Genomic DNA, 72089 nt, shown 5'->3' with positions numbered 1-72089 from the left:
CCAACAACTGAATGTAGGGCACGATACTAACGACTATGGGGACTTACAGTACATTTGCTTCCTACATGGACCCTAGTTGGATTTACACCATCCCTTCAGCTATCAGCAATGTAGACACATCACGATATGCATTAAAAATGCAAATATGCTACGACTGAAAAGATGGAAAGTTCAAACTGACTTTGAATGTTTTGGGACTTACATACCCTAGAACATTGGAACTAGCTATGGCAATTGACGGTACTCATGGGATGGGTTAGTTTCTGTAGTACAGGATTCTCCGCCAAAATTTGCATCTCCAGAAAGTCCTATTACACTGGAAGCCATGACTCTGCTAATCATTGATCGGTTAGGGAGGTTGCGAACGGTAAGGAGACAACCTACTACTTGTTTTGTCTGAAACCAGGGAACAGGCAAAACGATTGTCCGCTTACGATTACGATTTGCAAAGGTTCCATGCTCAGATCAGATCCTTGAAACTAAGACAGGCTGAAATTGTGGCTGACATTTCAGCTTCAGTTGACAAAGTTGTCACGTTAAAGGGATCTGCAGTTGTAGGTACAGTTGGTGCAGCTGATAAGGTTGTTACCATGGGGACGAGTGATGGCAAAGATTTAGATTGCCAAGAGTTCCCCACACTTTAAAAACTTTGTTGATCAATGTTCTGATGAACTTTCTGATGAAGAGAAATGGGATGTTCAAACAGTAGTGATGGAATTTAGTGATGTATTTGTTGGAGGGGATGCAGTGTTATGAGAAACAGATTTGATAACACAAAATATGGGGCTACCATTATTAAGATAGCAGCACGTAATGTTCCTTTAGCCAAGAAGGGGGTGAAAAAAGGGTCGGTTGAGAAGATGTCGAAACAAAACATTATAGGACTGAGTGATAGTCCTTGGTCTGTCCCCGTTCGTTTAGTTACCAAAAAAGATATGACTTTTAGATTTTTCAAGTTCAACCTGGTGACTATCCGATAAGATAGATGAGACCTTAGGGACCCATGGAGGAGCCAAGTGGTTCTCTACGTTGGACTTAGCTAGATGCTATTTGCAAGTGAAAGTGGATTCTAAAGACAAACTCGAAACTGCATTTAAAACACAGTTAGGGTAACACCATTTTAATGTTGTGCCCTTTGGACTTAGGACTGCCTCAGCTACATCTGAGAGATTGATGAGCCAAGCCTTAGGGAGGTTGATGTGGGAAAGGTGAGTGAGTTAGAATTTATCGTCACATCGGCAATATTACAGCCATATCGTTACGAGAACAATTTAATTTAATTCATGTCAGTTTTGAAATCAATAAATTGAAAACGTAAAGACCTGTCATCGAAGGAAAGTGAAAATACTAGGCTATCACAGATATGAACATAAAACTAGCATCGAAAGCTAAAATATTGTAATTAAAGAGGACAATACGATATAAAACACGGGCTAGAGACTGCCAACAACCGAAGGTAGATCACCATAAATCCATGGGGACTTACAGTACCTTTGCTACCTGCATGGACCCTAGTTGGATTAACACCATCCCTTCAGCCATTGGCGTTATACTGAAAATTAGCCATTATTAAAACAACAAAGATACGATTAAAAGTTTGGCCGAACTAAATTTACATAGAATGTTATGGGACTTACGTACCCTCTTAGGAGGACAGTATTTTACAATACTTCAACCCCCTTTGAGGGTACAGCCACTAACAATCTTAGTTACGAATCCAGACTACCAATAATAAAATATTTAATTATGTACAAGTCATTCAACAAATCTAATTCCTTTTAAAATGCAATGATTAAATGAGAACTTACATTACTAAAATGATCCTTCATAGTTCGTGATTGAAAATAGTTATCCCTTCTGATGGAATATTCAACACAGTCAAGCAAAATGTGTTTGACTGTGATTCTTTCATCACAAGAGATGCAGAACGGAGGATCCTCACCTTTCAATAGGTATTTATGTGTATATCTGATGTGGCCAATACGACATCGTCGCACAATGACCTCTTCAAATCTGGACTGACAACCCAAGCAGGTGTAACCAATGTAGGGTTTTATTGCATGTAATTTATTTACGCCCACTTGGGTGTCCCACCTCTTTTGCATCAGATCACGAATATACGATCGAATTGTAGCTTTATAATCAGAGTATGGAATAAGAAGTGGAGTCACAGATTTGTTGAGTGCTGCCTTGGCAGCAAGATCAGCCATTGTGTTGCCAGAAATGTCTACATGGCTTGGTAACCAACAGAAGACGATGTCGTATTGGCCAGTAGCAAGATTATTATACAATTCAATTATTTCTATTAAAAGTGGATGTTTACATGACAGGTTTTTAATTGCCTTGAGGCAAGAAAGAGAATCAGAATAGATAATATACTGTTTAAGTCTAGGATGTTTTTCAATATATTTAAGAGCCGTTAATACAGCGTTTGCTTCCGCTGTGAAAACAGAACTGTTATCTGGTAATCTGAAAGATATTGTTCTGGATCCAATTACAGTGGCAGAAGCCACTGTGCCACCGTCCTTGGACCCATCTGTAAATAAAGATTTGTATGTATTATAGTTACTTATTAATTGAATAAATTCTTTTTTATATTGTAATTCATTTTTTCTGATTTTTTTAACTTTGTCAGTGTTAGGTCAACTTGTGGTCTCGCTAATTGCCAGGGAAGAGAAGAAAGAAGACGGGAAGAAGATATATTCTCCAACTCAATCCCAGCAGCAGAAATGTATTGTTGGATTCTTATCCCAAGAGGAGGAACAAGTGAAGTTTTATTATTATACAAATCCTCATACAGAGGATTAAAAACACAGTTGTGAGCAGGATTGGATTCATTTGAATATAGCTTTGTAATATATTGTAAAGACAATTTGATACGGCGAAATTTCAAAGATGGCTTATCGGCCTCAACGTAGAGACTGCCAATGTTCTGAAAGATCCAAGACATAGCCTCAGACCTTGGTGATGTACAGAATCTAATAGCTTTAGGTTGCTTTTGCAGGCTCCACCATACACAATGGAACCGTAATCAAGTTTTGATCAAACCAGAGATTTATAAAAGTGAAGGAGGGTAGTTTGGTCCCCTCCCCACTTTGAATTAGAAACAACTTTTAACAAAACGAGTGCCTTCAGACATTTGGCTTTGAGGTACTTAATATGAGGCAGAAAGGTTAGATGTGAGTCAAAGATGAGACCAAGAAATATAGTCTCCTTCACGACTTTGATGGGCGTGCCATTTAATGATAATTCGGGGTCTTTATGGGGTTTGTATTTCCTACAAAAATATATACAATCAGTTTTAGTTTTAGAAAATTTAAACCCGTTTTCCAGACACCATTTATGAATTTTGTTTAGACACAATTGTAACTGTCTCTCAATAGTTCGCATATTTTTACCACGGCAAGAAATATTAAAATCATCCACAAATAATGATCCATCAATTGAATCACTTAAAACCTTTGAAAGACTATTTATTTTAATACTAAATAGAGTGACCGACAAAATACTGCCTTGTGGGACAAGCTGATCCTGATTATAATGAGCAGACAGGGTTGAACCCACACGGACTTGAAATTGCCTGAGACGCAAACGACCTCGCAAACCGAAATCATGTAGATCCTTTAAAATGCCATGCTTCCACGTAGTATCGTATGCTTTCTCAAGATCAAAAAATATAGATTCTGCGTGTTGTTTGGTGACAATAGCATTTTTTACGAAGGATTCTAAACGCACTAAATGATCAATAGTACTTCGATTCTTCCGAAAACCACATTGAATATTTGTAATGAGGTTATTGGTTTCCAGATAACAAATTAATGTTATTTACCATTCTTTCCATGGTTTTGCAGACGCAGCTGGTTAAAGATATCGGTCCTTAATTTGATGGATCCGTGTGATCCCGTCCAGGTTTTGGCATTGGCACAACAATGGCATTACGCCACGAAGGAGGAAAAATTCCAGACATCCTATTTTGTCAAATATATCTACAAGTGTGACCAGACATGGTTCAGGTAAGTGTTTCAATAGTTGGTAATGAATATTGTCATCACCCGCTGCAGTGTCATGGGCTTGATCAAGAGCAGTATGTAGCTCATGCAATGAAAACAATTCATTATAGTCTACACCATTATTGGAATCAAAATTAATTGCTGTCTTTTCCTGTTGTTTTTGGTATCTCTGAAATTCAGTAACATAATTGGCCGAGGAAGCATTTTTTGCAAGAGTTTCGCCAATTTTATTAACAATGTCAGTTTTGTTAGTTACTAATTTGTCACCATCTTTAAGATGGTGAACAGCAGATCTTGAACCTTTGCCTTTTATTCGCTGAACCATGTTCCACACCTTAGACATGGGTGTATGTGAATTAAGTTTTGAAACATAGTTCCTCCATGATTGGCGCTTGTTTTGTTTATACGTACGTCGTGCCTTAGCACTAGTAATTTTAACATTGTTGAAGTTATGAACGGTAGGATGTCTGCGAAAATATTTTTCTGCTTTCTTCCTACGTTATCGTGCCTGTTTGCATTCGTCAGTAAACCATGGTTTACGAATATGAGGAGTTGCAGAGGACTTAGGAATGGTTTGATCAGTAATTTCATTCAGTTGTGTTGAAAACATTTGGATGGGATCTGGTGCCTTACGGAAGTCATCAGGTGTTAATTTTGCAATGCATAAATGTTCATATACAGGCCAATTTGCCTTAGTGAAATTCCACCGTGATGAAGGTGGATTGTCACCTGGTGTTATAGATTTCAGGAGAGTAGGGAAGTGATCGCTTCCACAAAGGTCATCATGTACAGACCATTCAAACTCACTGAGAATGTTTGACTCTGTGAGGCCTAGATCAAGTGCAGAATACGTTCCAGTGGCTGGATGCAAAAAAGTGTTGGAATCATCATTAAAAACACATAAATTATTATCAGAAATAAAATCTTCAATAACTTTCCCTTTATTGTTTGTATTTGTACTACCCTATAGAGGGTTGTGCCCATTTAAGTCACCCATGATGATGCAGGGCTTTGGGAGCTGATCATACAAACTGTGAAGGTCAGTTTGACGAAGAACTGATGAAGGTGGTACATACAATGAGCACAAAGTAAGAGCAACGTGCAAAGTCAGTCGGATAGCTACAGCTTGAAAATTAGTATTCAGCGGAACGGCACTATGAATCACGTCCTGTCTGACCAGGATACTTGATCCTCCAGTAGCCTTGTCTCCCTGAAGAGAAAATGAATGGTAACAACTGTATTGTCGTAAGTTAAAAACATCAGTATGTTTAAGATAAGTCTCCTGTAGACATAATGCTGATGGTTTAAAGTCCTGTAACAATAGAAAAATCGCATTATCATTTTTCTTAAGTCCTCTGCAACTCCATTGTATTTGTGTATCCGTCATTTAGGATGTGTTATCGGTGAAAGTTCACGACCCTTTTCCTTAGGAGAATGGCTCCGAGAGCGGGTTGTCAGAGGAGGTGACACCTCCATGTCATCTAAAAGGTCAAATCTGTTGAGAAGGGACACAGGGCCTCTTTGTCCTTTAGGAAGACGATCACTTGTATTTTGCTTTTTAGAATAATCTACATTTACATTCTTCTTTTTGATAACCGGTGTAGGTGCCGTTTGAGTTTCAGATGATTGTGATCGTGAGGAAGAAACGGAAGAAAGATCCTGAATACTCATAAGTGTCTGACCTGTCAGCCAGGTCGTCTGTTTGGCAGTCAGTAGATTTAGTGGAAGGTTACGTCACCTCTGCATATGTTGACTTACCTCTAAATACAGTGTTACCAGAGGGTGTAGCTGGAGTTGCCAACTTACTTGCTTCTGAAAAACTTATGTTCTTTTCAGTTTTAATACGTTGGACACTCATTTCAAACTGCCATACCGGACACTCTTTAGAAGACGACATGTGAGAGCCAGAACAATTTACGCATTTGATTTCAGACGAACATGTGCTGCTGTCGTGATCTTTGCCAGCACAGCGTGAACAAGAAGCATGATTTTTACAAGTGTTCTGCCCATGGCCAAACTTCTGACAGTGAAAACATCTCAGTGGATTTGGAACATACATGTCAATTTTCATAGAAAAGCATCCTACTTTAATTGATTGAAGTAAACTGATTACATCAAACGTAATCAAGTAAGTATTTGAGGGTGAATATACTCTATCCTTCTTAAAGCTGCATCGCTTAGCCTAAATCACTCCTTGCATACGTAACTGACTAACAATGTCATCGGTTGACAGACCTACCAGACTCTTATCTCGGTCTCGGATGATTCCTTTACTAAAATTTAGAGACTTGTGAGCATAGCATTTTACAGAGATGTTTGTGAATGATTTCACTTCCAGAAGATTGGCCGCTTGCTCTCTCTTTAGACATTCTATGAGAATTGATCCTGATCTAGTTTGGGTAACATTCTTGACAGTCCCAGCAATTCCTTGAATTGCTTTCTCTAGTAGAAAGGGAGAACAAGAAGTTAACTTTTTCTCACTTGATTCAGCGACAGTGAATCCCACAGAGGATATACTCAGGCAGTAGCATTATAGATATGCACCACAAGATTGGCCCATGAGCCACCGCCGTCTGGGCATAAGACTCTAGGCAAAGTTCACGTTAACAAAATTCAAGTTAAATAATAGGGCGCCAAGACCAAAATATAAACAATTCCAAATCGTATTTTGTGCAAATGTAAACATACAATCCATGCACAGGGCTTGGCATGACCAGCCGATTGGCTGAACCGGGCCCATTCAACCACCCGTCTAGGTGAAGTCAGGGCCAAAGTGGTGTGTTGAGCAATAGGAACACTGGTCCTGCTCCCATTGCCCTCAACCACCAGGATCCCCTCCTCCACCGACACAGGGCCGCAACCCACGGCAAACGGGTTGGTGGACCAAATATCCCCCGGGTCCACAACGGGGGTGTCGGCGCGCTCTTAGCATTACCCAGCACCCACCACGAGGAGGTGGCTCGCCACGGGTGCCTGATGTGGAAAAGGTGTCTTGTTGCCTTGATGATGTGACATTTTTCGGTTCTAGATAGGAGTCTGCTCGTGGCAGTATGCATTTGGTTTTGATGCAGTTCAGATTAACTAACGTGCAACTGAAGCCAAAGAAGTGTACATTACTCCAGACCAGGGTCACTTTTCAAGGTCACATTGTCTCTATCGCAGGTATTCAGTGTAATCAAGAAAAGGTTGAGAGTGTGCAATTATGGACAAGCCGGGTCAACAAAACTGAAGTTCGTAGCTTTCTAGGACTGGCAGGATATTACCGACATTATATTCCAAGCTTTTCGGAAGTTGCTTCTGCATTGTTTTGTGTTACCAGGAAGAAGGTACCCTCTGCTTGTTTGAAAAAGATGCTCCTATTTTGGCTTTTCTAAGAAGTGATGGAATGTTTGTGTTTGATACAGATGCAAGTGCTTTTTGGTTTAGGTGCAGTTCTGTACAGGATGGATGGAGATTCTGGACTTTTTTTATTTGCTAAAGGTCTGATTTCTCTAAGAATAGGCAGCAGCTGGTTGCTCGTACTCCAATCTTTGAACATCTCCACACTAACCATACTGCTGGACATTTTGGACGTGACAGAACTTTGAAGGTCATCACTCGCAGTCAGATGGTGTTGTGGAGAGATTTTGATAGGACCCTAAGGCAGATCCTTGCAATCTACGTTCATCAAGAACCAGTGGATCGGTACGATCACCTGCCTTTCTTGTTAATGATATATAGGGCATCTGAACCTACTGCTAGACAGATATTAGATGATCCTGCGCACTAAACGCATTTGTGACAAGAGAGGCGGTACAACGAATTGGGCGAGTACACTTGGCTGCTATAGGTAGCTTGACGATTATGCACGTGCAATACATGCTAACCGTGACATATTCCTTCGAATGATAAGACTGCAATTTCAGGCATAAGATACTGATATTCCACGCTAACCATTAGTTAAGACGAAGACAAATAGATAGCTGGGGCATTGACAAGCATTTTAGATATTCAACAATTTTGTTTGAAGAAACCCCAGGAAAATGTCATTTGAAATGGATCGGTGGTCCTAAACATATTTGCTCAGTATATTGTGTTGATTCATTTCGTTGGGATTGTATCTGTTCCCTAATCGAGTGTGCTATAACAATTCATGCGTGAAACGCACGGGGAAAATGAACTTCTCGATATTTATCAGACAACCTGTCTCCCTCTTGTTTCAAGTGGATCGTTCTGTGGGGCGTTCCCTAGTATGCAAATTGGGGTCATTTGTCAGGTCGTGGATCATCTTATATGTGTTTACCAGTAGGAGCAATTATTGCTCCCCAAATCCTATGATGTTGGGTAGTGGAAATCAGTTTGCCTATATGCCTGGTGATCCACCTTATTCCATAATTCAGGAATGCCCTGAATGCAAAACTAAAATGTGGATTGTTTGAAGAGGGAACCTTTGTGTTGCACTGGTATCCGACAATGGGATGGGGAACACGACTACCCAGTTATCTTCGCACGGAGAAGACAATGATTGTGATGAGATTGATGGGGATGGCCTTCCGGCAGGCACTCTTTCAGTTGTGACAAGGACATGGAGGGACATCTGACCAAGACCTGGAACTCGCCATAATAAATATTTGGTTAGCTATTTATTTTAATTTGACATTTATCTGTATATGTTGTTAAAAATAATCTTTCGCTTGGCATATTTTTTACTTTCTTCTTAGTTATTTCATGGAAATCCACACAGATAAGCAACTGTTGTCAGAGTCTGTGCAGGGGAAACGGCCAGTGTAACCTTCAGCTGGAAAGACCGCTTGTCCAGTTCCAGGATGCCTGGGGAGGAGCTTTAACATGTATGGATGCTTCCTTGATCACAGGATTCGGTTCCACAAGGACACAATTCGAGCCTTTCACTGGACCAGTTGTGGGAGTCCCTTTTGATAGGAAAAGTCAGGCTCATGGGCATACGAGGACACACGTTGAACCAGCTGGGGTGGAGGAGGAACATCAACCTATTTGACGTTTCATCAATCCTGAAGCGGTACTGTTTTATCGCTGTCCAGTCACAGAGTCATCTGTGTTGCCACCTCACTTGGGCTGCCTGGGATAAGGCAGCTAGGCGCCTAGGCAGCGAGCCTGACATCCAAGAAGACGCAGCTTGGAAGATCAAGAACAGGAATATGAGAGGATCTTGGATAACCTTTCCTCAGGCTAATTGTTGCCTGTAACAGAAAACCTGTCTCATGTTAATATATATTTTATTATGTATGAAAGATTAGTGGAGCGTGAAATTTAATAGATTTTAAAGATTTTATGGAAAAACATATATTCTGGGAAATAACTATTATCTTAGGGTTGATGGGGATGATTTTCCGGCAGGCACTCCTTCAGTAACGACAACAAGGACAGGGAGGTTCATCTGACAAAGACCTTGGAACTCGCCGTAATAAATATTTGGTTAGCTGTTTATTTGAATTTGAGTTCTATCTATATTTTGTTTAAAAATCTTTCTCTTAGCATATTTTTTCATTTTTTTCTTAGTTTGTGCACATGGAAATCCATGCAGGTGAGCAACTGTTGGCAGAGTTTTTATAGGATGAACGGGCAGTATGGCCTTCAAATGCAATGACCCGTTGTCCAGTTCCGGCATGCTCGGGGAGAAGCTTTAACAAGTATGGCACTCGTAGAACCATCTGGGTTGTCACCTCACCGTTGGGCTGCCAGGGATCAGATAGGTAGGCCGCAAGCCAAACAGCCACGGAGACGCAGCTGGCAAGAGTAAGTATCCATTGTATCACGTATTTGGAGGATACAGAGTGTCTGACATCAATATGCCTGTGTGGCCATATTGGTGGTCAGGTATGTGACTGAGGGACGTGATGTGCCAATTACCTTAGCTGGTCCAACGGCACAGGCTTTTCAAGATGATTCCCATCATTCCACGGGCAGAGGTCAATTCGCCGCATGACTGTATAAGTGACCTGATTTTCAGTGTCAGTTGTTTTGTTGCAGACAGGGTCCCGAGGTCTTGTCATCATGTCAAGAATAAGATATGACGTCGCTCTCATATTCATCGTTTGTTCGTTAGTTGTAATACACTGAATGGAAGCGCACAAAATTTGGTAGGCCTATCATAATTTGGGACATATAATAATTGGTTAACTAAGAAATCCCTTCTTATTCGTTAATTTACTTACCTAACTAAAAACTGTGCAAATGTTTGGTGAAATATGCTGCCAAGTGCAGTCTCTTTAAAGTAATTATTCTCGTAACGTTTTCTAACTCTTACAATATTTGGTATCCTTCATGTCACATTTGCTTTTCCTGTCTTTTCAGAATACACCTGAGGTACGACCAGTGTAAAACGGTTTGGCTTATCCAGTGCAAGAACTCTAATATTACAGAGGAACTGACAGAACATAGTATTTGAAAGTACAAGATGTCGGTTGTTTTGTGCGATGTTAGGCAGTGCGATGTTAGGCAGTGCGATGTTAGGGCCGCCACAGTTTGGCGACAATTCCGCACCCCTGCACGTGGTTGCCTCCCTTCCTGGGAGCTAGAGGGCGCCATGAGCAGAGCTTTCGGTGTGGACGGGGAGACAGTATGTTGCCGCAAAGGTTAGGAAACTTCAATTCCTATTAGTTGACTCTGTTATGTACAGATGGGGGAAAATGTCAGCAAAATGGCAATTTCGGTCATACATGTTTCCTAATAGTCAACCGAAATGACGCGAATTCCCGTTTTTCTTTACAACTAGGGCACACACGTGCTTTAAAATGTACACATACCATAATTCGGGAGCTTATATGAAAACGTGTGTTTTTACACCTACACTAGGTTATTTTATCTCCGTGTTGGGCGATAATGACTGGACTGGACCATTGTGTCCCTATGGGTCGATGTCCTGAACCTGCATAAATGCCCAGAGTCTCTGTAAATCAGGGAAACAGTCACCTCAACTGGAAAGAGGTAACACAGATAAATTCAATTAATTTCGCTAATACATTGAGGTAATGATGCATCTGTATCAGGGAAAGTTTACTTTAAGGTAAGAAATGTTTGTGTTACACTTGTAGCTTAAACATGTCGCACCCAGTGAATCTCACGGTGGAAAAGAATGGTCACATGTACAACCTAGAAGTGAACGAGGATGTGGCCAAATTGTTGATGTCTTCGGGTACTGGTAAGAACGGCAAGCCATGTCTTTTAAACACCCGTTTAAATGGTAGGGCTGTACGGAAGTGCAACTGATGAATCATATGTAATATTCCCCTAAAATGACTTAAAATGTCAAACAAGATGTTTCAGATTTTTACATAAAATATTTGGTAATACAAGCATTAAAGTATGTTTTCAATAATGTACTATGCTGTTAACCGTTATCCCGAAAGATGATTCAAAGCAATTTTATTCTTACTGACATCGTTTTAGTTCGGTTGTTGATTACTGATTTCTACTGTTCTTTTAAATCGTTTCAGATGCAGGGGTTAAACAGACAATCTTAGATCATTTATGTCGGCGGTAACATACAGAACTGACAAGACAAACAAGACTAGGACTTACCTGGCAATAGTCCAGGTAAATATTGTCAAATACTGTGCAGGGTATTGCAGTAATTCCTGTCTAGTACTTTAGGGTAGTGTTGCTGACTAAAGACCAAGTATGGAGAGACGTTTAACCTTGAAAGCGTTGAACATAAGTATGAAACCCCAGGAAAATGTCATTTGAAATGGATCGGTGGTCCTAAACATATTTGCTCAGTATATTGTGTTGATTCAATTCGTTGGGATTGTACCTGTTCCCAAATCGAGTGTGCTATTACAATTCATGCGTGAAACGCACGAGGAAAATGAACTTCTCGATATTTATCAGACAACCTGTCTCCCTCTTGTTTCCAGTGGATCGTTCTTTGGGGCGTTCCCAAGTATGCAAATTGGGGTCATTTGTCAGGTCGTGGATCATCTTATATGTGTTTACCAGTACATACGCTCAATCGGAAGCTGGCAGTGGGGATGGAGGCGAAGAACGATCTGATTTACCACGAGCAGGGCTCGATATGTTGGATAAAATCTGAGCGCACAACCAAGTGAGGAAATGGGTGTGCACCTTTGATGGTGGCAATATTTTACTTTCATATTAGAAATATTTTTCGAACCGAAGCGAGGGACGTACACTGGCAACCTTTGGTCGATTCGCTCGCATGTATGTGGAAGACTGGTCGTATATTCTCTGCTGCGCAACATAATTTGCGTTACAGATTCACTGCGGTTTGATCTGACACTCGTTGGAACACAAGCATGAACTTGTGGCTTCATCCGAGTTGCCACAGACGAATATCTTGAAGTTACGCATTCCGAAATCATAAAAAATCACCGTGGTGACCTGAAAGATGAAGCTGACCCTAGCAAGCGAATATATGCCACAAACACAGTTCTGTCCATGTCCCCATACGAAAAATATGTTTCACACATGAATCCCGATAACAGTGCTTTCTTCCAGCAGGGCACCCATGAAGAGCCACCTCCTCGTGGTGGGTGCTGGATAACGCTAAGTGCTCTTCTCCCGTGTGGACCCGGGACAGAATGTGTCCACAGCACCCCATTGCTTGTCGTAAGAGGCGACTAAATTGGGCAACCTGTTTGCCGTGGGTTGCGTCCCGTGTCGGTGGAGGACGGGAACCTGGTGGTTGAGGGCAGTTGGGCTTTTTAACTGCTTTCCATTTGCCCAACACACCACTTTGGCCCTTACTTCACCTAGACGGGTGGTTGAATTGGCCCGATTCAACCAATCGGCTGGTCATGCCAAGCCCTGTGCATGAACTGTGTATGTGTCTTTGGCACAGATTTGATTTGAAATTGTTTTGAATTTCGGCTTTGGCACTACTGGTGATCTGTAAGTTTTGATTGTGAATTCTAATATGAACTTTGCCTAGAGTCTTATGCCCAGAAGGCGATGGCTCATGGGCCAATCTGGTAGTTTAATTATATATAATTCTTTTACTAGAGTATATCATCCGGGTATCCTTGGTGCTGCAAGCTGGAGGCCCGCTTGCTTTAGCATTGTCCTTGTGATACTCCGTGGTGGGTGGGGAGCTCGGATGATGAACAATATAACACCAACCATGGCTTATGAAGTACCCCACAAAAAAACAAAGCGTCCACTTGAAATTGATCCTGTTGATACTGACCATAGACCGTCTTTATCGATTGAGTATTGGCCACGTTTCCTTGTTATTGAGACTCCGGACAAGACCCCATTAAAGCTGAACCCTTTTGCAGTATCTAAAGGCATTCAAGGTATTGCTGGGGATGTTAAGAACATTCGGCGCTTACGTTCGGGTGCGCTACTAGTTGAGTGCAGCAAGAAACAGCAAGCATCCAATCTGATGAGTATTGAATCTTTTGTGGGCATTCCGGTCACGGTCTCTGCTCACAAGACCTTGAACACTAGTAAAGGTATCATCAGAGATCGTGATCGATTGTTTGCTGACATGTCCGAACTTGATATAGCATGTGAAATGAAAGATCAAGGTGTGCTATATGTGAAGCGCTTTTCAACCCGAAAAAACAATGAAACATTTCAAACTAATACCTATCTGTTTACTTTTTCATGTCCAAATGCTCCAAAATCAGTGAAGGCAGGCTATTGTAACATAGAAGTTGATACCTACATCCCCAACCCGCTCAGGTGTTTTAAATGCCAGAAGTATGGACATGGCGTGAATACTTGCACATTGTCTGTTGTGTGTGCTCACTGTGGTGAGAAAACACACACAACAGAAGATTGTGACAGTGATTTCAAAAAATGCACCAACTGTTCAGGCAACCATTCATCTTCTTCGAAACAGTGTCCTATTTGGAAAGAACAAATGGAGATAAACAGAATAAAGTTTACTCAAAATATCTCCTTTTCTGAGGCAAAAAAACTGGTTAAAAGGTCTGATCTTTCAGAAAGTTACGCTACAGTAGCAAAAACATCATCGGAGTCTACCTCAAAAATAACAAAATCATCCACAGGATGCCAAACTACCTTGACTTGGATAAATTGCGATTCTCCACAGCTTTTATACCCTGCTATGTCATCTCAGACTGAGGAATCACTTCCTAGTACATCAAAGTCGTCATCTGATCACAAATCATCATCATCTCAGTCACACTCGAAATCTCAATCGACAGCTGATAATCAACAAACTGTGAAAGGTAAACCGAAGTCTAAGCCTGATGCTTCAAAACAACAAAGTGGCAGAGCTCCTAAAGGGTCACAAAATAAAATTCAGTTGTTTAATAGATATGGGTCTCTTGAAGACATGGACGTTTCTGAAAACGTCCATTCTAGGGCACATAGCTTGTCGCCCTCCAAAAGAGTGCGGGGTAGATCCCCAATAAATCCCCCCAAAAGATAGTTTATTCCAATAATGTTGTACAGTGGAACTGCAGAGGACTGAGGACTAATTTACATGAATTACAGCTATTAGTCCAGGATTTTACACCTTCAGCGATATGTCTCCAAGAGACATATTTAAAACAAACAGATACATTTAACCTTCGTCATTTTAATGCATATCATTGTTTTTCACCTCCGGGTGATAGGGCCACTGGCGGATCATCCATTCTAGTCAAGCATAACGTTATTCAAAGCCCTGTTTCACTTAATACTAATATGCAGGCTGTTGCAGTGAGAATTACTTTACATGTAGCGTTTACGCTACGCTCTCTCTATATTTCACCATCTTCAGCTAAACCTGAACGTTTTATTGACGTTCCTGATGCTATTAAATGCTTTTCTGATGAACTGAACTCCATAGCTGATGAGTGTATACCAAAGTCCTCTGTAGCTCCACATATAAGAAAACCATGGTTCAACGATGACTGCAAACAAGCTAGGAAGGCGAGGAAAAAAGCAGAACATTATTTCCGTCGTCATCCTATGGTCCATAATTTCAATAAATTTAAGATTTTAAATGCTAAAGCAAGGCGTACTTTTAAACAGAACAAACGCCAATCTTGGCAACATTATGTATCCAAAATAAATTCTCGGACACCCATGTCCAAGGTGTGGAACATGGTCCAGAAAATCAAAGGTAAAGGTACTAAATCTACGGTCCATCATCTTAAACACGGAGATCAATTACTTACTGATAAATCAGATATTGCGAATAAACTGGGCGAAACTCTTGCTAAACATTCTTCCTCTTCTAATTATATACCTAAATTTCAGCAATATCAAAAACAACAAGAAAAGAAAACTATTAATTTCAATTCTGATAATGGGGAAGATTATAATGAAACGTTTTCTATTCATGAACTCCATACAGCACTTGATCAAGCTCATGACACTGCTACTGGAGCTGATAACATACATTATCAACTCCTGAAGCACTTACCAGAATCCTGTTTAGAGACGCTCTTATCAATATTTGATGATATTTGGACTTCCGGGAAATTTCCTTCTTCATGGCGTGATGCCATAGTAGTACCAATACCTAAACCTGGACGTGATCATACGGATCCGTCCAATTATCGACCTATTTCACTAACTAGCTGTGTTTGCAAGACCATGGAACGCATGATAAATAATCGACTTGTTTGGTACTTGGAAACTAATAATCTTATCACAGATATACAATGTGGTTTCCGTAAAAACAGAAGTACTGTCGATCACTTAGTGCGACTGGAATCATTTGTGAAAAACGCACTGATTAACAAACAACATGCTGTGTCTATCTTTTTTGATCTTGAGAAGGCATATGACACAACCTGGAAATATGGCATACTGAGAGATTTACATGATTTCGGTTTGCGAGGTCGTTTGCCTGAATTCATTGCTAAATTTTTAAATAACAGGCAATTTCAAGTCCGTGTGGGTTCTACCCTGTCTGATCATTATAATCAGGATCAGGGTGTTCCACAAGGCAGTATTTTGTCTGTCACTCTTTTTAGCGTCAAGATCAACAGTTTATCTAAAGTTTTAAACGATTTAATCGATGGATATTTATTTGTGGATGATTTTAATATTTCTTGCCGCGGTAAGAATATGCATACTATTGAACGGCAACTGCAGCTGTGTTTAAACAAAATTGATAAATGGTGTCTTGAAAACGGTTTTAAATTTTCTAAATCAAAAACCAATTGTATACACTTCTGTCGTAAATACAAACCCCATAAAGAACCAGAGTTATTTCTCAGTGGCACCCCCATCAAAGTCGTCAAGGAGGCCAAGTTCTTGGGACTTATTTTCGACTCACATTTGACCTTTTTGCCACATATTAAATCCCTTAAAGCCAAATGCCTGAAGGCACTCGATTTATTAAAGGTTGTTTCAAATTCAAAATGGGGAGGGGATCAATCTACCCTTCTTCACTTATATAGATCACTGATCCGATCTAAACTTGATTACGGCTCCATCGTATATGGTGGCGCTTGTCAAAGCAACCTAAAACTACTTGATCCTGTTCACCACCAAGGCCTAAGACTTTGTATTGGTTCTTTTAGAACCTCTCCTATCGACAGTCTATACGTCGAAGCTGATGAGCCTTCTCTCAACTTACGTCGTATTAAACTATCTTTACAATACATTACAAAATTAGCTTCTAATGAGTCTAACCCCGCATTTAATTGTGTTTTTAATCCTCTCTATGAGGATTTGTACAACAAAAAGTCTTCCCTTGTTTCGCCTCTTGGGCTCAGGATTAAGCCATTTCTTGCTGCTTCCAGCATTGAGCTGAACCATATAGCTCCTTCCCGTCTTCTTTCTTCTCCTCCTTGGCAGTTGGTTAGGCCACATGTTGACCTAACATTAACATCACTTAAAAAATCAGAAACGAATGAATTACAGTATAAACAAGAATATAATCAACTGAAACATAAATATAGCAATTATAAATCCTTATTTACAGATGGGTCCAAGGACGGTGGCGCAGTCGCTTGTGCCACTGTCACTGGATCCAGAACAATATCTTCTAGGTTACCAGATAATAGTTCTATTTTTACAGCTGAAGCTAACGCCATATCAACAGCTCTAAAATATATTCAAAGACACCCTAAACGTAAACAATATATAATCTATTCTGATTCTCTTTCTTGCCTTCAAGCTATTAGAAATGTATCATGTAAACATCCACTTTTAATTGAAATAATTGAATTGTATAATAACCTTGCTACTGGCCAGTACGACATCGTCTTCTGTTGGTTACCAAGTCACGTAGGCATTTCTGGTAACGCAATGGCTGATCTTGCTGCCAAGGCAGCACTCAACAAATCTGTGACACCACTTCTTATTCCTTACAGTGATTACAAAGCCACCATTAGATCTTATATCCGTGGTCTGATGCAGAAGAAGTGGGACACCCAAGTAGGTATCAATAAATTACATGAAATAAAACCGTATATTGGTTACACCTACTTGGGTTGTCAGTCCAGATTTGAAGAGGTTATTTTAAGACGATGTCGTATTGGCCATACTAGATATACCCATTCATACCTGTTGAAAGGTGAGGATCCTCCGTTTTGCATCCCTTGTGATGAGAGAACCACAGTCAAGCATATCCTGCTTGACTGTGTTGAATTCTCCATCACAAGGGATAAGTATTTTACAGTTAAAACAATAAGGGATCTTTTTACCAGCGTTAGGTCTCATTTAATTATTGATTTTTTAAAAGAAATTGATTTTTTGGTTGAATTTTGAAATTATGTTGTGTAAATAGATGTATTTTAATTATTGGAAGTTTGGATTTGTAACTTGAATTGTTGGTGGCTGTACCCTCAAAGGGGGTTGAAGTATTGTAAAATTATTGTCCTCCTGAGAGGGTACGTAAGTCCAAAAACATTCACAGTAAATTTAAACTTTCCACTGTTCTTAGTCGTAGTATATCTGTATTTTTAATTTTTGGCTAGATATGTCTAAATTGCTAACAGCTGAGGGGGTGATGTAAATCCGACTAGGCTCCATGCAGGTAGCAAAGGCACTGTAAGTCCCCATGGTCCCTAGTATGGTGATCTACCTTCAGTTGCTGGCAACCTATAGCCTGATTTTATACTGTATTGTCCGAATAGTAATATTAGTTTTAAACTTTCCACACTAGTTTTAATCTCATTTGTGATATTCTAGTTGTTTTACTGTCCTTCGCTGACAGGTTTTTATACAATACATGTATTTCATTTCAGTATTAAATGTTCTCGTCACGATGTGACGTTAAATACTAACTCACTCACTCTTCCAGCAGCCAGAACGATCTGTCCTGCTCCCTGAAACTTCTTGGCAAAATTTCTCTAGCATTGTTCATGAGAGACACCAGTAAAGATGCTGCTGGTCTTGAGAAAACATACACAAACCACTGACTTCGCGGAACCGCTTTCACCTTGTTTTCCCACACGGGCGTTGAAAACCGTGAACTTTGTAAGATGACCGCTCATCTTAATGATGAATCTTTGAAATCATACTCTGTCGAAAGAATTCGGATCAAAAGCATGCATATTCAGTCAGAGATTATTCAGAAGGGCGGCGTGATGTGGAGGGTTCAGTATTACCACGAACACAGTTGTCAAATGTGACAAATGTGTCGATGAATCGTTTCATGAAACTGTTGCACATGTCCTTTTCAACATGCCAGGCACCAGCGTAACTATCAATAACTACTTCAAGTAGTTTGGGCCATTTGACCAGTCCATGTTGTTAATAGGGGTGCTCTTTTTGTATTAGGTCTGTCTTAGCATTCAGAAATGTTCAATATAACAAAAGTACCCAAGGCGTCTACTGCCGCCAATTATAAAAGTGGAAATTAAATGACTACACAGTTGTTGGTTATCATTTTTCATCTCGCTTTAGTGGTGTCAGTGCTTGCATGCCATGGAGGACTATTGGAAGAGATGCCTTGTATTTTGGAAGGTTCCATCTCACTGACTGGAGGGGATTTAGGTTGCTCAAGCTGTTATATTTTGCACAAAACCGATTAGATATTTAATTTTGTATATAGTTTGATCTAATACAATGCTCTTGTGATTTGGGGAACCAAATAAGATCCTTATTCCTTGCCATGCAGACAAAAAATAACCAATTTGATAAACTCCCCCACTGTAGCAATGAGCAGTTCCAGATAACACCATGGGAACCAGCTTTTTTTCTATCGCGGTTTTTTTTTTAACTTTATAGGTTCAATTGGCATTGGCATGATTCGGTACGTGCATACCTAAAGGTATCAGAATCTGCAAAGTTGTGTTTTACGTTGCATGTGACCTTTAAAGTACACTTTCCAACAGATCATGTTGAAAAACACTGCTGGGGGTCGCAAAGTTTGGAAATTGGACAACAAACTGACGATGATAAATTTCCATCACTTCGTATCACAGGAATTGCCGGAACAGGTTTACAAACAAAAGACACCTGAAACAATTCGTGACGCCTGAAGATGATGAGGCAGCAACGGAGCCCAGGAAGACACTGGTGCTTATCAGCAAGTCGACGGCCGTATATGAAGCTCTTTGTCTATTTTGCTCAAGAAGTATGTTCATCAAAGGACCAAACGCAAGGAAGCCACTGGTGAAATCATCAGAGTTAAGAACAGATGCCATTGCGAAATTGGATCCCGGGATCATAGCAGCTACAAGCCGGGTGATTGCTGCAGCAGAGGCGCATTGCCACAGGAATGGCTACAGATCACATGCAAGAGAGGACAACAGACTTCACCACTCAACTTTAGTCACCAATGTCAACAACAGAAGTATGAAGAGACTTTGACAGTAGCATATGATAAGCTTTTCATGTGTATGCGAAATACTGTATTTCACAACCCAACTGTATTAAAGATGTCAGAGGTAGCCAATAGACAGAAACCGCATGGAGGAAAAATGAAATCAGGACTTCAACAACTAACTGCACAGGAAACTCAAGTCAGAATTTGGTGATAGCCAGCATATATATAAAGATGATAATACCAGACTTTTCTTTTTCCCCAATACATTGACAACTGAAACTACTGCCATTGTAAACAAAATATGAAAGAAGAACTTCCTGCCATGACAGAAAACATTGGCAGTCGGAAAGCCCTCCTGGAAACAGCACTACTTCTATCAGAAAAATGCTGTAAAGAATACTAAAGAAGATTTGCCATGGCCACCAAACATTGTGAGTTAAACAATACATTTCTACATGTGTCAAAACTGGAACTGCCATTTGTCTCCAAAGGCCAGCTTTCACGTAGGACGATGCTGTTCCTGTGACACAGGATATCCACCCACATGCTGTGTATAATGTTTTGTCATGCGATTCTGAATTCTGATTTGTGTGTGCTTATCTTGTAAATAAATCTCTTGGAATTCAAAGGGTTTTTTTTCATAGAAATTGTGACTCGCAATGAAAGAGGACCGGATGCACTTATTGTCTGGCTTAATTGCCTTTCCTGCTGAGCGACCTAGCCAGAATCACTAGATATGTACGTGCATATGTGCCCTAGGTAAAGGGATATAACTCCACACAATACATAAAATACAAAAAATATTCATGAATTATTTTTTTTGATTTACATTTTATTCAAACAGATAAACTAACATACACTGTTGCTATATGTGTGCCAACTTCTGGCAAGAGTTTGTGTCTAATATCAGTTAGACAATGTGGCGCAGTCTTTATGGGATTTTACTCCATGTGTTCGAATCTTTACTTTTTGGTGAAACTGTAGGCCTGGTCATCAAATGATTTGATAGGTTCACTGTACCTAAGGTGATGTTAATGTTACCAGCCCAACATGGCGACAGGTAAAGTCGCTTGCGATTATTTCCCTCCAATTAGCAGTCTTCCACGTGTAAACAATCCAAAATATTTCGCACACTGACAAATCTTGATGGTGCACATACATTGAATGCACTGAATGTGCTTATATGTATCTTTTTAGTAAAGAATAAGCATTTTTAAAACAGCGCGAGGGTGTCGTAACTCAAAGTTTGAAGACACGAGAATCACATGTAAATACATGTATGTTCCTGCAAATTATTTAAATGGAACAATTGCTTGTATATAAGCAAAACCGTCTGGAGGGTGGGTAAAGTTTAGTGAATGTAACATATTTCTCTTCGTTGTGACTACGTACAAGATCCATTCCCATCGGATGTACATACCAAGCGGGGATCTACAGTTGTTGGCCCTATTGTTCGTTTGGTGTTTGGGGTTGAAAACAATCGATTTAGGAAGCCTTGGTAGGCAAGAGACTATAGGATTACACTGAGTATGTTTTAACACCGCTCTCAGCAATATTCCAGCTCAGTGGCGCAGGCTGTAATTGAGTCTGGACCACACAAACATCAGGAGCATCGACCTTCGCAACTGGGATACTATGACATGTTTCAACTATTCAGTAAGCCAGTGCAACCGATCCCCAACCGATCCCGTCCGTCGCCTATAACAAAAACAAGTGTTGCTGAAGACCAGTTCTAACCCGAATGTTCATGGCTCAACAATTTCAACCAATCAGAGGGACGCTCCTCCGTGACGTAATATGAGGTATATCTATGTGGGTTGCGGTAGTATTCATCTACATTTAATTTTATTAACCTGCTTTGCATATTTTCCGAGATACTTGTTTTTATAGACGATTTTGTCAAAAGCGCTTGTTGTTAAAATGGATATGTATCGTTCTGTTACAAGCGGTGTCATGCAAAGTCGTTTTGGTTCATTCAAAAGTATATTTAACTCCGTGTAGGAAGTAGGTGTGATCTTTGTACTTGACGAAAACAAACCATATTCCAACTGATTCTCAAACTGACATTAGGTCGTCACGCCATGATTTTTAAAAAATGTCGCGAAAATCCGCCAGTCTGAGTATAAATGCCATTTAGGATTGTTTACACCGAGTTACAAAATCTAAACTACTTTCTAATGGTAGTAAAATATGTGTTTGATTGATAGACAGTATGATTTTGTATGACATTGCTTATGACATCACAATTTCACTCTTGGAAGCGAGGTGGGTGCCAATATAATACTACTTACGATATCACTGTCACTTCTACCAAACCATAGATAGCTTTCGAGGAGAAATACTTGCTTTTAACACATTTTATACACAACAACTGAAAATCCCTCCGTCACTGCAGGGGTCTGGCGACAAAGTTACGCATCCTGTCTGTTGTCTCTTTATCGGTCTAGAGGGAAGGAGGCGGCTTCAGGCAACATATAGTCGCTCAGTATAAATTAACCAAACATACTTTTTAAGAAACGAAAAATGGTATTCCGCTTAAGACTAACCATAACTCTTGCATATGTAATAGTTAAAAGACTTGATTCGCTCTGTAATGTTTATCTTTCAGGATACCACCAATCTTCGCTCCATCTGTTTCGAACAGTGACGTTGACTGGAGTGAGTGAGTGAGTTTGGTTTTACACCGCTTTTAAGCAATATTCCAGCAATGTCACGGCGGGGGACGCCAGAAAATGGGCCTCACACATTGTACCCATGTGGGGAATCGAACCCGGGTCTTTGGCGTGACAAGCGAACGCTTTAACCACTAGGCTACCCCGCCGCTCCTGATACTTGCGACAGAACATATTCCAAAGATACCGTCCTAACCTTGAGAAAATGGTTAATGTCTTACGTCGTTTGAAGAAGGCGTCCTGCTTCCTGATCATTAATCGAATTAAATCACATGGCTTGGCGGTGATGTAGTTCAGCTTGCTCATCACGTCAAGGACCCGGGTTCGATTCCCCACATGGGCACAGCGTGTGAAGACCATTTCTGGGCTGGAGTTGAACTGTGTACACACAGGTATTTTACTTTTAAAAGGTGACTGAATCCATTTTGAGTGCCCAAATACATTTCATACAGATGATACTTTGGACTTGATATATTATAGTTATAAATGTGATACCTGTGTATTCATACTTTAAAAAAGAATAAAGGTATTATTTTCTTGTAGAAAAGTCATTTGAATGGGCAATGTATCTTCAACTTGTAAATGATTCGTAGATCATTTCTAATTTTTCAGATATAGTTTTTAGTATTATTTTTATCTTATTTTTTATGTAAGTCCTTTTAAAAATTCCTGTAACCGCTAAGACAGAGCTATATACATCTATACGTGAAAACGGCAGTCCGGGATTAAAACAAAAGCCCATTTCTAGTGCCCAGGCCACAACCGTGGTATTGTTGGAATATTGTTAAAACCGGCGTAAAACTAAATTCACCCTCTCAATCACATGGCATACAAACTAGATGGCCTTACGAATTTCGAAATTCCGATTTTACAAGCGCTTGTTCAAATTTTGTTTCGCTTTATTTTCTTCTTCAAGGGAAATAACTCGTTCCGTTGATCACACGCGCGTTTACTCGCTAGTTCACTCCACGCTTTCCGGTGTGAATTCTTTCATCAGACATCATGGCTGGAGTATTCAGAAAGTCATTGCTGTCATCGGCGAAACTGATCGGGCGTCAGCTCGTGGCGTCTAACGCAGCATGTGCATCGAGGACGTCTTTGCCTGTCACGCTGTCGTCTCCGAGTCTGAGGAATTTTAGCATGCTCAATCCCACACGTGCTTTGGCCGGAGCTGGACTACGGTCAAACACGTGCGGGTGTTGTGGGCTGCACACGGAAGGTATGCCGTTTCACCCGTTAAGCCCTCAAGTTTTTCTAGCTCAAATTGAGTTTTTAATACGTATATTTCTTACTCTGTGGGTAAAAGGAATGAACAAAGTAATTGCAATTTCAAACTGAGAGGTCGTTGTCGACACGGTTTGTGGGTTACCACATATACCCAGGTACATATCTACAGGTTGGTCAGCTTTGCAAGGTAGTTTTTAACGGTCACATGCAACCCAAAAATCAAACATTATTAAAACACAGTTATCACGTATTCATGATATGTAAACACTTATTCATGATATGTAAACTGCATTGCTGATTAAGAAAAAACTAAACAAAGTTATAAGCGTATAATCGCAAATCAAAAGTGCAGTATATTTTGATTTGACAAGATTACAGTACTGCTCATGACTTCATACTCCAGCAGGCATACTGTTTCAAGCCCCGCGAACCTATTCACAGTGCATGCATTATGAGCCCAGCACAGCATAACTGTTGAAACCACTTTTTCCTCCACCGCTGGGGGAAAAATCAGTGAATCATTTGAACTCGGATTTTGGGCTTCTTTTCGTTGCATTTTTTTTTTCAGCTTTATCATGTTTATAGGTTGAATAGGCATTTTTGATTATTTGTTTTGGTAAGTGCATACCAAAAGGTATCAGAATCTGCAAAGTTGTGCTATATGTTGCATGTAACCTTTAAATATTCTCAGTGACAGCTTTGCCAGAGCAGAATTTAATTAAATAACTACCCTAGTGAAGGTGAATAAACCACTTACATCACGGGGGCATACTTATTTAATACAAGTGATATATGAGGCATTATGAACTTTTTAAATAGAATTAATTGCCCTAGGTCAGTTAATCATTGCCAAGGTCATTTAATGAGTTAAGCTAATAAAACACTTCCAAGTACAATGGACATAACTTTCCCTAGAGGTTTAATGTTCTGTTTGCTACCCTATCCAATTAAAATAATAATTCAGAAACATACTCTGGGACAAGAAGTCATGAATATTTTGTGATGTGAACCATTCATGCCCAGGCAAACAGGAACAACCAACTTGGTTTCGGTTTTAAACTTTGGAAGATGGTGTCTTCTGCCATTTAGAGTACCCAACTCTTACCATCTCCCTGCCCCCACCTAACACAGCAATATTCAAGCTAACATTATTTTATAGCGGATTCTGTTACTAATGAAGTCAAGGCAAGGGAATAGTGCTGATAATAAGGAGATCTCTGTGCCTCAAAGAAACAACCAATCTGTATTTCAGTGCATTCAAAGTTTATATGACATGGTGTTGAGCTTCACATGTAATCAGATTTAATTCTCACTTAAACCTTGCATGCTCAGACGTTAAGGGTTGGATTTGTTCTTCAGCAAATGATGCCAGTCGTAACAAATGAATGGGATGATCAGGCTGACTGATCATGGTTGACTCATGTCATTTGTCTCTCACTCTCAGCCCCTGAAATGCATTATTTTCCCTGCTACCTTGCCCTCTCTGTCACTTACTAAAGCCCTAAGCGAAGTAAGTCTAATTTTCCTCTGGTTCTGACATCTGGTCTCCCATGAGCTCCTTTTCAATTTAAATAGGTTCGTTTGTTGCGATCAAAATGAGAATCATTCACTACCAAGTTTTTGTCTGTTGTCATTGTATCCCATTGCGCAGATTGATACTCGTGATGTCGATCAATTGATTATCTGATCAGGACTTGATTATTTACAAACTGTCGCAAACTTTTGTAAGATTTAAGCGCAGCGTCTCTGTTGGTGTGTTCACCTGACAAAATTTCGTTAACTGTGGTTGGTTGTTACTTAACAACACAAGTTTGACAACACCAAAAGTCAATTGGAAAAGTTGTCAAGGACAGAGACCGATACTATTTCTCAACAACAGTTGGTGTTGGTGGCGGGTTGTTGGAATGTTCACAATCTCAAAGTTGAGTTTGACACTATGTATTGTCAAACTTTGTTTTGCCTTGCAATGGCTGCTTACCAAGTGCTACATATGCAGCCACAACAGTTTCTACTACTCCTGAAAGTGCATGTGGTTTTTGTAACGCTACATTAACAACTAGTCTCTGCAATGAACATATTTTACTGAAAAAAAGTTCATGCTAAAAAATATAATGAAATGGAGCAATGAGATTTTCTTCATTACCTGAAGCTAAGGAAATCTAGACTTGCCACATTTTCTAGACTTGTGCGGACTTTCTTGGATATATTTGCTTCAAGGTCTGTATAACAGACTAGTGTAACACTTGGTCACTTTGATACATGTGTTGTTGACAGTTGACAAAGAATTATCAACATTCTTGGAAAAGGAGATCAAGTTTGAAGAATCCACCAGCAAGTCTAAGGCAGGCCTACCAAAGATCCCAGGATTCGAGGTCTCGGCAGATGAATCTCAGGTCACTCTCATTCGCACAGGAGAAGTGAGGTAGGATTAGAGACTAGAACACTTAGAGTCTCTGATTGCGCCTGTAATTCATGAACCAGGCACTACTCCAGGTCTTGAAATTAACATCTTCATCAGTAATGGAACAACGCACCAACTTGTGATATCCTAGGGCTTTTGACTTAACTTATTGGTTAAGGTGTTAGTTCATCATGCTGAGGACTCGTACCCATGAAGATAGGGGTATTAATTGATCCGCAGTAACCCATGCTTGTCGTAAGAGGCGACTGATGAGATGGAGTGGTCCGACTCTGCCTTGGCTGACACATGTCATTTGTGTAAAACGATGCACATGATACACAGCTGAGGACCGTGGTTGAATTGCCAACATGCATGCAATATGTGAAGCTCATCTTTTCAGTTCACATCAGTGATATTACATTAATAATCTATTTCCTTTAAATTAACGGAGCTGACTGACAAGAACCATCCAGTTTCATATGGCACTGGTATGGAAATAATCGAGTCTGGATCAGATAATCAAGTGATCAACAGCATTAACATAATCTCTGCAATTGTTATGCGATGACATGTGTCAACCAAGTCAGCAAGTCTGACCACCTGATCCCATTGATTGCCTCTTATGAGGTACATATAGACTGAAACACAGTTGACTGACACCAAAATTTTGTTTTCTAAAATAAATGTAGCCATTAATTGTCTTCCCACAGTGTGAAGGTGACTTTCAACGTAAACGGGTCGGCCGACTCTGATCAGATGCCACAGATCGGGGACTCGCCACCTACTGATGAGGATGTTCAGGTGAGATAGCTTGTCTCATTTTTTGTCACATGTCCCATATTAGCGTCATCAGATGAGAATGAAATTTACACACACCATTTGTTCATTTGGTTAAAATTGAATGTTGCACTCAAAACTATACTAGATGTATAAAAATGTCCTTTGTCATTTAAATGAAACATATTGGCCTGAGCATGTGTTAAATGTTTATAAACAGCAGAACTCAACCAAAGCTGCATATTTGCATAAAATTCACTTACAGAAAAGTTCAAATACGCAAGAAAAAATAAATACCAGCGTATGAAAAAACACTAGATGTTTAAGTTTAGGCTTTGTCAAATTAGCAATGCGTATTTACCCAGTACATTGAAATCATGTTATGTATCATATCAGTTCAAGATTATCAGACGTAAAGTTTGTCCACCTCTAAGTATTCACGATTAGGAAGCTTCTAAATGCAAATAAAATGTGCAACAGATATAGAACACCAATTGTGGTTTGTTAACCCTTCACTTATTGTCCCATCTATAAATTGCAACCAATCAAATAGCTGTTTTCTTTTCACAAACAAATCGATAATGGTGAGCATGTGTGGTAGAAAGCTTAAACACACTCAAAGTGAAATATCTAGTTTCTAACACTTCACAAACAGAAAACTGCTTCATTAGAGGACTACTAGATGAATTAGTAGTCAAGTCCTGTGTTTCACAGTCAGAATCAGTGTCCAGTGATATTTGAAATGAACTTGTACATTAGGTATTTGCAGCATGGAAGTGAAACAATGATGAGAACTAGTTTTTTGTTTAAAAACTAACTGTTAGAGTGTGTAGCCAAGGCTGTTATTTCATCTAATATTCATCTTGGTATCTAGTTTTACACCAAAACAGATGTAGACTACTTAGTGTATTATTTCTTACAGCACGAGTAGATAAAGCTGAATTAGCTATTAGCTATATAGCAGCATTGTTGGGAGGATTTTACCCACCTGAAAATAGAAATACCCACTTTGTTTCAAATGTATGACTCTGAGTATCATACCCGCACAGCCAGAAGTTTATCTGGAACTCTGAACAGAAAGAGGCAATGGAGCAGCCTAGTCATTAAAGCATTTGCTCATCGTGCCGAAGACACAGGTTCTATTCCCCCCTTGGTACAATGTGTGAAGCCCATTTCTCATGTCTCTTCCTGTGATATTGCTGGATTATTGCTAAAAAAATAAAACCAAACTCACTTACTCACTCACTCACCATAAACAGTAGGAATACCTAATGTGTTGGAGACAATGTAGTCAAGGGAAATTGCTACAGTGAAATTAGCATTGCCAAATGAATATGACAGGTAGCAAATTTGAATTTGAATGTGATAAAGCCAGGTAATCTAAAATTCTCTGCGACCAATATTTCATTCTCTGAATACTCGTGTCCAGCACAGGGAAGCAGATGACGAACGGCCTTACATTCACAAGGTAGATTTGTTACTGTTGAGAAATGGTGTGATTCTGGACAATAGAAATGCTTTTAAGTTTGAATCTGTTTTGATAACTTTCTAAAAGTCCAAAACAAAAGCCACGAAATTCCTGAAATACACCCAAATATGCCATGGATTATTGAGGATTCCACAGGTGTAGAAAACAAATTCTACCAATGTATTTTCAACCACTCAGACAGGCTGATAGGACTTCAAGGTATTTCTAGTATAGCAGTACAATGCAGTATGTTTTTCAAATGTTATTGCAATACAAATTCTGAACACTGTTGTATTGGCTAAAAAAATTGTGTTACTCACACACAGATTCACAAGTGTTGTTTTTCTTTGTAATTAATTGACTAGAAAGTATATTTTACATACCTCAAATTGTTTAGAAAAGAAAGTTTAATCTGTAACTATCCTTCCTAATTTTAAGAATGTTACCAGAACATATTTTTAGGGCCTTTGTATGTACCAAGAATGATGAGTATATACAGTCAAGAGTTGCTCACTGTGAAACAGGTCCAGAAATATCGTACTGTGATACCTGTCTTACAACATATTGTAACACACTGTCTTTAAACAGTCTTAGTGGCTAAACCATCTACAGAAGAACATGGATATAGCGAACACGGATATAGCGAACAAACGGATATAGCGAACAAATTTAAAAGTCCCGTCAATGGTCCCTTTATAATATCATTAAAATTATACGTGAATAACGAACTCGTGAGTAGCGAATTAATGGTTATAGCGAACTGGTCAAACGTGAGTAACGAACAACGGATATAGCGAACTAAATCCCTTGGTCCCTTGGAGTTTGTTATATCCGTGTTCTACTGTATGTGTTTCTGATGTGGTGTTCTACCAACAGATGATCTCGAAGCCTCCTTTCACTGTGGAGCTGGACAAGGGGTCAGGCGAGGTGTTGGCATTCCAGTGTGCATTCTCCCCAGCGGAAGATATGGAACAGGAGTCCGGGGAACAGGGAACAGAAGCCATCAGTAAGTAGGGGGCATTTGTTGGGAGTCTGGGGAACAGGGAACAAAATCCATCAGTAAGTAGGGAACACTTATTGGAAGTTTGGGGGAATGGGGGACAGAAGCCATCAGTAAGTAGGGAGCAGTTGTTGGAAGTTTTGGGGAACAGGGAACAGAAGCCATCAGTAAGTAGGGAGCAGTTGTTGGAAGTTTTGGGGAACAGGGAACAGAAGCCATCAGTAAGTAGGGAGCAGTTGTTGGAAGTTTTGGGGAACAGGGAACAGAAGCCATCAGTAAGTAGGGAGCAGTTGTTGGAAGTTTTGGGGAACCGGGAACAGAAGCCATCAGTAAGTAGGGAGCAGTTGTTGGAAGTTTTGGGGAACAGGGAACAGAAGCCATCACTAAGTATATGGAGCAGTTGTTGGAAGCTGGGTGAAAAATCTGACTTTCAGTTTAGGAATATTTCATGAGGTTTGCTCCAGATTTGTGGCTGGTCTTCATAAACATGCCAGGAATATATCATAAAGGTACTAATTAAAAATGTACCATTTTTTCTGTCTACCTGTAAACTCCAGTATGTTTGTGATGAAGGTGACCAAGCCTGTCATTTCAACAGCCAAGCAAAGCTTTTGAGAACAGTAATCTGTCCATCTGGAAGCAGTGTCAGATCAAACAACTCCTGAGATTGTAACAAAATCAATATTCAATGACATGAGGGTAATAATTGTTAAATTGATAAATTAATTAGCCTCCAACTTTTATTTTTGTTACATAATTTGCTGGTGTTATCATTTGACATGTAACACAAATAATGTGTGTGGATTTGTTTAAGTAATATCTATTTATGGACAGCAAAACCAAATAATATATATATATGCTTGGTTTAATATGATAGCACTGAGTACTAGTATTTGAATTCAATGTTAAAACACTTCTTACATTAGCAAAGAGGGGAGATTAAAAAAATGTTATCCCTGAACAGACTTACAAATACTTGTAAAGTGAGGGCACCAGGAGGAGATGGTGTTATCAAAAGAGTTTTTTAAGCATTTCGTGTTTTCCCCAAACCATTAAATTTTTCCTTATCCTGACTCATGCTTACTTGCTTTCGTCATGAGTCAGAATATGTATAAAATATCAATTTTATTTAGAAAGTTACATTTTTTAAGGCTCTGTGACGTTACATTCAAAGCCGTCATAGATTACACCATTCATAAGCCTATGGCATGGTCCCTACCTTCAGTTGATGTCATTCTATAGCCAATTTTACATTGTATTGCCCTCTATATTTATGCTGCTTCAGATTCAGTTACTAGTCTTAAATGGATACCTGTGATATACTAGTGGTTTTACTGTTCTCTGTCAACATGGTTTTCGTTTCTAATTTTCTTGGTATACCATGTAATTATTGGTTGTTCTCATCACTGTACGGCTGCATTATTGCTGGTGTGATAATACATATTATTATTAACTCACTCACTCAGAAGAGTATGAATATATAAATGTATAGAGCTGCAATAGGTTGTACCATTAGGAAGCCTTTGTGTACATTGCCTTTTATCAAAAGGCTATCATACTGCTACGACTGTCGTAAGTCTCTCAGTCATAGTGTTATGATAGCTTTGTGAAATGCAACTAGGATCTGTGAACCATGCTGTGATTGGCCTCTGTCTTGTTTCAGTCGACCAGTTTGAGATCCAGGAGGTGTCCATCCATCAAGGAGATTGGAAGGACACTGTGTACACCCTCCCAGCAGAAACCATGGACGGGGTAAGAGATCTGTAGTGCTTGCTACATCTTAATCTTAGTCACTAAGACCAGGCTGATAAACATGATCCCTGCAAACCCCAGTATGGAGCCCTTCCCGGAAAACTTGCTGCACTTGACTACAGTTAAACCAGTGATCATAAGAAATAGTACATGTCTACCAGATAAAACCTACCTACTGTATTTAGAATTGATTTGGCAACCCACGTTTATTGTAAAATACCATTAGCATAGAATTAGTCTCGCTAACTTTATTGATGTATGTCATTATATCCTAATTGTGTAGATGGATGCTCCATATGTCAGTCACTGGATTGTCTGGTCTGATTATTTACAGACTGGAATGTTGCTGGAATGAATTTTAGTGTGCATATGATGGCATGAAAAGACCATTTTAAACCATATCCATGTAATGTGTGGTAGTCTAGTGGTTAAAGCATTGGCTCATCACGCTGAAGACCCAAGTTCAATTCCCCACAGTCTGTGAAGCCCATTTCCGGTGTCCCTCTATGTGATATTGCTGGAATATTGCTAAAGCAGACAAAACCATACTCGCTCACTCATGGATGGTGAAAGTTTGGAGGATGTGTAGGACCATTATATTAATGTCATTTATTCATGGCATGCACTTGACAAATTAGTTGGGTTTTTTTTGTTTTTTATAAATAACTGTTCTTACCTGCTGTGTAACAGTGTCTGTAATATTTCCAGAATCTTTACGACCTGTTGATGGACATGCTTGACGAGCGCGGCATCAATGACGAGTTCATCAATAACCTTGTGGAGTTCAGCACCGCCTACGAACACGGGAAATACCTTGGTTTCCTAAAAAACCTCAAGTCTTTTGTTGAAAAGTAACATCTTTAACCAAAGATTCATCTGAGGAGCATTTACATGTTGGATGCAAGCTGGGTTGAGAGACTGGACAGATGTGAGGGCTGTGTGGTATGCCAGACATCACGCAATATGGACAACTGAGATAGTTGTTTTCATTATGATCAGTGCTGAATTCTGTAGTGACATTTTCACTTGAAGGAAGAATTTATATGATGCTGGAAACATGGAAAAGCATGTCTTGAAAACATCAGGAATCCTAGAAGTTTTGGGCTCTATATGCCATAAGAGAGTATATGTGAAGATGTTTTTAGAGGTCTCACAGAGAAACTTTGTGTCTGTTTGTTACTATTGTTCCATTTCAGTTTTTGTAAAGTTTCCCATCACAACTATAAATGAATTGGTTTGGTTAATTATTTGGTTCTATCGCATAAATGGAAAATTGAGTGCAGTGTCAAGCATTGAACAAGTATAGATGCAAAAAATGTTTATGTTTTGCTTTCTGCTTTGTTATGTTTATCAGATCACTTGCCTCCAGAGTTATCAGTAATAGGTGGCTTAATTACTCTTAGAAACTTCTGTACCATCATTAATCAAAATCTCCAAAATCTGAACAGTTGCTGCACAAAGACATCAGACTGATTTCACATAATAGTCTTTCGTTTCATTTTTTGTTTTTGCATGTATCATTAATCATTGTATTTAAACATGCTGAATGGGTTTTCTAGGTATTAATGACCTAATTATTTGAATGGTGCGTAAACATTATTTTAGAGATTCTTGCATGGAAGTGACCAGGGCCTAGATTTTCAAAGCTCTCTTAGTACTAGTCAAGTTAATCGAGTTAATGATAATATATGGCACATGCAATCTTTTTTTTTTTTTTGTTCATCTGAAGAGACAGTTATGTTGACACTCAAAAATTGTGGTTCAGAATGAAGTGTCCACATTTGGTCATTGTTTTCAGACTTTGAAGGATTTAAGGAAACTGCCCAGGTTGACTCACAGAAAGCTGATCTGACAGTGACTTTGAGATGGTCTAGAAACCATGACCTAGTTGCTAGGAGACCTGTCAAGGAGACAGGTGCCCTCCTTGTGAGTGAATGTAGGTGCGAGATATATATAGATGAATACATAGTAGGTATGCATGAGTGTGATCAGGTAGCCAGATTGATACAAATAAAATTGTGAAAAACATACCACTTGTTTTGTTTTTGAAAGTGTTGTTCCAGATTTGATCCCATCAAGGTGCTTGTAAGTCTGATGATAAAGCGTTTGACCACATTTGAGTTTGCTGGTGGGTTTAACCCGATTGATAACTGTGTGAACCATTTATTACTTCAGGTTGTCCTCCTGTAAAGTTAAGAGATCGAAATGGGATATTTCAGCCTTTATAGTTAGCTTATTTAACTGTGTTAAGGCTCTAAGTAGGTGGGTTTAACCCGACTGATAACGGTCTGAACCATTTATTACTTCAGGTTGTCCTCCTGTAAAGTTAAGAGTACGAAATGGGATATTTCAGACTTTAAAGTTAGCTGATTTAACTGTGTTAAGGCTCTAAGTAGTCTTATACCTATGTATGTACTTAATGTACCTATACATGTAACTTAAGCATCCTCACAAATGATCCTTAGTTTAGCATGTTTAAGTGCCGTCCACTGGTGGTTGCTATTGTGAGCGAAGGGGCCCCAGGTTGTCCAAGAACAAATATAGTGTGATGTGTGAAGCGCCTATCCTGTCTCATACATGCTGAATCAATTTCAACTTCTCTTAAAGGCATTCTCTGTGCTGGTCCAACTTATCCTTGTTTGCCAGTACTAACACCCCTATCCGGGACAGTGAGTTTAATTTTAGGCTGCTTTTAGCATTATTCCAGCAATGTCTCGAAAGGGGACACCAGGAATGGGCTTCACACATTGTGTCCATTATATCGAACCCGAATATTCGCCATGTGCAAACACTCTAACCACTAGGTTACCTCACCGCTCAGTTCCCCATCCTGGAGACTACAGCATATTCTTGTTATCTCCCGCAACGGGGTATTAAAGTGCACCCCCTCCATGCACATTTATCTTTTCCGGAGCAGAAGACTATAACCGTTCAATATTTCACCAAACTTGACACAAAGCTTGGTCTAGTGGTGTACTGGCGGATTTGGTAGTTTTGGAATTCTTATTGAAGTAGTTTTGGCGTTTCCATGGCAACATGTTTGACTTCGACTGAAACTGAAGGTAATGCGAGGGATATTGATGACTGTGTCTTGTTTAATTTGGTCCTCTCCAGGTCAGCTCCTATAAAAGTACGAGGAGAATGCTTAAGTGAGAAGTATGGCTGCCCAGTCCGAGTATGTGGATGAAATTGTGGAGGAAGGTGAAGTTACGAATACGTAACAAACCTCAACAATTATTGAAATTGAATCGTTCAGATTTACACATCATTGATTGTTTAATTATGAACGTACTTATTTATTGGTCCATTTATACATGCAGAACACCCATATGGGTACCATGTGTGAAGCAGGTTTCTGGTGTCCCCGTAGTGATATTGCTGGAAACTTGCTAAAAGCTGATTAGGCATGCACCTATGCACTCGCTCACTCTCTCTTGTGAGCGACCCGTGAAGGTCCGGGGTAGAATAAGCCTTCAGCAACCAATGCTTGCCCTAAAAGGTGACTCTAATTGTCGTATGAGGCGAGTGTGAGTGAGTTTAGTTTTACGCCGCACTCAGCAATATTCCAGCTATATGGTGGCGGTGTGTAAATAATCTATTCTGTCTGGACCAGACAATCCAGTGATCAACAACATGAGCATCGATCTGCGCAACCGGGAACCGATGATATTTGTCAACCAAGTCAGCGAGTCTGACCCCTCGTTCCCGTTAGTCGCCTCTTACGACAAGCATAGTCGCCTTTCATGGCAAGCATGGATTGCTGAAGGTCACTATGAGGCGACTATAACGGGATCGCGTAATCAGGCTCGCTGACTTCGTTGACACGTGTCATCGGTTCCCAATTGCGCAGATCGATGATCATGATGTTGATCACTGGGTTGACTAGCCCAGGCTTGATTATTTACTGACCTCCGCCACGGTTGGCATGTCATTGTGCATTCGGGTGTGCGTGGGGCAGGCCCGATGCACAATGACCCCTGCAAGTATGTTAGTGGTCGACATTAATCCAGAGAGAGATTATTGCGGAAATTTCACTGTATAGACTTTGTGAATTACCAGCATAACGTAATATTTAAGGCGCTTTTATTCCAGAAATGCCACAGCATGGTACATTGCAATATAGCTTTACACATTGTGTCCATATGTGACAACCGAACGCTTTCACCCGTTGCCTACCTCCTAGCTTCGTTGAAACTGAATTTTTATTAAGATGAGAAGATCTCGGAGGGACCCTCCCACTTCACCTATTGTTTACCCGTTAGGAAATTAATTAGGTGATGTGGGCACATCACACCTGTTTGATTACCCAGAGTTCGGTGAAGTGGGGATGGGAGAGTCATCGCATATGTGGGTATACTCCATCCGAGTAGTTGTTCTTATTCTTATCTCTTATTGTCTTCACTGAGACAATGTAAAGATCAAGTCAAACACCATAGTATCGTTTCTCATAACTCCGTACGGAATGGCTCAACGTTTAGTGTGATACACTTTCTATGTGCGTATCTGTTTTTCTATCATTTTGCGGTGGGACGTAATGAAAATATGTGTCTGTACATAACCACACACCCTGAGGGGTTTTATTGTTTCATTCGATGTGTGGAAAGATGTGTGCTGAGTGAGACCATTGTGAAGCCCCGGAGGTTGAACTTACGTCATTGTGGAGAGGATTGTTGCTTTATAACAGGTGTTATGATCGGATGAAGATTTAGCTAATGCCCGTGATATCCCCGAATACATTACATCGGGGGCTGTGTATTTCGTAAGTCGCATTCACAATCTCGCTTGCGTCGCAGAGTAACTTCTTTCAGAATAGGACGGATGGACGTGTTCATGTGTGTTTGTAGGGGTTGGAAGGTTACACGACTACAATTTGGATTTTTAAAAACCCTATTGTGTTCTTTTCTTATGACGGTCAGTGATCTTGTTTCTGTACGAACAGAGTTGAGGCACAGTCGGCACTGTGACGTCACGTCGTTTGTTCCTCGGTGACGTCATTCATCATCACCCCTTGACTATGGGAACAATAGGACCGTCGCTTAGAAACTTCATGACGCCATGAAATCTTACCAACGGAAATATGCTTGCAGCCTTCAGGCAGATATGTGAGGAGCAACTTCTACACGATTTGGCCGTCATTTCGGTTGCGTATTCCAGCATGTGTCAAAACACAGTGACATTGTGCTTTGAAACGGATTATGTTCTTGGGAACAGCGGCCATGTTGCGATAACAGGATCTCTTCAGGAGCTGGGATCGTGGAATCCAAAGGAATGTCAAATGGCGTCAGTCCATCCACCCGGGTCCTCTCACTGGCGGGTCTGTGTTAACCTTCCTCGCAAGACGACCTTCACCTGGAAGTGGATAGTGGTCTCTCCGGACAAGTCCAAGGTGTGGCGATGGGAGGAACAGGAAAATAGGGAAACGTGGTCTGGAATTTTCAACGGTCGATGGACAGCACCATGGAACGGAATTGCTGTATTTACACCAGAAAAACATAATGAGGAATTTGGTAGGTTCAGTATTGCCACGTACATGATAGCGTCATTATTGACTAGTCTGCCGGTCTGGTTGTATTTACTCCCACAATAGTGATGTTATGGAGGTGAAAATATCTAAGACTATTATTAACGCATCCGTTTCGTTTAATAAGGGATAGAGCGACACGATAAAGAAAATATAGAGACCGGCAAAGTATGTCTACAGACCTTTGCCAGATGTATTCGGACACTTGAGTGAGTGAGTTAACATTTATCGTCACATCGGCAATACTGCAGCCCTATCGTGACGAGAACAGGTAATAATGACATTGTTGAATGAACACATCGGACACCTGATGTAATATGTATAGACTTACATGTTTTTTTCAGTGTAGCATACTTTTATGAAGTTAATTTAGGATGAATCTTTGTCAAATTTGGAATATGAAATCATCAATGGTCGGCGTACATAATTTCAGCTCAGTTATCACATCACACTTATCAACTTACATATGGTTCCACAATGGACAATCCCATAGGCCACCATTTTTCTGACTCCTAGTCCCTTTAAGAACCCATTATTAGATGGAAAGGAAATTCTGTCTGTTCCTTGCCACTCCTATGCGTACCCGGGCTGTCCGAAATGAACAGATACATCAAGACGTGACTAGCCAGATGTTCTAGCAATGTGGGCAACTGGGTGTCTCCCATCTGCATCATACCCAGGGCCATTGTTTGGGTATCAACTGTATACCCTGACTGCAAGTGTGGTATTGGCTGTCCATGCTGCACATATGTTTCGCAGTTTCGGGAAAAAAAACCATACAATGATTAGTATTGTGGGCGTGTATCCGTGTCTTCAAAACGTCTTTGGGGCGGTGAAGTGCTTCGTTCGTCACGCTTCAGACCCAGGTTCGATTCTCCACTTGAGCACATTACCCCCCGTACGAGATACACGTCCACGACACTACATAATCTATGCATATTTTGCCCCATTTCTGGTGTTTCCGGCCGTGATGTTGCATGAATATTGCAAAAAGCGGCGTAAATCCACACTCACTCGGTCATAAGGACATTGTTGTTTTGGAAGTAGCATGTAGAATGTATTTAGTTTGAACAAGTGTTCTTAACTTTTTGCAATTTCATTTTTGAAGTGGTCAAGTTTCTAATGGCCATGAGTTATTATTATTACTGTTGATGATGATGATGATGATGATGACGACGACGATGATGATGACGATGGCTACGACGACGACGACGACGACGATGATGATGATGATGATGATGATGATGATGATGATGATGACGATGATGATTATGTGGTATTGAGTTTTAAAGTTGTTTATGCAGAAAGCCCCCCGGAACGGGAGATGCCTCTACACATTATCCAACCACCGCACTCTGTCCGCGAGAGTTTCAGGCGAACGTTCTGCTCCATCCTCTAAAGACGACCTCAACAACGTGTAAAACAACAGAATATTCAACACATGCAGGCACATAACATTTCTGTTAATTATATTGCATCAACATTTAATAAGTCACGTGTTATTTACCTAAGGAATAATACCAACTAGATATTCCAGATATTTTTGAATTGTAGAAAATATATACTTCATCCTAACATTTCAAGAAAATGTACCGTTTATGTGAATGTTTTGACAATAAAAGTCATGATCGATGTTTACACCTTTACAAATACATCGTTAAAAGGAGTTTATTATATATTTTATGTATCTATAAATTTATATATGTAATTTACAGTCTTCTATATGTTTACTATATAGGTATGTTTTTAAGATATAGGGTTTAAAAGGGTTTGTTTTTTTTTACAAAATAATTATAGGATTTAGCTACACAGCAAGATTAAGGACTGACTTGTTATGGCGGGGCTAGGTGGTGGAGGCGGTTGGGATTTTATGGTTAATATGAAAATATTGTCACCCTCAAAGCAGGAATCAATAAATATTTTATAGACTGTGGACTGTTGAAAAAATCTCCTGAAATTGTTTGTCAGAAGAAAACATTGTTGCATGAAGTTGTGATTCATATGAATAGTTTCATTGTTTTAGTAAAAGGTAGAACATGATTTTCCGGTTGATAATCTACAAATATGCATGACCATCTCCGTAAAACATCCTAGAGTCCCAGAATATCACTGTTGGTCTATTAGTTCGCGAGGGCAGTTTGTATATATTTATTGTAGTAAATTCCTAATAGATACGCCACATTTATTTACTTCGATATTTATATATTTTACTATTTATGTGTCAACAATGAAGCTGTTACGTGGAATGTATGTTTGACCATGGTGAATAAACTTGCACTGTTAACCCTTATAATTATGTAGACTTTGTTATGCTGTATATATTCGATATACGATATTTCTTTAGGATTGACAGGGACATCACAGAAAGTCATTGTTTGAACGAAGACCACGCAAAGTGTGAACAACATCACAGCGGGGTAAAATACGCGATGGGATTCACACAATGTATCCAGGTAGTTAATCGAACATGGGCCTTAGGTGTGACAAGGTTTAACGGAATGAAGCATTGCTGTCATCAGTCATGGTGGAAAACTATATAGCTCTTTCAGCACGTTTTAGGAGACCTATAGCAACGTATGAGGCAGCTTTATGTAATAGGGTTAGGCCACGTCTGTGTGCAAGATCTGTATTTATAATATAATCTAAAGTCTTATCGATGATGTAAGCGAATTATTACGACAATCCGATAGATCTGTGAAACGAGAAGAGTGAGTGAGTTTAGTTTTACGCCGCACTCAACAATATTCCAGCCATATGGCGGCAGTCTGTAAATAATCGATTCTAGACCAGGCAATCCATTGATCAACAATCTGAGCATCGATCTGCGAAATTGGGAACCGATGACATGTGTCAACGACCCTGACCACCCGGTCCCGTTAGACGCCTCTTACGACAGGCAGAGTCGCCTTTTATGGCAAGCATGGGTTGCTGAAGGCCTATTCTACCCCGGACCTTCACGGATCGAAACGAGAAGAGAATCAGCTGACCCTCACAAACAAACGCCTGAGAAAATAAGGGATAAATAATAAGAGTAATAAATAATTTGTCTACCAAAGAATGTTGATTGCTATCAAGTGTTATGGGATGTTATGATATTTTATAGAAGTATGTACATACTCGTACATGGTTAAGCTATGATATATGGACCCAAGGATATTTCGCTTGTTAGAAAAGGTCACGACATAACCGTGTATGAATGGAAATATACCGTTACAAAAAGTTGGGAAGTTGGATTTACAAGATTGATAAAAAGTAAATGATAAAGCCAGGGAGGAAACAGATGAAGAGAAATTTAGGGAAAATGTGACAATTTATTCCATGCCTTTGGAAATGTTTCATCTGTATGGATATATATTACTTTTTCTCATATGCATTGGCACTGGCTTGTGGTATGCTCGCAAAAATGGAATATCCCTTACTCTTTTGGAATGACATTACTTGTTCACGATATGATATTACCGATGTATCATATTTCACACGGGTTCGGTGTCAGTGTTTCTAAACTACTACTTCCATGACAGTTTGAAGACAACTGATCATGCAAGTTAGTGGCATGTCTTTTGGGAGACTGCCACATGACTTTACAGAGCATTCTCATCTGTGCATTCGTGGACAGAGCGTTCGTGTTTATTCATTTATTCTTATTTTCGTGTATTTATAGAGAATACTGCACGAGGCCCCGTGTAATACCATACTTATGAAACGATGAAAGGTTTGTTATGTCACGAGTGAGGGCGATTTAGATACCAATACTAGTCACGAGTTTCATATATATGGTACTATACGGGACATCGTTTAGTGCTTTACATATTACTCTCCCAACATTTGCAAATACAATGCAAATACAATGTAATATCAAGCAAAGTACTTCTCTCCCAAGAATTCAGCGAGTAGTGAGACTCTCAGCTTTCTGCGAGTCAAGGAAGGTCTAATATTATTGTGACAGAGGTATTAGCATTGTGACTGTAAACAACTTTGACGCGTACGTCAAACGTACGACAAACGTAATAACATTGTAAAAGCATTAAACAGTGAGTAATAAAAGTATTTATTATGTAAGCATATTTTTTTCCGGCCATCTGATTCGTCTAGTCTAGGTCACATCACCGTCGACAGAAAAACATATTGACTCCAACACATTTTCGACAAAAACTGGGAAAAGCACGAAAAAAACTATGATGTAAACCTGTGACGTCATTCTGTTATATACATTTCACCGTAATGTTGACATAACGTTATTGATTTGTAGTGAAAATAAAATTGCGTTGCTTGATTAAATGGGCATGTGTGGGGTTTTAGAAGCTTTTTATCGGCACTTACACAATCAAACAATTATAGACTGGTTAATTCATCACCAGTCTATAACTGTATATTATTTTATTGGAGAGTTTAGGTTGACCCCGGGCGCTCGTGGGAATCTATGCCGACCGGGAATAAAAGCTGCTAACAAACGAGAGAGTGAGATTAGTTTTACGCCGCTTTTGGCAACATTCCAGCAATATTAAGGCGGAGGACACCAGAACATACACACAGTCTACTATTGTTGAGAATCGAACCTGGATCTTCGGCGTGACGACATAACGCTTTAACCCTTAGGCTACTCCACCGCACACATTAATATGCAAGATCAGATTCCTATTTCCATCTTCATATGGTGCCAATGTTCTTACAACAATAGCCATGGTAAGATAGGACATAATTTGTCTCGGTCTGCGATTCTGGACACCGGTTGTTTTCATATCACAAGCGTCTCTCAATATATTTAGTATATATTATGTAATGAAACACTAGATATGTCTGAAATATTTTCGGAACTATTAAAAAGTAAGTGGGAAAGCGACGAATCCCTTTCCACAATCTTACAGGGTTTCTGTTAAAAGGAGTGCCCATTATCAGGTTCAAAGTTTACTGTAGGTTTCTAAAATACGTTGTTTCGAGTCACTATCAGTATCAAATATGGATGACAACAGGTGAGGGGTGAGCGAAAACAGCCCAACACAAACGCATGCAAGGCTCGGCAACCATTCCTTTGAAACAATCGTGGCTTTCAAGATCAGTACATCATAAAGAACATGACAATTTCCCGCATAACGATCATGACATTTCACACCCCAAAATATTACATATATGTATAGCTTTATTTTAAACAAAAGGACTATGCAGTTGAAAAAATCTCCTGACAACCTCCATGAAGTCTACTGAGAAATATACGTCAAAGGCTAACCGGATATGATAACGTTTATGTTGACTGTGACACACCTCCGTCAAAATAGCATGCCAGGTTTCCAAGTCCCGGTGTGAAACTATGACAGTTAGGTGACCGAGTGTGAAGTCATTCCCGTGTTCAGAGTTCGGGCTTCTGTCACAGCTTCGCACACTCTGTCAGTATGTGTCTGCCTACGGTTATCAAGATCTGATGAAAAGTTTTACAGTTTAGCAGCTTATAATTTCGACGTCGACCTTGGCGTCCTCTCACGGCAGAGTTTGGACATCACGACAGTTGCGATGAGGCCTGATTAGCTGTTGTCATTTCGAGGTCAGTGTTTGGTGTGGCTTTACTCCTGTTCATGTTCAATCTGTACAGGCTCCAAGAGTCTACCCTAGAACAGCCACCCTCTCCTACCAAGGTAAGCCACCAGGTGTCCATAGCTGTCCCCCTTATTCGTGTCAGACAGAAATATCTAATCCTGCGTTTGAATCCGGTTGACACTGATGATGTTTCTTGGTTGATCAGCACCTAACCGCCAAATTCTCTTTCGCCAAGATAGGTTTAAATCGGTGTTAATTTGCACTTTCTCCCAATAATGAGGTGCTTAAGGTGTTAACTCCGCTCAACATTTCTGGATGAACTTTGACCTGATTTAAATGAATTTCTTTCACGAAAAAACAGCGGAAAACGAATTAAATTAGAATGGGAATAATTGTACTCAGTCTGTGTTTAACGGGTGATTATATAGCCGCAAATTTGAACGTTAAGCGTCGGCATACCCATCGCCGATATAACTACTTGTGGCTACATAACCGCCGGTGTATGTCCCCAGTTCGTCAAACATAGTACAGGGTCTAGATTTTCGAAGCTATCTTAGAGTTACGATTGTACATTAAGATAATACATTAACATAAACTTACGACTATCTTAGCGCTAAGAGAGCTTCGAAAATCTAGGCCCTGGTATCCCCTAATTTAAAGCCACACCTTCTACATGTATGCGGGTTTTGTTAAGTTTAATAATGACCTGGGTTTTGGTTTGTGTTTTTTATTTTGTTTTACTAGAGCTTGTTCACTAGTGTTTGTTTGTTCGATTTGACTGTTGTTTAGCTTATTTTTGTGGTGGTGGTGGTGGTGGAGTTGTTGATGGGTTTCAGGTGGTTAACATGTTAAACTATTGTTTAGTAGGACTAAGATTGAATTGTTCATGATAAATAGCCAGCTTTTACACGATATTGTCTAATATACTTTTCTACTTGTAAAAATACACGCCAGTTGGTTTTAATTCTTTTTGTGACAAGTCGTTTTACAGCCAGTCGATAACTGGTTATTTAAGAACCTGTATCTATTGTGTATGCATAGTTCTTCTCGTTACTATATGGATGAAGTATTGCCGAGGTGACGGTAAATTGTAACTCACTCAGTCTCACATAGCCATACTGCAATTAACAGATAAATATCATGTGTTAGCCAATTTCCGGGTGTTACTGAGTATTTGAAGCACGAGAATGCATTTGGAATCGACAAGCAAAGGCGGGTCTTTCTACAAAAACCTAGACAAAACTAGCACTCGGCACGCCGAAAACCCGGGTCCGATTCCCTCCTCAGTGATACTTCTGAAAGTGCCATTGTCATTCATTCACACACTCACTCAACTAACGTGAACCTGGATCTTCACAAGTCTCTGACAAGTACTCCAATGTATGTTCTATGTTCTATGGTGTAGGCCACTGCTAAGTTGATAAATGTTTCAGAGACGGTAAGTGGCAGACAGTGACCCTCTGCCAGTGGTCCAGCCCCGCCATGCCCCTCTGTCTGATGTACACCAACCTGAAGGACAGCCAGGTCCCTAATGGTCTGGAGGTCACTCTAGCGGAGACCATAGCCAAGACTCTTGGGAAACCTATGCAGGTCAGTAAGATATGTCATCACATTAATATCTTACACCTCGCTGTCTGTCTGCGTTATGGTCATGAGAGAGTCACGCGAAAAATATAATTAAAGTCCGTGGTATATGTGCTGTGGGGATGCTGCTCTTACCGTCGTTTCTCATTGCCCTGACATCGACAGAAACGAAGAATGTTTACTCGAGAATAGTTGTGTTCAGTGTGGGTTTAGTCTGGTTTGGATCGAAATGTCTTACCTGAAAACACGAAATATAAGCCTGAAAAGAAAACCAAAGTGTGATGATACTACAAGTCAAAACATCGATTACGGAAAGTCTCGCTTCCTGTTTACTGGGTTCCGTCCTATTGCGAAAGCTTAGTGCGATAACCAGTCCAGCATTTTTAGGCAAATTCATTTGACTGGATGCATAAAAATTAATCAGTATGAATTTGGTACATCGAAGCACTTGCATATTGCAACACCACCCTCCTTGCAAATACGTCATACAGCGTGCTCTGACAAACGGAAACGTGGAAAACGTGGAAATCTTAAAACGAGTCTCTACCGTTGAAAACTCTGGCGGTCTGGTACGGAATTGACTTGATATCAATCACATTGTGCGTTACAGAACTACACTGAATAAGCTCACAAAACACATAACAGGTGTAACCAGTGAACCAGATGCATTGTGAATCATTTTATGACAAACAGGGACAGTCTGTGATTTCTTAGTTAGGGTATGCTGCCTAAACCTCGACATAAAATTTAGAAATACGGTGTTATTAAAGTTTAAAATTAAAAATCATTTGTAAATACTATTTTCTTATGAAACAAGGACCTAGAATTCAATGTAACCAGAGTTGTTTGTGGTGTCTATTTTCACTTTCACAGGAGAAAATTCGGATCGGCTGAAAAGTAGGCCATTGTCCGAATAGGTTCATGCGACTCATGTTTCGGTGTACACACCATAAGCACGTATAAAGGAAGAACATTGGAGAAAGTAGGCATACCTTGATATCTGTTGTTGGGTTCACCTATGACGATCTAAGAGTAAGATGAAGGAAGTGAATAAACTGCTATTCAAATCTACCAAGACCTATTCATGGAAGTGTGTGTGTGTGTGTGTGTGTGTGTGTGTGTGTGTGTGTGTGTGTGTGTGTGTGTGTGTGTGTGTGTGTGTGTGTGTGTGTGTGTGTGTGTGTGTGTGTGTGTGTGTGTGTGTGTGTGTGTGTGTGTGTGTAATCTTTGATAAACATTACCTATTGAATTAGATAAATGATAAATATTGACCTGCCCCAAACTTCATACGCCGAGTATAACCAAGTTATTGTTCGGTTTTTCAAATGTATTAAAATCTCTAAGCTTTTCTTTTGTTGCAACATGCATATGGCTGCTTAACAAAAAAGTTTAGAAAAAACTGTTTACCTATTGAATGAAAGAGGAACTGACCTGCAAAAAGTTGATATTCATCGTATGGATATTGGTCCTGAAATTCATGTCAGTTATTGAGTGGGATATTATATTTACTGAAAGCGCTAGTAAAATCTCCACCGCGGAGAAAAGGTACTGTAGTTTTTTCAACGTCGAAAAAAACCCATGGGTCACACAACGTATGCTTTAGTGACATATACTTAGCAAGTGAGAAATCAACTGTTATGGAGGTATTGTGAATCTCAGTGTGATGCTGTTCTTTAAAATCATAATGTACGACTTCAGACAATGACAGTCACTATACAGACCGGTCTGCGCATGTACCGCCTGGAGAGCAGGGACCCGACTTGCTTCCTTCAGATCCACTCAATAGACGTGTTTGACAAAGACAGGAACCCAGCCTACACCCAGCCAATCTTAGACTTCCTCAAGAATGCCTTGCACGTCGAAGGAAGCAGGTATGTCTTTCACTCTACATCATGCGGCATTTAGAACTTGTTTAGATGGCACAAATATTTTACTGACTTAAACTTCTTTATCCTTTACCACATACCCTTTCAGGACAATTACAGGGGCCAGGTTTTCGAAGCTGTCTTAGAGCTAAGATAGTCTCAAGTGCCATATATCACCATTACCTTAAGACTGTCTTCGCGCAAGGAGAGCTTTGACAATCATTTCCAGATCCCTTCATCAGTTCATGATGAAGGGATCTGTAATGATTCCGAACCGTTCCGTGGGAGTGAGTGAGTGAGTGAGTTTAGTTTTACGCCGCTTTTAGCACTATTCCAGCAATATCACGGCGGGGGACACCAGAAAATGGGCTTCACTCATTGTGCCCATGGGAGGGAATCGAACCCGGGTCTTCGGCGTGACGAGCGAACGCTTTAACCACTAGGCTACCCCACCGCCCCATGTTCCGTGGGAAAGAATAAAGGAGCTTATATCCTTAAAATGTCTTTATCATGATAGTTGTAATTAGCACATCAGCTTGTGTACAGAAGTGATATATGATCTTGAATGACCATATTTACATATGGAACGCGGTGTCTACAGTCCACATATTACTATGTCGAGTAGGCATCGTTCAGATCGCACCAAGGCATAATTTTCTATCATGTTTTTTTTCAAGTGTTTTTCTTTTGAAATGTATAGTAGCAAACCAAACCTATTACCGAAAATTACTTTTTGTAAGTGTTCTAAGGCAAAATTAAATCAAATGAGTGTTTTATGTTCTTACGATTTGATTTCCTTGTGTAAGTGGATCGGGTTTCTTTTGGTGGATCAGTGACATCGTGTCCAAATACTTTGGAGTTTGTTATTCAATCACCGGATCGGCTGGTCCAGATTAAAAGTCGCCGTCATTTTACTCGAATGTTGCGGAGCGGGGCGATAAACCTATACAACATACAGTCTGAGTCTGCGTCTAACAAACCCTAGTAGGAGGCCACGCCAGGTAACCTTTGAGTTTAACACAGCTTACCAATTCGCGAATGTTGACATTCGGACATACCCTTTGAACTGTTACCTCGAAAACATTTGTACCCGAACGATTCCCAATACTATTTTCCCCACGGTCGCTTCCGGGTGATGCACATAGAGAACTCTTCAACAGTTGAAGATAGCGTTTTGGCAATAGTCAATGATGTCATCTTGAGGAAATATTACCTAATGGTACCCATGTCAACAGACACCCCAAAGTCTATACACTGCAGGTCACATATCTGTGTGTTTTGGGGACTTTCGTTATTTGGAAGATCAGTGTCAGGGCCGTTCGGTCGTCTCGCATTTGATTGGACGGTCATAGGTTTCCCCAAGGTTACCAGACGCTAGCACCTGCTAGCGTTTGTCAGACTCAATGTAGGAGTGTAAGTAATAACACTGATAAGACTAAGTTTACTTAGACTCACACAATATATTCCTCTTCATCAGAACGTAGCAGTTGTATGTTTGAAAATAGATGACAACTACACCTACATCATGCATGTATATATGTACCAGGGAATGTGTGAAACCAGAGATTTCGCTGACTCTTTTAGGGATTACGAGAAATCCGATTTCACACAATCCCTGTAACATATACACACAGCATGTTTGAGGGACCAGAAATCGGCTTCAAACATATTGCACATTGCGGGTAATCGAAACTGGGTCTTCGACGCGACGATCGAACGCTTTAAACACTATGTTATGCCACCTACACCGAAGAAAGAAACTGTTGTCGTCAACAGAAAATGAATGATATCGAAAACCGTAGACGACAAAAGAAAATCAGTGGTATCGCGCATGGCAGTAATGCAAACGCTAGCACCCTCTGTTATTAGCCAGTTATGAAACAGTCGTGCGTTTGTGGGTATGGCCTAAAACATTTCGGTTCAAAATACATGCATGGTTAGACAGAATGAGACTCCTCTTATTTAAGTTTATGAAATCGGAACGCTGAGATCCAGGCTATGGCCGCCAGCCATTGTTTCATTCTACACTGTTGAATACCAATTCACCAATGAACAATTCAATGGCTATTTTCAGAATTGTGATCCAGTACCTGCCAATCCATCTACACGACGTGGGGCTGGAGAAGACGTACTAAGGCGTGCCGACATTACTACCAGACCGTACGTTACCATGGACTGCTACGTCAAGGTCAAATGACCAAGGAAACATATATACAACGGGCATGCAGTTCCGAAATACAAAGGAAATGGCGTTATTGTGTAGCTATCGTTGTGTGAAATAAAAGTTATTGTGATGCTGTGCATCTGACGCAGTGAGCTTCGTAATGTCGATATGTAATGTTGAACATGTAAAAATTGCCAGGTGATTGTGGTAAAACGTGTGACGGATGGCTTTAATTGAAAACTGAATACGGGTGAACACTGGCAGACATTTAATGAAATGTCAGTTTCAAGCTCGGATAACAACAGATACTTCACATGCTTCTAGGAAATTTGCAGCAAGAAGATATGTTGGCACGGCCATCAACGCTATATTTGAATGTTATACAACCTGTCTACACTGTATGAAATGCATGCACTGCCTACTGGCGTACGTGTCTTTCTTCCATAAGGTTTATGATGAGATATGTACAAGAATATAATACCTGATACCCATATAAAAGCATCGTATTAAATATCTGAAATTATATAGGTAGCATGAACACCCGAAGATCGACAGAACTGGATATTGTTTGTAGATTGTAATGACTTGCCGTGTACTTCCATAGTTTAATTCCCCTCAGGGATTATCATATACATGTATTAGCTGATATCTCTATTTTAAAGTTCCCTTTGTAATACAATCTCTTCGAACACTAATTTGTATAAAGTCATATACTGTTCCATAATTTTGTCGCAGTACGTATAACAAGTACCCAAACATGTTTGCAGTATGAACACTGGGTGTTCAACAATACATGGCTGAAAAACATATACGTGTATATTACGACGATTACAAGTTGATCAAGACGACTGTGACCTCAACATCGAGAGTACAACTGTACATGACAAATGCAATATATTATACATCATACGCATGTTTCTTGTTTCAACCAATCCAACAATATAGCAGATGTGTTTGTTTGGTGTTTAACGCCACACTGAGCAATATATTACAGCAATATGGCTGCGGTATGTAAATTATTGAATCTGAACCAGACAGTCCAGTGATCAACAGTATCGGAATCGAGCTAAGCAATTCGGGCACGATGACACGTGTCAATCAATACTAGCACGGCACATACACGACGTAAACCATATAAAAATGTGAAGTATAACGGTATACGACTTTATTACCCATATGTGGAAACATAAAACCGTTTTATATACTTTATAACTGTACATGAATAAATGGCTAAAGAAATTATGACACTCGCGTTCGGGCAATACAAAATTCCACACTCGATTCGTATAAGTGGTATGACACACTTCCTCGTGTAATAATCTCTATATACGAATTGTGCATAAATACAATACGTGTTCAAGGAACACAGTATAAGCATGGGTGTAACTACATGTCTACACTACATACATACCATTAATACAACATATATACAGCATAACGAACACAGCATACTCACCGCGAATACAACTACACCATGGTGTGTATAACAATACATGACTATACAACACATACATGCACTTGGACTGGGTTGAATACGACGATACGACATACAAATCCTAAGTACAATATATACAACATAAACATGATGAACACAGCATATTCATGACGAATACAATTAGAACATGGTGTGTACAACAATACATGACTATACAACGCATACATGCATTTGGGCTGACTTGAATACAACTGCATACGACGATACGACATACAAATCCTAAATACAATATATACAACATAAAATGATGAACACAGCATATTCATGACGAATACAATTACAACACCGGCTGTACAACTATGTACAACTACTACATAACCTATACTTCACAAGTACAATATACGAATAAACTATAGGTAAATTAATGATATTTACGACCAGTACAACAGTCCGTGTGCGGAATAGTTTCCATGTTTTGCTTGCCAGGCGGGCTAGCTATACCTGAACGTTATAAGCCCACTACAAAAACCCTCGGACACGTTTTATCCCACACAAATATTCCACTAGCCGGAAATTTTAATCTGGAACCTAATCACAAAATAGACGAGAATATGAGAATATTGTCGACATGGTACTGGGTTCATCATTAAACTGTTAATGAGCGGAACAGTTTTATCAAGCTATAATCCTGCATGAATTAAAAGTGTACTACAAGTCGGAGAGAGTAACATATTTACAAAATATCCCCAAGAAAATTCACTTGCCAGTCGGGCCAGTGACAATGGAGATATACTGGCCCGACTGGAATTTTACTAACCACTGGGTAGCGGGCCAGTGGCTATGTAGCACACTGACAGTGCAATATATTGTACCATATATGCATGTCACACATCATGAATAATTCTGCTCACAGTCAGTTCACTATCAGATAACTAACGATATGCGTCTGTGTGAGGGAGCTCTAGACTTACTCACGATTCTGCTTTACGTTACGTCAATATAGTCAGAACATTGTGACGTAGGGATGAGAACAGTTGGTAACACGTAAGCCATTTAACTTACACTATCCGGTTTCGACGTTTCATGACCTTGCCCTTGACCGACATGTGGTAATCTGTTGGACAGAGAGCTCTGGAGTCAACAACAGTGAAAGAGCGTTATATTGTGAACTGTCAGCAGACAGGTCGATAGTCTACTACAGCAACACACACTGCAAAGCATATACTTATATAGATCGCTGAGACTGTTCGCTTAGTTTTAAACCAGCCCATCCAGCCACGAGCTAGACGCACAGCTGAAGGTAAGACAATGTACATCTATTTTTAACAGGAGTGTACAGAAGACTAGATCAGTAATACGCTGACTCAGCTATTTCGACCATCGGAGCTAATGAGTGAATGTTGTTTAACCGCTTAGCCCAGCTGCATTACGGGGCGTTTTATAGACCAGTTTGGGCCCGGCAAACCAGGGTCATTGATGAAGGGCGAGGATCCTCGCCTACAGGACACGGTGACATTAAGTGGGATCGACTGATCTATTTCAGTCGCATGAAGATAAGATTAGTGCGTCACTATACTAAGTCTGGTTTCCACTGAGATAAGGTGATGATGTAGGTCACGGCAATGATCATCATATGAGTTACAGTAACTACGTTTATATCGAGCTACGCTTATAACGAACATGCTTATATCGAATAGACAGATATAACGAGCTGTTTTGTATTCCCTTGGCACTTCCTGTCTATACTAGGCAAACTCATAATATCGACATACGGTTACGGTTACGAACAAAGGTTAGTGGCCCCTCTTGAGTTCTTTTTAACCGATATTAACTTAATGGAAGACAAGTGTTTTGTATGTAACAATCTGTGGCATGCAGATGTACGCCGTTAACGGGTTCATATTCCCCTGCTTGTGTTATCCTGATTATCAGGGTTATGCGTTATCAGTGATAACATAGTAATCTGAACGACTGTTCAAGGTCACGGTCAGGTTTGTCAGATAAAAGTACAACGAAAGAAATTTACATCAAAACATTTCAGGGAGTGGATATCGATATCATCCGGTATTTTGTGAGGGACTGAATGTGCGTGGTGGGTCTAGTGTCTGTCAGTGTATGTATGCTGTCAAAGTTCATTCTAGCAGAGTACCCTAATGCATTATCTGTACGTGAGGTGAATTCAGGTTTTAACATTTCGCTTTGAAGGACAGCATACTTGCATTATGTACATTGTGTGTCGGTGTAATGTTATTCAGTTGTGAGTGTGCGTACCTGGGTGTTTGCGTGTGCGTGTGCGTGTGCGTGTGCGTGTGCGTGTGCGTGTATGTACGTGCTTGCGTGTGTGTATGTATGCATGTTTTAGTGTGCGTGGGGTGCATGTATGATTAATATGTGTGTGTATGATTGTGAGTGTGTGTGTGTGTGTGAGAGAGAGAGAGAGAGAGTGTGTCTGTGTGTGTGTGTGTGTGTGTGTGTGTGTGTGTCACATGATACATGATATAATAGTTACTGTCTAAAGAGGCGTTCAGCTTAAACACACACTCATTAAAAAGGACAAACGTACAGAAACATTCCACGGATTGATCATGTTAATACGCCTATGTTCAAAATGCTAAATTAAATTAAATATGCATTATGCTAATAATGGTAAATAGTTATATCTAATTACGTATATCAAAGTGCTCATTGAAGCATGCACGGTCTAGTTAATCTACAGCTGGCACATTTGGGAATTAAGATATTCGAGTAAGTAAATAATATTAGAAGTTTGCTCACCTTACAATCTCACGTAGATTCGATACTGCAGTTAATCTCGTTTATCAATAAACCACGACCAACAAGACAAAGTTGTTTTGTTTTTTTAACACCTTATTCCAGCTATATGACGGCGGTTTGTACATGACTGAGTCTGGACCAGACAATCGAGTGATGAACGGCATGAGCATGAATCGACACAAATGGGATACGATGACGTGTGTCAACCACGTCAGCAAGCTTGACCACCCGATCCTCATAGTCACCTCTCACGATAAGCAAGGGTTACTGAGGATCCATTCTAACCCGGATCTTCACAGGGGGTGATATTAGAGGGTAATGAAGGTCGTTTGCTGCATCACTAGTGCTGACATAACACGGTTCAGAATCAGGTTTAGTTCTGGATTCGAACCCATGGCAACGAATACTGGCACAGCAGGAAAGTCCTTGCTGGAGGTGACATGGCAGTTTGTGTCAAGTCCGTCACTTCCGTCGTCTTACTCGATATCTCATTCCTAACTACTCGCCTCTTTCCGTAACCTGCATCATGCTTGCCGGAATGACACGAGTGGTTACGAATGTCGATATGTCGGCATTATGGAGTACAGGCCTACCAGTGAATTCAATAAAGGTTGCAAAATCAGTTGCACAAAATATGCATTGCAACTTTTAAATGTTATCACTGAGTTATTTCATCAATATCGGTAGCTGATTATTCTTTACTTTCGTATTCATAAATGTATATACAAAAGGAATATCGACCACCGACAACTAATATTTTCATGTCTAGGGTTATCAAATGATCGCAGATTAAATATTGGTTGTTGTAATTAATGTACTCACTATTGCGAGCTCTCAGACAAGATGATGTCATGGTCTCTGGGATGTTTTAAAAGCAACCGATTTTGCAGGCGCACATTACAAAACTCTAATCTCCCAGACCAATAAAAATAATATTTGCCATCGTACGGGACCAGGGGGTCTATCACATATAAAGACATAACCAGCGTGTTGGTATGAATACTGGTGTATATGATATATAAGGACGATCTGGTCATTTGTGTGGCGATGGGGTAGCCTAGCGGTGAATGAGTTCGATCGTCTCAACGAAAACCATTTCCATTTATAGCGTGTGAAGCCCATTTCTTGTGTTTCCAACCGTGATATTGCTGGAATTCTGCTGGAGGCAGCGTAAAACAATACTCACCCCCTCCCTCTTGTCATTCGTAGTGAGCCCTAACCCAGTGGATCTGTGCCAGTCTCTCTGTCCCACCATGCCGCTGTGTCTGTTATACACCAATCTGAAGAACGAGGAGATCCCTGCAGATCTGGAGGTCACTCTGGCGAAGAATGTTGCCGAGGTTCTCAACAAACCCATTGAGGTCAGTTCCTGATGCACACACAAATTCAGATTTGATACTGAGTGGATTTAATTCTGCGTTTTCTAAATATACATTGCCAAAGTATTGCCAGAAACATGGTTTCGTTTGTTCAAACTACAAAATATCACATACTAAATTAAGAACTCGTATGTATGTCTATGTTTGTGTTCAGTGTGTGAGTTTAGTTTTACGCCGCACTCAGCAATATTCCAGCTATATTATGGCGTATGTAAATGATCGAGTCTGGATCAAACAATCAAGTGATCAACAGCATGAGCTTCGATCTGCGCATTTTGGAACCCACCATAAAAGATGTCCATACTCATAAAAAATCTGAATCTGTAGTACGATTTTACTGTATCACAGACATGTTGTATATGGACCACTATTAAAAAGTGGTGATAGCAGGATTTGGGCCCTTATTCTCGAAACGTTCACAGCTCTAAGAATTCTTAAATTTTATCGTAGCCAAGTTGTTAAGCATGGGCTTAAGAAGTTCCTTGGGCTACGAACGTTTCGAGAATAGCTAGCCTGGTGATCAGGGAAAGAGAAGAACATTGCTCTTGTCACAAACAAATGCAAAGACAAGTCAATATATTGTTCGCCAGAGTAACACGAGTACATTTATAGTTATGAATATATAATGATACAAGTCAAAGTAGGCAGTTTCCTGGGAAAGATTGTTTGGTGCTGTCCTATTTGGACATTACGACCACACTATCTTCCTGGAAAAGCTTTGCCAGTGTCGGGAGATTGTAACCTTGATTAAACCACTTTTGAGACGTAAAAGCATGTCCAATGTATCTCAACATTTGTCCGATTTTAACACCAAAGACTTGAGCATAAAGTGTCTGTAAGAACGATTTTCACTAGTAAAACTTTTCAGAATATAAGTAAATGGTTTTTTTTGTTCCAGGAGGATTATGAATAGATATGTCAAAACCACTTACTCAAATCGTCATCTTTTATTATACCAATATAGTTGAAGACGAGCGTGACACAAATCACATGTCTTATACATAGTTTACCCCCTTAGTGGTTTTGGCAATGTAGAACATACCAGTTGTGGATTTAAAATTAACCTCTCAATCATGAGAAATAATTTGTTCAATGTGAATGGTGGGTTTGTTGCTCTTAGCTCTCTATATATATGGATAATCATCTTCTTCATTCATGATACCAGTAATAACGTCCCCAGTTTGTACAATAATGAGAAGCAATTTTATCTTCAATGTACGTTTTACTTCTTTTGCAAATTTATAGAGAGTTACCACGATGATACAAAGCGGACTGCGCATGTACCGCCTGGAGAGCAGGGACCCGACTTGCTTCCTTCAGATCCACTCAATAGACGTGTTTGACAAAGACAGGAACCCAGCCTACACTCAGCCAATCATAGACTTCCTCAAGAATGCCATGAACATTGAAGGAAATAGGTGAATACATTTGTAGTGCAATAGGGCCATAATTACTGTCTGAATGGGGATTGATTCCGCTATCTGAATAGTGTTAAGTACAGTCATAGTCTACAGATGAGTGTCACGTTGAATATGCTGAACGGCAAGAGAAACTCTCTAAAAACAGCTTTAGTTAGAACCTCAGTATACATGTATTAATAAATCGACACTTTAAATACTTACTAAAATTGACGTTCGACCGCCCAATACTGCTCCACAGACATCTAGTCATGTAGGGTGTAAATGTCGGCTTCCAACATTCATCACAATTCCTTGAAAGCCAGAAAGTGGTACTGGTACCAAAACTTGTCACTTTGATACCTTGTGTGGCTTTCCCGTGCATGAACTGCACTTTGCACACGTGCCTAACGTCAAACGTCGTCTTGGGCCATGAGGTCGTGTCTCGCAGCTCCATTTGTTCAATAGAGTTTGTGTATACTCTTTGATGTTGGAGCGATGTTGTCGAAATCTCTCACTCGCCTGCTGAAGATGTCCCAATGATGCTCTTTCCGTGACAAATCTGGAGAGCACGCCGTCACGGATAGACGTCGACGTTGTCTGCGTGCAGGAAATTCTATGCAGTGCTAGCTCTTAGAGGTCTGGCTGTGGTGACACATGGTATCCATTTTATGAGCCTGTCTTGTATCCGACTAGTCTGCCTGAACTCTTCAACACGTTTCCACACGGCAACACGGTCTCCTTAAAGTGGTTACACGTAATGTTCATTTCCTGATATGTCCTCGTGTACAGTGCCGGTAAAGAAACACAAATGTGTTTTAAAGCCGTACTACTCAGTTTTTCATCATGTAGCCATCATTTATATATATCACAGTTTTGTTACTTGTTTCACAATAATATTTATTTCTGAATATTCTCAGCTGCTGTCAATCTTACCCCTTTCTTTACAGGGTTGTAATCCAGTATCTGCCGCTGCTACAGTACAACGTCGGAATGGAGAAGTAAAGATGACGTCGTCAGTGTTGTCATTGTCTCACCATTGCACATCTTTCAGAAAGATACACGCAGATATAATAAAATAAAATTGATAACAGATGCGGGTAGTACTTTGATTGAACCAGAATAGAACCAGCATGTTCTCTGATCGTCCTGTGTATAAGACAGGAACATCTCATTTATTCTTTGTTCATCCAATGTATAAGACATGAACATCTAAATGATTCATTAATAGTTCTCTCTGGTCGTCATATGTATAGGACAAGAACAGCCAACTGATTGATTGATAGTTCTCTGATCGTCATGTGTAGAAGACAGGAACATCTAACTGATCGTGATTGATTGATAGTTCTCTGTTCATACTATGTAGTAGACAAGAACGTGTATCTGACTGATTGATAGTTTTCTGTTCGTCCTATGTATAGGACAGGAGCACCTTACTGATTTGTTTCTCAAATATCCTACTCAGACATAAATCAGGCCCGCTTTCTCGTTTCAGTATGTGATATAAGTCACTGCTTGATCAGAAATGTATCGTCCTGTTTCCGAACTTCTGAGTATATTTTAGCGTTGTATGCACCTGTTATGAGGGTTTGATGCGGGTATATGTGGAAAAGATGGCGTTGTTGATGAAATTCGGGAGAGTAAAAGACCATACCAAATTATAATCCATGAAAGGCTAATGTTTAATATACTGAGGGAAAAAAATGATGAAACATCACTTCATGGCAGTGTTCCTTAATTTAGTCTCAGATTTACTCCCACAGCTCTATTCAAAGCTAGTGATGAAAACTGGAAGTTAGAACAGGAACGCTTGAATTTTCTCTGTTCCTTTAACTGATTACACAATGACATTCAGAAAGTTGTCAAGTGCAACATATGTCATATTTGGAATTACTCTTTCCTAGTAAAGTGCAAATGTATAGTCCTTCTTTGTGGAAGTCGCAGTGGCTGAGCGGGATAGGCGGCTGACTTTGTGTGCTGGCGATTATGTGCCTGAGTCAGAGGGTGTGGGTTTGAATCCCGGATGGGACTCAACCGAAAAAACTTCGAGAATTTGTACTTCTCTAAGAAAGCGTAATTGAAATTATAACATATGCTACGTTCCTTTGTTTGTTTCTCTCAGTACAATGGAGAACGGATACATAAACCTATTTCCGGTAATAACGAATGTCCATTGGTTCCGACAAACCTACGTCTGTAGATAAACATGGCAGGGGTATTATACTCCACTGAAGAATATTTTCCAATCATATATAAAACTATGATCTAGGACATCCACGTTTATAATTGCATAAACTGTATCAAATATCGATTACATGGTATTATTTTGCTGTGCTGTATTTTCAGCTGTAAACAGTATTTGTCATTAATAGAGGTGGTCGGGCATTATCTCAGATGCTGTCACTTGTCTGTCATACCACTCCATGCTATGTGCTGTTGTGAATAAAATATGTGCATATTAAAGTAGGCCTCCCATCTGTCATCATTTCATTTCCAGTTTCTATGTAGGAAACGCACTATTGCTTCAACGGAGAGTTTTGTATATTTTCCCACAAATGATCTTGAATTTCGAATGAAGCGGTTAAATCGTTCGCTCGTCACGCAGAAGATCCAGGTTCGATTACCCACATTGGTACAATGTGTGAAGCCAATTTCTAGAGTCCCCCGCCGAGGTATTGCTGGCAGCATAAATCTAAACTCATCCACTCAGAACAGCAGCCTATCAAACATGTATTTCAGATCTCACTGAATTCAGTAAAAGACACACTGACACCCATGTCAATGTCATACAATCATCGGTCACATCAATGAGCAATCTCGCTTTCCCGCCTTCGTCAGCAACAACATACGTGTTTTCCTTGACAGTGCATCCCAGTACGTCATTGAGCTAACGGTCAACATATACTGAAGGAAAGAAATAGGGGATCACTTGAAAGCACAAGTGTTCCTTTATTCTTTTACAGGTTCCTTCACAAACTAGTCCATGCAAAGCTGAAATGAACCTGAAAAAATATCAAGGAACACCCGTGCTGTCGTGTGATCTCTTATTTCTTTCCCTTAGTATATGTACACATCATAATCTATCGATGAATTAAAACTACTTATAAGTAGGACGTTCAGCGTGAACAACTATACCGACTGTGGCAGTTATGGAATAACGATCAGCCCATTCAAACGTCGGGGTGGAGAGAAAGTCATGTGTTTTTCGTCTAACTGATATTCGGACTAGCTGCAAGATATGTGTAAATTCATAAATTCAGTTATTAGTAGTAGTTCATTATTCACTAAAGTGTGTTAGAGGACTTCATTCATTCAGCATTTTAAAAAATTATTTCTACAACCTGTCACCCCTAAAATAGGAGATGCCGAGGAGATGACATGTTGATTTGCCTTGGTTGAGCCCAAACAGAGCAAATACTCAACACCCTGAGATCTAAATTAAGACGAACATTTATAGTTGTTATCTGAAAGCTTCTTGTTGAAAACCAATGTGTTTTGAACCGTTATTTCAAGGTCTACATGCTCGTGTGTAACTATTTATTCCAAAAGACTATTTTTCTTGAACCGTTCTTGACCCGTTCTTGAACCATTTCTTCTTGATCCGTTCCCTAGCCATCCGTTCTTGATCCGTTTCTGAACCATCCCTTCTTGAGCCATTTCTGAATCATCCGTTCTTGATCCGTTACTAAATTTTAAATTATCTGTTCTTGATCCGTTCATGGAACATCCGTTCTTGGTCCGTTTCTAAATCATCTGTTCTTGATCCGTTCATGAAACATCCGTTTTTCATCCATCCGTTCTTGATCTGTTTCTGAACTATCCGATCTGTTTCCGAATATTCCGTTCTAGATTCGTTTTTAATCACTCCTTCTAACCCGTTTCTGGACTATCTGTTCTTGATCCGTTTCTGAATCATCCGTTCTTGGTCCTTTTGTGTTTTGAAATTTGATGTAATCTCAGTGCTAACTATGAGCGCTGTTACAAATCATAACAGGTGTACCATTATCCACTGTAGGTCTACCTCAAAGTTCAGAATACGGTAGGTGTGTTTTGAAGCTCAGTTTTCAGTTATTTATGTTTGAGTTTACACAATAGCATCTTTTGGTATTTACCTATACTTGCTATTTAGATATCACATAGCTCGTTCTATTTGTATGCATGGCATGGTAACAATTAAAGCGCACCTTGTCCATACAGTGTGGACTGATGTTATCTCGTTTCGACCTTGACATTGCAATGGGAACGGCTGTGTCCAGGACACACGCTAGATAAATAACACTGTCCTACTGTCTCTACAGCCTGCCGGACTGCATCGGTACCGCATCCCACGCCTATAGTCAAGGTATCGTAAAATCCTCATTGTATTGCACAATGTTTACATGCATTATAGAAACACACTTGTCTGTTTGTGTTGATGTTGAGATGCGTAGCAAGCCAACTAATTCGTGTAACCCGATAGGTTTCAAACTTGATGAGCAACAGTCATGTATATGCACAGGCTTTATAATGGCACCTACGCGCCTGACATTCTCTGACCTACAACTGTGTAGTCTATCAAGGTTAGCTGAAAGTGTGTTGGTATTGCGCAATATTAATCTGCTTATGGTATGGATTATAGTCTGTATTATTTATGTGCTTTGACACACATGAACCATCAACAGAGGTCAAGGTACCACACTGAAGATAAAAAGATCGCCTGATCGAGACACAACGTCAGTTTGTGAGACAGTATAGAATGTCGTCTGCTTGTGCTCATAAGCATGGACCAAAATGGCACATTAACGAAGCAGTCCCATCCAGTCAAGTATGTGAACATGGCGAATGAGTTGAATTGTACTTGAGCTTTTGAGCAATGTTCCAGCAATATCACTGCTCCACACATTGTGCTCATGGTTGGAATCGAACCCGGGTCTTCGGCGTAACGTGTTTCACCACGAGGCTACCCCTTACGCATTCGACCGGATTGCACAAGGATCGTAATGAACCCCGTGCGTCGCTGATTCTGGTTGACAAGGATCCGGTCTTCCAGGACGCCGCAACTCTTATCAAACATTCCCTAATTGTCTCACTGGTTTGTTGACATGCCCTCGTCGTGTGACACACATACTGCTGTGCGACATGAACTAACCTACACCTCCTTCTAATGCAATATCTCTGTGGGTGCTACCATCACGGAAAGGCAAGTTCTGCCTTTTAGCGCCCGGTGTAAATACTCACACCCTGAAGAAAACTATTCATGTTTTCACTTCAGTGGTGCTTTTTACACCTATGGGAATCTGTTTCGTGGGAGAAATCATGGTTACTGTCAAGCACTGATGTTGCCGTGGACTCTGAAACTTCCTACAGCCAGAATGGTCGAGGCAACTGTCCAATGGTCACCTCAAAAAACACATAGCTAGTGTATGGTCCACACGTTTATATTATGTGACGTAGAGGTTTGGGATAAAGAATCCCTTAACAAAATCACGACTGAAACAAGGTGTCAACAAGGTAGCTAACGTCACTGAACAAGGTTACTGGTCTCAGGATGGCTTACAACAGGCAAATGTGGCACCACTTGTCATTACTTTCAGACATGACTATGGCACTACGACACTCGAAGAACCGACCGGTCTCCCGGAATAGATTTTGAGATGTCCCCAGCCATGACTGGCTGTTTCGTTTCTGCGGTTTCTCCCCGTAGCGACAGATAACAACTTTTGCGTTTTCAATGATGATAATTTCTTAAACAACCTTTTTGGCGGAATCCGGAAAATTATCAAATATCAGAAAGCTGTTTGGTATTAGTTAATGATAAATATGTGTACAATTCATATTTATGTGGCAAATTTGTACGATGAAAAATTGCAATTCGTCGGTGTGGTTCTGACTCAAACGGAGTAAGGTCCAGAGGTAGATGATTCAACGCCAGCACTTGTTCACCAAGGGTAATGCCATCACCATGAATATGCAATGTTCATGGGTAAATGGGCAGTTTAAATGGACCATTACATCTGTTATATGTTTTATGTATAGTATATGTCTTTCTATGTCATCATGACTATGGCTCAATAACGCCACAATTTCAGACTTTTGCATTTAGTTATCAGCCTGTGTCCTGACCCACTCGTCCTGCCATGCCGACGTGTCTATTGAAGACAAACCTCAAGGACTGTGAGGTCCCGGAAGATCTTGAGGTCAATTTGGCGAAGACAATCGCTAAAGTTCTCAACAAACCCATGGAGGTCAGTGAAGATCATTCATAAACACCACCATAACACCCTATACTGATAACATAACAAAATAGTTAATAGTATAGTTTTGAAAATTACGACCATAGTGTTCCTACAAAATATATGAGGCACATCCTGCGAAAAGCAAATGGCCATGAGGTGCTGTTGATGACAAGACAGTATGAATGATCAGATTCTTTTTGCCAGCCAAGCCACATAAGGAGTAATCCTATCATTGGTACAGATGAGAAGAAAATACCATGATGTCTTGAAACTTTAGGACAAGACATGCAAGAACGTATGAGTGTTCCTGCGTTATGATTAATAATTTTTGCAGTTCTTATGGATTGTAAGCATTTGAAGGACTAGAACGATTTGTTGCTGCTTTTTAATTCCATTGGACTGATAAATATATATCGTACACTGTCTGAATTCACTAACTATGTATCGTACACTGTCTGGGTTCACGATGTATGTATGTATGTATGTATGTATGTATGTATGTATGTATGTATGTATGTATGTATGTATGTATGTATGTATGTATGTATGTATGTATGTATGTATGTATGTATGCATGCATGCATGCATGCATGCATGTATGTATTTTCACAAAACATTGCAGCGAATGAACATAACGATACAAACGGGACTGCGTATGTACCGTCTGGAGAGCAGGGACCCGACTTGCTTCCTTCAGATCCACTCAATAGACGTGTTTGACAAAGACAGGAACCCAGCCTACACTCAGCCAATCATAGACGTCCTCAAGAATGCCTTGAACATCGAAGGGAACAGGTGAATAGTTGCTTAGTGCATAGTTACAGAGTCAAATCTTTCCAGATGTTGTCCTGTCGAAATATAGAGACGGGCCTGATTCATAGTTCGTGTTACTATCATGGTTCATATCTTGATGTTGGTCCTTACGTTCAGGGGCGGTGGGGTAGCAAAGTTGCGTTCCTCGTCACGCCGAGTTCGATTCCCCACATAGGTGCAAATTGTGGAGCTCATTTCCGGTGTCCACCATGACATTGCTGGAACAATGCTAAAAGCGGCGTAAAACCAAACTCGCTCACTCACTTAAAGCGGCATTTAACAACCAACAGTCTATTCGAATACACATTAGGCTTTAAAAAATGTAACAAATGAACAGTCTTTTAATAGTACGTAATTCACACTTTCATGGTTGTTTTGCAGAATTGTCATCCAGTATCTGCCGTTACTCCTTCATAACGTTGGATTAGAAACGCCGTTGTAGATGTCACAGACAATGCTTTCAGCACATTGTATTTCACAGATGGTCGTCACGGAGAGATCATACTGATACGTCATGCCTGGATATCTCCTTTGTACAATGGGTTAATATCAGGACATATATCACAAGTATTTGAATAAACATAACCTTAAGTACAATGTCTCTGAAGGAAATTGTTCACCTATTCACGCAAGGGTTGATTTCATTACCTACCAGGAACCATCTGTTGCTAACGCCTGTTTCTGTTTCGTGTATCCAAGGATACATTAATAGGATGGTGAAACAAGCACAGCTGCCGACAGGTGAGTGAGTGAGTGACTTCAGCTTTACGTCGTACTGAGCAGTGTTCCAGCTATTTGGCGGCGGTCTGTAAATCGAGTCTGGACCAGACAATCCAGTGGTCAGCAGCATGAGCATCGATCTGTGCAATTGGGAATCGATGACATGTGCCAACCAAGTCAGCGAGCCTAAACCATCCGATCCCGTTAGTCGCCTCTTACGACAAGCAGAGTCGCCTTGTATAGCAAACATGGATTCTACCCCGGACCATCACTGGTCTCTCAAGAATAACCCCGACCGGAATTATTTCTGTGATCACCAAATAGCATCTTCTAAAATGCCAATCAAACATCTAAATGAATTACATTTTAATCCAAACAGTTTGCTGGTAAAAGTTTTAAATTATATTTCAGTCAATAATGATACACATTATACTATAAATTAATTTACCAATTATTCTTTTGTATCATGTTATACGTTTTGCTCAAACATTGTAAACATGACAACCTCTTTTTCTAGAACAAAAAGACTACTCTTCTGACTTTTGCTTGGACACCAAGGTGATCAAAAATGCCTAAAAATCATGTAGCGCATCAGAGAATCAGATTGGATCTCGTATCATACTACAGACAAATTGAAACTGAGGCCAGGCTTAACCACCTCACTGATATGATAATGTTTCATAATAATGAATTTCATAAAGAGACATAATTCAGATGCATCTAAACCACATACAACTGTACCAACAAAACCTTTAATGAGTTATGTATCGAAAGAATCGTCGTGTTTATCAGTGAAAAATGTCACCTTCATCAAATCATCAAAGAAACCATGAGGCAAATCGATCTCACAATAGGCTCTAAAGTTATCCTGTCAACTATTTTTTGTATGATGGGGCATGACAATTGTCACACCTCTCCTGTACAAGTACCAATGTACTTTATGGTATAAATATCTGTTTATGTCGCAATCGCGAAATTAATTGAGAAGGTGTAATGAGTTCGGCATCAATTAAAGAACGAGTAGCTTATCAATGAATGTTAATCAGTAACCTAACCTAACCGCCATAACCTAACCCCAGGTCATCAACGTAGAGTAATCACGGGATTAAAATCGATCACAGGTATATGATTGATACCACTTTTCTCACATGGGTTTCTCATCCACGGTGGTGTAGGAAAACTACAAAAATGGTAGGGGCCGCGGATGCCATGTTAAAGGCGCTGCAATTAGCTGTACAGAGTGGCGTACACAGCAGTTCTCCTATCAACGAAAGATCGTGGGTTCGAACCCGGTCTACCTCTATCTCTTGGTTTATTGGCACTCTGCTTTTACGTTTCAGCAGAGTGGTAGCCTCGTGAGGTCTAACTCATCGCCCCCGGTATTCCTTCCTCCTTCAGCTGACAAGACGTGATATAAAAAGAATACTGCCCAAAGCGGCGTTAAGCAATAATCTATCAGCAACTCAGTCTTACATTCTCTCACACACATACACACACATACATTCTCTTACACACTAATACACCACATTCTCTCACACACTAACACATACACATACTCTCTCACACACTAACACACATTTTCTCACACACTTACACACAAACGCACACGCACACTCACTCTCACATTCTCTCACACACTAACACACAAACGCACACCCACACACTCACTCTCACATTCTCTCACACACTAACACACGACTCTCTCTCACACACTAACACACAAACACGCACACAGATACACACTCAGATTCTTTCACACATATATACTCAGACACCAACACACGCACACTCACACACACACACACGCACGCATATATAATCTCTGGACCTTTAAAGTGACGGTTGTATTGAAGAAGTAACACTGTTTGTGTTTCTTGCCCAAAAATATTGAAGAGGCACTTTATTCATGAAATAAAGGACTTCACATTTGATAACAAAATGTTTGAAACCTCTTTTGACTTTCATACAAAACGTCGGGGGAAATGCTTTGGCCGTCCGATAGTGTCACTTTGTAGCATTTGGCTGTTGACCCGAATATGTGTATATACCTAACTTAGATTTTCATTAACCACCTGAAGAGATTCATCATTTATATATTTATCACTTATATATGTACACACACAAATATGTGTGTGTGCGTGTGTGTGCGTCTTATGTGTGTGCGTTTTGTGTGTGTGCGTGTGTGTGTGTGTGTGTGTATAAGTGATAAATATATAATGATGAGTCTCTTAAGGTGCTTAATGAAAACTGAGCGTTGTCATAAGGGACACACAACGGTTAAGAATTTGCCAAGACAAGAGGTATAAGAAATCACCTCAGAACCAGCAAAATATAACACCGACAAGTCTAAAATATTCAGTAATATGTCTTGACCAAACAATAGCTAGATAGAAAGATTCACAATAAAGGTTTCATGTGCAATGCAACTAAGTTAAATCTAAAGTAATGGGTCACAAATATAATATCAACTCGCCAAAATCTTGGTTTGAGAGTGAGAAGCAGTAATACGAGCACTCAAGCAGTGGTCATGTAGGTCAAACGCTGACAAAGGCAGGCGGATTGATATACTCCACTTAATCAGAGTGTGTCCGTGCCTTAAATATACAGTCACCGATTCTTGAATATTCGAGCACGATATGACCATCGCCATTAACTTAGAACCTTCGTAGTCAACAATTAATAACAACACATACTCAAAGGGGGATAATTCTAGGGAATTACCTTATATGCCTGCCGATAACAAACTGATAGCACTGAATACTTACGATACGAAATGTGACCCATAATCACTTAATCAATAACAAAATTTACAGAAACTACACTCTCGTAACATTCTCCTCCTCAACTTTATATTACAATCATAGCAAGATAATTAACATAAAAATATGGCATGTAATAATGTGAATAATATGAGAAACATGTTGCAGAATTACTATGATATAATGCAGGTACATACATACAGCATCATCAAGTCAAAATACATTTAAAACCTGGAACGTGCATCAGCACAAACATTGTCTTTGTCATTAATGTTTTGATCACACGATTAAACCCTTGCAAGGTCAAACTCTAGTTCATAAGTCTTTGATTCTTGTTCTTCGTTTTATGAAGAAAAGTTAAGGGATTGTGATCAGTAAACACGTCAGTTGGCAAAGTATTGGTACCTAATACACTTCAACATGTTGTAAAGCTAACAAAAGACCTAATGTCTCTTTCCCAATGGTTGAAAAATGTCTCTGATGCTTGTGAAATGTCTTGGAAAAATAACTAACTGGATGTTCAATTCCTGAATCATCCTCTTGAATCAGGACAGCACCTACATCACTTACATCAATTTGCAACTTAAATGCTTTCTCAAAATTTGCCCGCAATACTGGAGAATTCATGATTATGGTTTTAACTTTTCACTGCTATCCCACTGGAAATTTACCGTTTTTCCCAAAAGATTGGGAAATGGTGATACAACATCTGAGAAATTTCTACAGAACGTTCTATAATAGCCTGTCATACCTAAGAATCTCATGAGTTCTCTCTTAGACTCAGGTACTGGAAAATGTACGATTGCTTCAACTTTAGTATGAACTGGCTGTACCTGGCCGTGCCCTACAATATGCCCTAAAATCAAATTGTGCCTTCCAAAATTCACACTTGGCCAGATTCACAGTCGATTTTGCTTCAGACAGTCTTTCGAAGAAAGCACGAGTTCCTTTCAGATGGTCTTCCCACTCCATGTCGTAACTGATGACATCAGCCGAGTTAGATTCTACACTGACCAGACGTCACAATGTTGACGAGTCTCTGAAACGTTGCTGGGGCGTTCTTCAGACCAAACGGCCTCACACTGTACTGATATAGTCCATCTGGTGTAGGGAATGCCGATAGTTTCTTTGCACGGTCTGTGAGCCCTTCAGTAAGGGCTTCTGGAATATATATTGGAATATAGCTAAAAACTAAATAAAACTAAACTCATTCACTCATTTTTATGGGATAAGGGAGGCTGAAGCAACAGTAAAATACCAATAACTGTCAGATATATGAGTACTTACATTTAGTATTTACATGAACTGGTTATTTCCTCCGTTTGACCTAGCACGGTTAATGGCCATTTGAAAATTTAACAACGGTGAACAGTTTTAGAGTAAAGTTTAACAGGTGGATACTGAGATCAAAAGAAGACGTGGTGATGTGTGGTCCTGTACATAGAGCTCAGGTCACAAATCAGGTGACGTCATGCAACGCTGATCACAGAGAGTCCTTGCATGGGTGCTCGTGTTTAGACAGATTGGCTTGGGTTATCCGGGGTAACACTGTGATATGCTTTGACCGTAGGCGCTATGAGCATTCTCCAAGTTAATGGAGTTTAGCGTATTATCTATGCACTAACAAATAAACAATGTTTCAAAAGCTACCTGATTTTGTGATATTCACCATCCTGAAGTCATGACTTCTAGTCTTGATGTGAGGTTCATCAGCCGTTTTTTGTAGTGAAGGTTTTTGATGAGAGAACGTTTGTGGTGCTCTCCGTCTGATATTTCAAAAGACAAACTGGTTGACCGATGGTAAACGGATCGGGCGAATGGAGCTGATACGTACACTTTGATTACGTAGCTTGAGAGTTATTGTCAAGTCCAATACGGAGGAGAAAAACCTGCGGTTCTCTGTCTAATGAGTGTCGAGTGTTATAGCAATCTTTCTGCAGTACTTCTCTGATAACAAACCCACACAGAGTAGACTAGATATACGCTATACTGCATTACTTCTGTGTGTTTTCGGTTCTCCTAATCCAGTCATTTCTGAATGAATTTAACATAATGAGTAGTATATGAAATGGTGAATGTAAAAATAAATGTTATGCTTTTCAGGGATTTTGTTAAATCGCTATATATATAGTGTGTGTTACAATGAGTATGTCAAATCACTCCTAGCGATTAAACAAAATCCCTGAAAATCATAACATTTGAGATTTGCCGTAAGCTTGCACTTCATATTGATATTTTTCATATTGATATTTTACCTAGATAACATATATACCTAGATAATAGTAAAAAATGAAAAATATCAGAAATATGGCCACCTATATATATATACCTAGATAACAGAAAAAAATGAAAAATATCAGAAATATTAATTTCGCACCTAATAATCCCAAACTCTGTAAATATGAAGTGCAAGCTTACGGCAACAGGTGTAGTGGGTGTTCCTTGGCCCTTCTCTTCACTGCATCAATATACGTAAACTGCATCAACATACAAGAAAACTATCTGCAGATACATTACATATTTGACATCAGCATATTTGTCAAAATGTAGCAACTGCTATGGTGTACCTTGGCCCTTTCGTCCAATTGCAAATGTGTCGATTTACATAAACATAAAAATGCATGCAGATACAATACACATTTCACAACTATCTCAATTATGACATGTCAAAGGACTGTTTGGGGCTCAGGAGGCGGCATGTGGAGATAGGTGGTCATTTGGAGATAGGTGGTCATGTGGAGATAGGTGGTCATGCGGAGATAGGTGGCCATGTGGAGATATGTAGTCATGTGGAGATAGGTAGTGATAAGTTGGCAATGGTGAAATGAGGTAGTGTTACGGTTAAAAAATTGTCGCGACTAAAGGTGTAAGAAATTCCCACCAAACCAGCAAAATATAACAATGACAAGTCTGAGAGTTTCAATAATTTTGTATTCAGCAAAAACAAAGGCAAAAATATACCGATTCACAAGAGCGGTTTCATATACAATGCAAATTAGTCAATTCACATATAATGGGTCACAAATATAATGTCAACTCACCAAAGTCTTGATATGGGAGGGAGAAACAGTTATGCAGAATGTAACACAGCGAGTGGTCAGGCAGCGGTTATGTAGATCAAGATAGGTTATGACAGAGTCAGGAAGATATATATATACTCCAGTAATGTGTGTGTATTTCCGTGTCGACAACATGACAACTAGCCTTTAGATATACATTCAGTCATTTCCTGAACGTTCGAGCACATGCGACCACCGCCACTAACGTGGAATGCTCTAGAACAGTAACAGTCTGGTGTTTACCTTTTTCAAAGGGAGGTAACTCTAGAGAACCACCTTCAAGGCCTGCCGATAAAATACTAATACCACTGAACATTTGTGATACGAAATGTGACCCGTAATAATTATCATTCAAAACACTAAACGTGACTCAATAATGATTATTATTTGATTAATAGTACAATTTATACTCTTGTTACAGCAGGATGGGTGGTCATAGGCTAACAATTTAGCCATGTTGGGGTATGAGTGGCCAAGTGGAGATAGGTGGTCACGGGTCATCATATAAGATAAGATGTTGCCGAGAGGTTGAATGATGGATATGGGTTGAGATATGTGCCTGAAAGGTGAATAGTGTACATGAGGTGTGATCTCTCAACATGCTACGTGAATATGGAGATGACGTGTGAGCATGAGAAGTGGTGCGTGAACATAGCCTGTGATTTGTGAACATGGCCTGTTATATGTGAACATGGCCTGTGACATGTGAACATGGCCTGTGATGTGAGAACATATCACATGATGTGTGAACATGTCCCGTGATCTGCGAACATGGCTAGCACTGTGTGAGCATGTGCTGTGATGTGAAAGCATGACCTATGTCAAGTGAACATGCTCCGTGATTTGTGGAGATGGAATGTAATATGTGAACATGGCCTGTGACATGTGAACATGGCCTGTGATGTGAGAACATATCACATGATGTGTGAACATGTCCCGTGATCTGCGAACATGGCAAGCACTGTGTGAGCATGTGCTGTGATGTGAAAGCATGACCTATGACAAGTGAACATGCTCCGTGATGTGTGGAGATGGAATGTGATATGTGAACATGGCCTGTGACATGTGAACATGGCCTGTGATGTGAGAACATCTCACATGATGTGTGAACATGTCCCGTGATCTGCGAACATGGCAAGCACTGTGTGAGCATGTGCTGTGAACATGGTCCGTGATGTGAGATCATGTGATTTGTGAACATAGCCCGTGATGTCTGAGCAGATGCCTTGATGCGTGAACATGAACTGTCATGTGTGAACATGGCCTGGGGTGTGTGAACATGACCAGTGAAGTGTAAACATGACCTGTGATATGTGACCATAGCCAGTGATATGTGAACATGGTGTAGTGTTTTCGTTCATCTAACTTTACCAAGGGGCATAAACACCTTGAAGCCTTCGTCGTTTATTATCAGCCACAACACCTGGCTACCGGAATACAGACGCGAGCAATCCACACGCATGAACTGCACGGGCTGTTACCGCATATGGGGATGCGGTGGCCAGGCTACGGGGGCCAGGTTGCTACAAACATGGTTGACAGCAGACAGGTATGAAACAAAAAAGGTATATTCTACACTTTTCCCGTCTCTACAATTGAAATTAAGCCTATGAATTTGAAATAAAAATGCGTTTAGTGCCAACAGTTTCATGGGAATCAAAGCGTTTGTGTTTTTTTGTTTGTTTGTTTTGTTTTGGTTTTTTTGTAATGTCTCTGTATCCCACTAGTAACTCTCCAAGGTTGACCTATATCTGCAGGTCACGGTGTCACCATGACACTAGGTAACTGAAACGTCAGGTTACACGACACTAAGTCACTTTGTCCTACTGGAATATTACTAAGAAAGCCTGTATGGCTTTTTCCGCTCTCTTGTGGGATATCTTCTCACTGGACTTTCAGGCACGGGTATTCTTCGTGTCTTTATGTCTAGTTTGATGCGATGCAGATGGCATGACATCACCTTGGGGATTCGGCAGTGTTGCCTCTCTGGTATCTGCACTCGAGGTAGCATTTACCTGCACATTTGGGGTAGAATTTATCACATCAGTGCTGATATCTTCAGAAGGAGCTGACACAACAATATCCGACGCTCCTGCCAGATTAACCAGCTGATCGACATGACGCGTCCACACCAGGTCCTCTACTTGAACTTTGTATGTGACAGGACCAAGGGCCTTCAGCACCACAGCCTTCTTTAACCATTTTTCTGTACCACCCCTGTAATCTAGCACCATCACCAGGTCATCCACTTGAAAGTGTCTTCGACTGGGGTTCCCTTTTGATGACACCCTTTTTTCTGCATGGTTGACTTGAGGTTTGGTTTTAGCAGATCCATTCGGATTCGAAACCTCCTTCCTAGGGATAACTCTGCAGGAGTAGTCTTTGTTGCTGTGTGAGGAGTCGTTCTGTACGCCAACAGAAATCTACGCAGCTTTTGTTGTAAAGTACTACTGTTAGGCTTCATTGCTTTCATCGCTGACTTGAAAGTTCGAACAAACCTTTCCGCCTCACCATTAGAACCTTGGTGGTAGGGTGATGATTGGTTGTGTTTCACTCCATTTTTCCTCAGAGAGGTAGAAAATTCAGCAGAAATGAATTGTGGCCCATTGTCTGATACAAGTTGTTCCGGGATACCATAGGATGCACGCAAAGGTCTCAAAACCTGAATAGTACTCGCTGCTGAGGTCGATTTCACTTGTAGCACTTGAGGCCATTTTGATCGAGCATCCACAACAATAAAAAACCATCTCGCCCATAAACGGCCCTGCAAAATCAACATGGATACGCTGATAGGGGTTCGTAGGCCAAATCCAAGAGTTGTCTCTGGTCATGGTTGGAGAAGACTGAACATTCTGACATGATTTACAACTCTTCACAACAGTTTCAATGTCCGTGTCCATGTTGGACCAACACACATGTAATCTTGCCAGCGATTTTATCTTCACTATTCCTGGGTGTGCATTATGAAGACTTTCTAAAACACTGTCTCTGTACTGATCTGGTACAATTACCCTGACGTCCCACAACAAACAGTCATCTTCAGTACTCATTAGCTCATTCTTCTTCATGAAATAGGGAACAAGATCCGGAATCTTATTTGCATCTGAAGGTCACCCACTAATGGTGAACTGTCTAAGCCTGAATAAGAGTTTATCCCTGGATGTAGCAGCAGCAATTTCCTTTGCTGAAGGGCAATTGCTCAAACGTGGCTGTGTGGACCACTGTGGCTTCACTGGTCAAAAAGGAATGCATAGTCTGAGGCTGATCAGTGGTTTTCAGAGGAAGTCGAGACAGACAGTCAGCGTTAGCGTTTTGTCTGGTTGTCTTGTATTTGATGCCATATGTCGCCCACATAGGTACTTATGGAATGCTGTATGCTAAAGATGATTGACAACGCCTCTTTTTCAGTCTGAGGGTAATTCCTTTCTGCCGAAGTGCGTGTTCTTGAAGCATATGCTAAGGGACGTTCACCATTGCTTGTAACATGTGATATAACCGCTCCAATAGCGTGACTAGAGGCATCCGTTGCCAACACGAGGGTTTTGGGGCGGTTATAATGAACAAGCACATCATATGTTGCCAATAAACAACAAAGTTTCTGGAACGCAGCTTCACATTCATTGTTCCAATCGAAAGCAACCTCTTTTTGCAACAATCTGTTCAGAGGAGCACACAATGTGAACATATTTGGAATGAACTTCCTATAGTAGTTCACACATCCGAGAAAAGACTACAGCATCTCTAATAGCTTAAACTTTAGATTTGTTGGATGAATTCCTTCAATGTCAACCCAGAAACCAAGATATTCCATTGAGGGTTGTAGACATGAGCGCTTAGATTTGTTCAGCTTAATGCCATGAGAATCCAACTGTTCAGATACATTGTCAACGTTTAGCAGATGTT

At 40.1% G+C, this 72089-nt stretch overlaps 4 protein-coding genes across 6 annotated transcripts; all 4 read left to right on the top strand.

Moving 5' to 3' along the window:
• Positions 1 to 23253: 23253 nt before the first annotated feature.
• On the top strand, positions 23254 to 33001 carry LOC137255508 (complement component 1 Q subcomponent-binding protein, mitochondrial-like). Its single transcript, XM_067792945.1, has 6 exons — positions 23254 to 23565; positions 25848 to 25995; positions 26685 to 26775; positions 29096 to 29225; positions 30883 to 30971; positions 31680 to 33001. The coding sequence occupies exons 1-6, from the start codon at positions 23349 to 23351 to the stop codon at positions 31824 to 31826; spliced, it is 822 nt and encodes a 273-aa protein (XP_067649046.1). The 5' UTR covers positions 23254 to 23348; the 3' UTR covers positions 31827 to 33001.
• A 3047-nt stretch (positions 33002 to 36048) lies between these two features.
• On the top strand, positions 36049 to 37891 carry LOC137284385 (uncharacterized). The gene is made up of 2 exons (XM_067816172.1): positions 36049 to 36478; positions 37797 to 37891. Exons 1-2 carry the CDS (start codon positions 36049 to 36051, stop codon positions 37889 to 37891), a joined length of 525 nt encoding a protein of 174 aa, XP_067672273.1.
• Positions 37892 to 43503: 5612 nt separating this feature from the next.
• Positions 43504 to 47605, top strand: LOC137277197 (D-dopachrome decarboxylase-like). Its single transcript, XM_067808874.1, has 3 exons — positions 43504 to 43611; positions 45304 to 45476; positions 47545 to 47605. Exons 1-3 carry the CDS (start codon positions 43504 to 43506, stop codon positions 47603 to 47605), a joined length of 342 nt encoding a protein of 113 aa, XP_067664975.1.
• A 2381-nt stretch (positions 47606 to 49986) lies between these two features.
• Positions 49987 to 62255, top strand: LOC137255484 (D-dopachrome decarboxylase-like). Of its 3 annotated transcripts, none has more exons than XM_067792936.1 (4): positions 49987 to 50369; positions 53054 to 53205; positions 54469 to 54641; positions 55571 to 57087. In XM_067792936.1, exons 2-4 carry the CDS (start codon positions 53098 to 53100, stop codon positions 55623 to 55625), a joined length of 336 nt encoding a protein of 111 aa, XP_067649037.1. In that variant the 5' UTR covers positions 49987 to 50369; positions 53054 to 53097; the 3' UTR covers positions 55626 to 57087. The 3 variants fall into 3 exon arrangements, with proteins under 3 accessions (XP_067649037.1, XP_067649023.1, XP_067649030.1); XM_067792922.1 differs by lacking the exon at positions 55571 to 57087 and adding an exon at positions 62030 to 62105 and having other exon boundaries at positions 50280 to 50369; XM_067792929.1 differs by lacking the exons at positions 49987 to 50369; positions 53054 to 53205; positions 54469 to 54641; positions 55571 to 57087 and adding exons at positions 58837 to 58962; positions 60703 to 60844; positions 61458 to 61630; positions 62030 to 62255.
• Positions 62256 to 72089: the final 9834 nt, after the last annotated feature.

The sequence above is a fragment of the Haliotis asinina genome, chromosome 1, assembly GCF_037392515.1.
Source record: "Haliotis asinina isolate JCU_RB_2024 chromosome 1, JCU_Hal_asi_v2, whole genome shotgun sequence".
NCBI lineage: Eukaryota > Metazoa > Mollusca > Gastropoda > Lepetellida > Haliotidae > Haliotis > Haliotis asinina.
Note: the sequence above shows the minus strand (reverse complement) of the source record. Positions and strands in the feature narration are given on the sequence as shown.

Bases quoted from the DNA above. Each gene is read 5' to 3' on its own strand.
- LOC137255508 (XM_067792945.1), top strand. From the start codon at position 23,349: ATGGCTGGAGTATTCAGAAAGTCATTGCTGTCATCGGCGAAACTGATC. The intron at 26,776-29,095 runs GTGAGATAGCTT...TTCTACCAACAG, and splicing joins CTACTGATGAGGATGTTCAG to ATGATCTCGAAGCCTCCTTT. The intron at 30,972-31,679 runs GTAAGAGATCTG...TAATATTTCCAG, and splicing joins CAGCAGAAACCATGGACGGG to AATCTTTACGACCTGTTGAT.
- LOC137284385 (XM_067816172.1), top strand. From the start codon at position 36,049: ATGCTTGCAGCCTTCAGGCAGATATGTGAGGAGCAACTTCTACACGAT. The intron at 36,479-37,796 runs GTAGGTTCAGTA...TTGTTTATGCAG, and splicing joins AAAACATAATGAGGAATTTG to AAAGCCCCCCGGAACGGGAG.
- LOC137255484 (XM_067792929.1), top strand. From the start codon at position 60,737: ATGCCGACGTGTCTATTGAAGACAAACCTCAAGGACTGTGAGGTCCCG. The intron at 60,845-61,457 runs GTCAGTGAAGAT...AAAACATTGCAG, and splicing joins TTCTCAACAAACCCATGGAG to CGAATGAACATAACGATACA. The intron at 61,631-62,029 runs GTGAATAGTTGC...GTTGTTTTGCAG, and splicing joins TTGAACATCGAAGGGAACAG to AATTGTCATCCAGTATCTGC.
- LOC137277197 (XM_067808874.1), top strand. From the start codon at position 43,504: ATGCCCCTCTGTCTGATGTACACCAACCTGAAGGACAGCCAGGTCCCT. The intron at 43,612-45,303 runs GTCAGTAAGATA...GTACGACTTCAG, and splicing joins CTCTTGGGAAACCTATGCAG to ACAATGACAGTCACTATACA. The intron at 45,477-47,544 runs GTATGTCTTTCA...GGCTATTTTCAG, and splicing joins TTGCACGTCGAAGGAAGCAG to AATTGTGATCCAGTACCTGC.